This window comes from Astatotilapia calliptera, chromosome 3 (genome assembly GCF_964374335.1).
Source record: "Astatotilapia calliptera chromosome 3, fAstCal68.1, whole genome shotgun sequence".
NCBI classification, from domain to species: domain Eukaryota; kingdom Metazoa; phylum Chordata; class Actinopteri; order Cichliformes; family Cichlidae; genus Astatotilapia; species Astatotilapia calliptera.
In genome coordinates, this window is record NC_137424.1 from 3,319,745 (window position 1) to 3,391,833 (window position 72,089).

Consider the following 72,089-nt stretch of genomic DNA (forward strand, 5'->3'; position numbering starts at 1 on the left):
TGCTGCACTACAACAGCAGCAGCAGCTCAGCTTCAGTTTGCTTCGACGCCCTTTTTGACCTGTGAAACAGCAGAAAATGAAACATTTCAACACCCGTTTGTTAGCGTGAGCTATTCTGCTGTTTTTCATCATTTCACAGGTGAAATAAAATCACATTTACTTCCTGTAGGAGTGATCGTGTCCAGCCTGACTGAGACCATGTGCTTCATCCTGCACAGGTAATAAACCTCTGACATGAAGGGCTGTCAAGTAGTTTTAGACAAATGGGGGTAAAAGAGACGTTAAAAGCTTAAAGAGAAACTACATTTTCTAAGAACTGTCTGACGTTCACCTCTCACTCTCAGAAAGTATACAGACTTTCTTTGATTCACTAGTGAGATAAAATGCATTTCTTGGACAACATGACTTTGATATATTTGTTTTCCAGGAGCAAAGGTCTGTTTAAACTGGCGAGCGATGCAGGCAGGAGGACTCTTTACACTGTGACTGACTAATCAATCTCTTCATCATCGAGTTGTTCCTGCATTAATACACATACTGAAGTAACTGCCATGAGAAAGGTGAACTGAAGCTTTGATGCTAAAGCTAAGAACCTTTTGTTCACACTGGCAAGTGTTCAATGTTACCATTTGTGCCAGTTTATTAATAAAGTACTTTTAAAAACAGCAGCAGGGCTGAGAAAAGTGCAATAAAACCAAAAATCTATGAAACAGCAAATAATGAAATATTTTCATTTCAAGCCCTTTTTATTAACTCTTCTCCGGCCTTTAGGGCACATTTACTTGTCTTACACTCTTTCAGTTGATATGAGTGACCAATATCTAATTCATTAGCTCACTAGTGCTTTACTTATATTCAGTCTGCTGACTGAGATCAGGTGACATTAAAAAAATCGCTAGTGAATGAAATGTGAAAACAAAAATCATTGTGATCAAAGCTCTCTTGTTTGCTCTGAGGCACTAAAGCTGCACAGGTAATAAGCTTCTTGGCTTTAAGTGAGGATTTCCATTCGTTTGCAAGCAAATGAAGAAACAAAAGTTTGTACGGAGTTTAGCGCCCTGTTGTCCTCATGTGTGGACGTCACATTTTGGGATGTTTAGACCAAAATACAAAGTTTTGCTCCACAAGGACCTGATTTGCACTTACGAGGTCATTATCCTGCCTCTGTTCTATCGACATTTAAAGCGAATATCCTCATATGTGGATCTCATTTCTCTCAGAAACAAAGTTCTGGTAATTCTTTGTTTGTACATGAATCAGGTCCCAAACAGCCCAAATAGCAAAGAGACTTTAAAAATGCATGAAAGAGTTCAGGTCTTAGGAGGTTAAAGCTCTAAAAGAGAAACTCCAGTGAAACAAGTTGAGGTGACCACGTGTGTGTTGTTGTCACATGTTACTCTGCACGCCAGCAGGTGCCGACAGGTTAATCTGGCCCTGCTTTGTTTGTCCTTTTGGAGCAAAAAGCCTGTTTTTCTTGTGTTTTTAACTACATTTGATCATCACGTTGCTGATATCGTCTGATCTGCATCCCAACTGCTAAGTTTGTGTTATTTAGGTTGTTTCTTTGAATGTTTCTCTTGCTAACTGTCTGAGGTTCACCTCTCACAGAGTGAACATAATTCTGCCCTTGTAGGATTAAACTTTGTGGTTGCAAAACCGTCCATTTGTTTATCACAACTGACATGTTTCTGAATCCATCCCAGAGCCGAGGGTTTGTGTAAGTGGGTTTTTAGTGTGGGTTTTCGTGCTGGCAGGAGGCAAAAGGTGATTTCAGTGTCTACTATATAAAGAGGCAGCAGCTTCCAGATCTTCATCTGTGTTCTCCTCCATCATCATTTCACTCATCACATGGCTTCACATCTCAGCCTTCTGGGAGTGGTGCTGTGCTCCTCATGGTTTCTGCTTCTGAAATCCCACCTCAGGCAGACTTTGATTTACAGGCAGCAACAGTCATCCATAATGGTTCTTATTTTACCGCCCATCTAGTTTCATAACCACAGGTTGCAGGAAGGGGAGCTTCAGTACATGTTCACGTACTGTGTTGTGTGATATACTACAAGTGTTTGTCCCATAAGTATTTGGACAATGAACTCTGCTGTAGCTGTGTCTCTGTCCAAAGTAAAACAATCAGGATGTGTTGAAGTGCAGAATCAGAGTTTTAGTTCGAGGGATTTAACAAAAGAACTGCTTTAACTGCTTACTGGCTGCGTTCAGCTGTTACTCACAGGGCACCACAGTGGGTGACTGTTCATGTGTGATTGGACACATTTTTAGGCCTGATGCCATTTCTGACACAACCCCAAAGAGATGCTTTGTCTCCTCCTGAGATTCAGCCGCTGAGCTTCCACTTGGTAGGCAAATGTGTAAAGAACTATATTCAGGGGCGTTTTTAGCCCGTTTTGGGGGGTGCTTCACAAAATGGATCAAAGCACCCCAAAAGATTTCTTACTTTTTTGACAATATTTGGTGTTTGTGTGATACACTACAAAAAATATAGAAAGTATACAGTACTTGGTTGAGATCTTTTAACAACAGAAGTATAGATAACCCCCCTCCCAGAATGGTTTGTTCCAGCTCTCCCCTGCTCTGGCTCTGGTGCCCTTTGTGCCAGAGAGATGGTGGCTGAGACGCAGCAGAGCGGACGTGGAAATGCCTGGCTTAAAACAGGACATGTTAGCTGCATTTAACCTTCAGTTACTCTTTATATAGTTGGTAGGAGTCAGACCATGTTTCTGTTTACCTGAAAAACATTACACCAGGTAACCTGCTGGGTTAAAAACGTGTTTTCTGACGATGTTTGTCCGTAGCTGCTGTTGTTACCACTGTCCTGTTAGAAAAGGAAGGAATGAGAGAAGCTGCTCATTTTGTCATATGTGCCGATATTAAACCCAAGGTACTTACCAGCTAACTGACTGGATTCCCATTAACCTTATAACTCCTGTTGTGTGTGTGTGTGTGTGTCAGTCAGGTTCATAAAGGATATAGGGACGTTTTTTCAAAAAAAGCAGCAACATTCAGGTAAAAATGAAAGAACAAATGATCCGTCAATAAAGGATAATGTTGGATCAGTGTTTCAGTATTTATGTCTTTTATTTGATGTTCATGTGTTTGGTTATTTGCCTTTTGGTTGAAAGTACACTGAGGGAGGACTTTTTTATTAGTGGTTTCAATAGTATTTTTTCATATTAATATAATTTTTTCATCTAATACAATCTATTTGTGTAGCCACTAAGACTGGTGGACCTAAATCTTCTCCTCCAAGTCCATTCACATACAAAAGGAAGGGGAGTGAGCGGGTCAGCGCTCAGGGCACAGAAACTAAACTGGCTTAAAACACCATTTATTTCCATAAAAAAACCACAGCCAGAGTCACAAATACAAGATAAAATTCCCCATATACAATAAAAATATTGTTGCAACCCACTAAAAACCCTGCGGGCAGAAATAACTATACACTATTAAAACAAGGCTAAAACATGTTTCCCATATGCTAAAATTACCCTCCCACAGTCCCATAATCCCACAGTCCAGCCACACATGGGCGAGTGGTCCTTATATGAAAGAGACAGGAGAGGAACTTCTCTTCCAGTATGGTAAAACTCGTCAGCAGCAGACCAGGGAGGAGGCTCCTATCGCAGACCTGTCTCCTCCTGACAGCGCGTCGCCGCACAGTCCCGCCCCACTCCACACCTGAACACGGCCTCCCTCGTCTCACCGTCAGATTCAGGCAGAAGGGCATCCCTGCCCTGTTGTGCATTGCAGCCATTGCCACCCACTGTTGCTGTTCCTGCGTTGGGACTGGATCGCCGAACGACTTGCGGCACAGTCAGGCAGCAGTTCCTTCCACACACGCTTGCACGCGTTCCTTTTTCTCCTGCTCACCTTTCGTGCGTCACTCCTCTCTTTGTCTCTGCGCTCACTATCCCCTTTAACAGGTCAACCTGGCGGCTGATAGGCCACCTTGGGGAACGCCCCCACCTCACAGGTGCCTACAATTGTCTGTTTAGTCCACAGTGGATTAAAGGAACATGGTACAACATTAACACACATAATATAAAAATAAGGATAAAACCATGCCGTATAAATATCAATAAACAAACATGCAATATAAATATCACAATAAAATCATGCAAATAAAATCAACACTATGTACCAATACACAGATTGATAAAACATAAAAACACAAATATCCACTGTGTGACATCAAAGACGTGCTGTGGAGGAGCCAGATATGAATAATAACTCGTGATTAAACACGTAGAGGTGTATTAACACATAGTGAGTGAAGAAGAAACACCCAGTGCATCATGGGAGTCCCCCAGCAGCCTACACCTATTGGGTGGTTGTTACATGTACAAGATTCAAACTTGTGATTTGAACTAAATAATTTCATGTTTCTGTGGTGAACATAATTAAATCATGTAGCATCTGCATGAAATTCAGACACTTAATTCTTGTTCTTGTTGAGATGACAGGATACAATCTAGTCAGAGTGGTTAGTTACCTGGACTCACGAAGTTCACAAGATCACATTAGATGTCAAACTGCAGGAAAATCACTGGAGTTTTCAGCAGCAGACAACTACGCCCACAACAACAGATTTCTTTGAGTGTAACTAAGGGAGGATTCAGGGTCACCTGGTCCAGCCCTAACTATATGCTTTAGCAAAAAGGAAAGTTTGAAGCCTAATCTTGAAAGTAGAGATAGTGTCTGTCTCCTGAATCCAAACTGGAAGCTGGTTCCACAGAAGAGGGGCCTGAAAACTGAAGGCTCTGCCTCCCATTCTACTTTAACCCTTAGATGCACACGTGGGGTCAAAAATGACCCCAGGGGTTGTTTTTCTCCAAAATCTTTAAAATGCAAAGTTGTAATATATTCATATTCCAGGTATTCCTCATAAAATATGTTTGTAACATGAGGCCATTTGCATTTTTATTTATTTTTTCATTAATTAAAAAAATGCAGTTTTTGTATCACTACCCCACTCTTCCACAAGTGGGGTTAAAAATGACTCCAAGCAGTTCCTATGGAATCTTCTATGAAACTTTCATTCTTAGCAACTCTGACTGTTCCACTTACTCTTCTGATGGATCAAGAATTAATTTTTGCACAGTAACGTACATGATTTATAGTCAGGGCTGCACATAAGTGGTCCGCAGGTGTGCATTCGCTGTCAAAATATGAGCATTCCCGGAAATTCAGAGAATACACGCTTCTTTTGCGGTGGAGGAACACCTGTCACGGTCCTGGGGCTCCTGACCCAGCGTTTTTAGTTCTTTGTGATGTTTGTATTTTTGTACTTGTGTGAGTTATTCTATGGTTTCTAGTTTCGATCCCTTGCCCTTCATGTTGCTCTGTGTCCCCTCTGTTCTGTGTAAGTCTGTGTTTGCATGTTTGAGTTCCCCTCTGTGTCTCTCGGTTCTTAGAGTCCTCTGCCTTATGGTTTATGTCTCTGTGTTTCTTAGTTGCTGTCTCCACTGTGTCAAGTTCGCGGCTCTGTGTGATCCTTCCTGTTTTACTTTGAAGGTCTGTGTCTTATGTGAATGTGTCCTGCTTTGCTTGTCCTGCTTTGCAATAGGGCTTTGGAGCGTGATGTCACGGGGGTGGGCGTGGAAAGGATTTTGGCCCGATCCGCCATTTTGGGGGTCTAGCTCAAGTGAAAAGGGAGCGAAGGCACACACAACAGCCACGGTTCGTTCTTGCTGTGTGGTCGGCTGCAATGTTCGATCGCACGACCGGCAAGAGAATAAGGTTGAAAATGGATAATCTTTTCATTCTTTCCCAACCTGGAAGCAACATGAGCAGCTCGTGTATCGATGTTACCAAACGAAGGCGTCTAGCCTGGATAGCAGCTGTGAGACGAGCTGACGTGCAGTTCTCTTCCATCTCCAAATATCTGTTGGTGCTCCAGACATTTTCATTCCGGTAAGTTCTAAATATGTTCATATCACTCTTTATAGCCTATTAGTTTTATTTTCTATGCGCTCTGAGCTCATAGCAAATTAGAACAAACATCCTACTGAGTGATTTTGCAGAACTACCTTCTATTTATAGAGTTGCTAATTATTTGGCATTATTGCAGCAAACCAGCCGATGAAATGGATGAAACATCATGACTGAGTTCCAGCGCTACACAAGGGACCTGCTTCAAACATACCACCATGCCAATCAGATTACTTCTTCCATGTGAGGGTGAAGAGGTGACCCTTCTGGATAAGATGGTGAAGGTTTGCTGCGTTTGGTGAACAGTGTGATAATAAAACCAGAGAAGAATGAAACCTGCTCCTGTTAAATGTTCTTAAGTCTTGTGCTGTTAGTTTTTCAAAAGATACAGTAAATAAAGTAATGTTAGTAGTGGGTGATATCATGTAAACACTCATGATTTGGTGTAAACATTTTGTCATTTGTAAACAATAAATGACATCATCACTGTAACTGATGTGATGTTCTATAAAGTGGTTTTAATAAAAAAAGAGGCAAAAATTAGTTTGTTTCTTTATTCAACATTTGAACAGCGGGACTCAGTCAGTAGATATTCAGTAAATGCAAATTATTTACACAGCAGTGCACTACAGGCATACATCTAGACCCCTAGATCAAACATCATGGCATTATAGCAGTGACAACTCCTCCACAGTAGCAGGTGGGGTTTTTCTGTTTTGAGGACGCCTCCTTTTCCCTGTCACTACAGATGGTCTGTGTATGTTTTGATCAAGAGCCTTTTTTTGGGCAGCTGAAGAGAAGTCGTCTATCTTATGGCCAACCTCTGGCTGTATCTTGGTCATATTACCAGGCAAAACCCAGTATGCAGGTTCATCTGTAACAGTCCTTGTGCCACAGATCAACACTGTTCCGTCTACTTTAGACAGAAGAGCAACGACATGGATGCAGGTCTCTGCGACTCCGGCCTTACAGGTGCAGCGGGCGACTTCAACCTTCCCTGTGATGCTCACAGTGACCCATGGCTGCAATGCTGGTTCATTCAGTCTTTGAGAGTGCAGCACCTGAAACACACACAGACAAAGTTCATTTAAAGACAAGAACTATGAGCCAAGGCCGACACAAATGTGTTTTATCTACTTTATCATAAATGTAACAAAGTGTTTAGAAAGTTAGCACATACATGTCATTTTTCATTTCTTTATGTGTCCATCTATAGAACGCTGCATGTTATAGTCTAAATCTGCCTGTTCTCTGTCAGAAACCTGCCTGCAGAAAATGAACCTAAAGTATGTAATGCAAGGATGTCATCACTTTAGAGATGGAGAAAGCATAAAGTGACAATTATGAATCACTTAATATGATAAGGAGATTCTGCAGGTCATTAATCAATGTATAAAACTAAAATAAAATGTATTTTTAGTGACACAGGATACAAACATGGAAGCAAGATGTATAATTAGGATTATTTATAATAAACATTAATAAATCATTGCAATTTCTTTAACCATAGAGAATAACTAAATCCTTCAGGACAGTGTCTCATCAATGCACTGAACTCACTATGTTATCCACCTAACAGCCTCCACACGTTCTCACTGTAATTTCCCCTCATGAATGAAGTTATGCTGCACTAATCTGAATGTTTGCAGGGAAATCAAACGCATTTCACTCGCAGTACTCGAACTGACTTACCTTTGTTTGAATGACGACTTGTACGCGCTGATTCCACAGATAAGGTATGAAATATATCAGGCTATGTCAATAGCGGTTGGTCTTCAGCGTTTCTACTCCACGGCCGTTTTTCATATGGGTCCACATTTCCAATGCACGCTATTTTCTGCAAGTACCGCCGCTTCGCCTCTGGACGCAATCGGTCTCTATACAGTCCATTCTCTATTAAGCTGCTTTTAAGCATCTTGTAATCGTCGTTCCAACACAGTGTGTTTGATTTGATTCGTAGACCCCGAAAATGGTGCCGCGCTCCCACAATGCATTGCGGCGTGACGTCAACTCCAAAGCCCTATTGGTTCACCCCAACGCGAAGCTTCATGAAGCTTCATTTGCTCTAGCAGGACACCTACTGGACATAAAAATAATAGCTGGCATGAATTTGAAGAGTGTGGCATTTTGCACACAGCCTGTAAATGTCAACAACAAAAGGAGTGTGTAAAACATCTATATTGTAGTGATGGCAGTATACTGTATATATTTATGCTGGCAGTATGGAAAATGATTATTTGCGACAAAGTTCGAACCGCTTCCTGAACCAGTCACGTGGTACAGCCGGGCAGCGAGGCTTCGGACGTCATCATTTTCAGCTCCTCCCATAAATGAAGCCCTCCCCCGCGCCCAATTCGGCCAATCAGATCACTGCTCCATCCTGCTCCTGCCCGCCTACAGGCAGAAGCTGAAACAGGAAGCTCCAACCCGGAGGGCGGTGCACTGTTGGACGGACCAATCGGAGTCTGCGCTGCGGGACTGTTTTGATCACGTGGACTGGGAAATGTTTCACGTAGCCGCAAAAGACATTGATGAATACACAGACTCAGTCTGTGGATTTATCAGGAAATGCGTGGAAGATGTCGTCCCATCCAGAACAGTTAAATCCTTCCCAAATCAAAAACCCTGGATTAACGGAGATGTTCGCGCGGCACTGGCGGCACGGAACACCGCCTTTGCCTCCGCGAACACATCGGACTACAAACACGCACATTACCAACTCCGGAAGACGATCAAAGCAGCCAAACGTGAGTACAGGGACAGGGTGGAGCAACAGTTTGACAACCCTCGGAGTATGTGGCAGGGACTAAACACGATCACAGACTTTAGAGGGAAAACCAGCACACCGCAGACCACGGCCTCTCTGTGTGAGGATCTAAACGTATTCTATGCCAGATTCGACACAGCGAACACCATGAGACCGGACAGTGTGCGCACCGTGGATGACGTCAGTGCGCACACTGTGTCTAAGGAGGATGTGCGGAAGTGCTTCAGGAAGGTGAACGCGCGCAAAGCTACTGGTCCGGACGGGATTCCCGGCCGGGTCCTCAAGTCATGCGCGGCTCAGCTGGCTGGAGTGTTCACACACATCTTCAACCTTTCCCTCTCTCTGTCTGTAGTCCCAGCCTGCTTCAAAATGGCCACCATCGTCCCTGTACCCAAATCCTCCACCATCTCCTCATTGAACGACTGGCGACCTGTAGCCCTGACCCCCATCGTGAGCAAATGCTTCGAGAAGCTGGTCAGGGACTTCATCCGCTCTGCACTACCCGACTCACTGGACCCTCTACAGTTTGCATACCGCCACAACAGGTCCACTGATGATGCCATAGCCCTGACACTACACACTGCCCTGTCACACCTGGAGAAGAGAGACACGTATGTGAGAATGCTGTTTGTAGATTACAGCTCAGCATTCAATACCATCGTTCCCTCGAAGCTGGACAGAAAACTGCAGGATCTAGGACTGAGCAGCTCCCTCTGCAGCTGGATCCTTAGCTTCCTGTCTGACAGACGCCATGTGGTCAGACTGGGCAGCATCACCTCATCCCCCATCACACTGAACACTGGTGCTCCACAGGGGTGTGTACTGAGCCCTCTCCTGTACTCACTCTACACCTACGACTGCACAGCCACTAACAACTCCAACATCATTGTGAAGTTTGCGGACGACACTACAGTGGTGGGTCTTATCACCAACGGTGATGAGACGGCTTACAGGGAGGAGGTCAGCGCCCTGACCCACTGGTGTCAAGACAACCATCTCACCCTCAACGTCGCAAAGACAAAGGAGTTGATAGTGGACTTCCGGAGGTGCAGAGAAGTACACACCCCCATCACCATCAACGGCGCTGCTGTGGAGAAAGTGAGCAGCTTCCGGTTCCTTGGAGTACATCTGGCTGAGGATCTTACGTGGTCAGTACACATGAACAAAACAGTGAAGAAGACGCAGCAGCGCCTCTTCTTTCTCAGGAGACTGAAAAGATTCGGCATGAGCCCCCGCATCCTCAGGACCTTCTATCACTGTGCCATTGAGAGCATCCTCACTGGATGCATCACCACCTGGTATGGCAACAGCACCGCCTACAACTGCAAAGCTCTCCAGCGAGTAGTGCGGTGCTCTGAACGGATAATTGGAGGTGAGCTTCCCTCCCTCCAAGACATCTACAGGAAGCGCTGCCTGAGGAAAGCGGGGAGGATCATCAAGGACTCCAGTCACCCCAGCCATAAACTGTTCAGACTACTTCCATCAGGAAGGAGGTTCTGCAGCATCCGGTCCCGTACCAGCAGACTGAGAGACAGCTTTTTCCATCAGGCCATCAGACTGCTGAACACTTCATAGACACCTCAGCTTCACTACTGGAACTTCAACATTATGCACTCCACACTGTATATAAATGCCACTTGTTTTGCACATATTCAACTCTGTATATTTTTATATATTTTATTTATTTATTTATTTTTTTTACTATTTAATTTGTAAAATGTGTATACACACACACACACACACACACACACACACACACACACACACACACACACACACACACACACACACACACACACGTAGGATAATATTTAGTATACACATCCAGAAATGCATACACTATTATATATTGTACATATATTTATTAGTTTCAGATGTAGCCATTCTTGTATTTGCTCGTTTGTGTTGTTGTGTTTGCACATTTCTGTTGCTTGTGGGGCTCGCACACAAGAATTTCACTCGCATGTGCTGTGCCAGTGTGCCGGCACATGCGATGTGACAATAAAAGTGATTTGATTTGATTTGATTTGAAATGAAGCAAGCCTCGATACGCGCTTCGCGGAAATGCCCCCTCCATCACTCGACACACGCTCCGAAGCCTCGATACAGAACGTCCCATCACTAGTGTTCTGTTTTCCAGCAATAAAGCTGTGCTTTTGAGTTCAAGTTCTATCCCCGTGAGTTTGCGTTTGGGTCCAATCCCTGCCTGCCACACAGCGTTTCATGACAGTACGACGTGACCACAACATGGACCCAGCAGACTTACCCGGGGAGAGCGATCTGATACGTGTCCAACGCCTAGTCGAGTGGATAACCCACACTTCAAATACACGGGCAAAGATTGTGGGAATAAATGCTATCGAAGCAATCCTCGGAGGAAATTCCCATCTCCGCCAGGTCAGAGGATGTGTGGACTTATTGGCCAATTTGAGGTGGCGCGAGCTCGGAAAAAATCTGACTTGGCCCAGCAGCAACAGACAAAAGCCACCCTGGAGCAGCCACGTCAGCCACACCGGCCGGATGTGGTTTTGCTCGGCCCTTCGGAGCCGTCTGCATGGAAGAAACAACGATCACGCCGCCAGCGCGCCACCCCACAGCCGGACGTTCGGACTTGTACATCGCTGGCTGTGGTGAGTAAGGACTCTTTTTCTGTGTCGAACCGTGGGACTATTCGTTCAGGGGTTGTGTTTTGTGCTACGGATGGTAATGTGAACAGTTTATCAGCTGCCCAGCCTCCTGAAGCTCTCTTAGCTGCCCAGCTACAAGCTGCGTCTCCTGTGTCCCCGCTAGCACAGCCATTAACTCCACCACAAGCTCCATTTTCACCTCTACCATCGCTTCAGTCATCAGTTCGGTCTGCCGCTCAGTCACCCTTAGCTCCATCTTCCACACTACCACCTGTTTCTCTTCCGCCACAACCATCACTACACTCAGCCATTCAGGCTGCTACTCAGTCAGTCATTCAACCTATAGCCCTGCCATTAAGACACTCTGCAGCTGAGCCATTAGCCATCCAACCCGCAGCCAATTCAGCCGCTCCTCCACCCGTTACACTTCCACCACAACCGTCACTGCAGTCTCCAGTTCAGTCCCCTGCAGCTCAGCTTTCCCCAGTGCAGCCTCCCTTAGCACAGTCATCCACTCAACCACCAGCACCACAACCGTCACTACCTCTAGTTCATTCCGCTGTGAAGTCATTAACTCCACCACCTACTCCACTCTCACCACCACCGTTACTACAGACATCAGTTCAGTCCCCTGTGCAGTCATTTACTTCTCCACCATTAGCAGCTCAGGTCCCCGTGTGTCCAGCAGCTCAGGTCCCCGTGTGTCCAGCAGCTCAGGTCCCCGTGTGTCCATCAGCTCAGCTCGCACCTGAACCTTTGGCCCAGTTCCCTGTAGCAGTGCAGTTTTCTAGCCAGCTTAATGTTGAGCCCGGGGTCCCAATTCTCTCTGGCTCTACATCAGCTCCTGCTGGAAGCTCGGATGAGCTCATCCAGCACTCCACGGCTCCCGCGCCGCCATCTACCTCGTCTGCTGGGGGTTTCAGTGAGCTCAGCCAGCACCTCCTCGTCTCCGCTGGAGGGTCCGAGGGGCCCGTTCAGCCTCCTGTCTCCGCTGGAGGGTCCGAGTGGCCCGTTCAGCGTCCTGCTGCTCCGCTGGAGGGTCCGAGTGGCCCATTCAACCTCCTGCTGCTCCACCAGCGTCATCAGCTTCAGTGTCGCCTGGTCCAGCTTCTGCTTCGGCTTCGTCAGCCACGTCTGGTCCAGCCTCCTCCGAGCCTTCATACCCGTCTGGTCCTGCCTCGCCTGGTCCTGTGCCCACTGAGCCTCGGCCAGCACGCCTGACACTTAAGAGCCGCCGCTGCCTTCCACGCAGCCGGCCCCCTGAACTGCTCCGTCGTCTCCTTCGCCGCCGCCATTGCCTTCCACGCGGTCGGCCCCCTGAACTGTTTCCCCGCCGCCGTTGCCGTCCGCATAGTCGGCCCCCTGAACTGCCCTGTGTTTGGGCTGTTTTCTTGGGCTCCGGTGTTTGCTGTGCTCCGCTTTTGTTATCTAAAGTAACACGGCTGCTATGAGGCCAGCTAGGATCCCTGGATCCCCGGATGGGATGAAGAGCCCATTGGAGGCATTGACTCAGAATCTGACATCTAAGATATAGAGGACCCAGACTATTGCCTCCCCCCCCCCCCCCACACACACACTGAACAAGGCCTGTCAGATACAGAGGAGTCCTCTGAAGAGGAAATAAATATTGAGTCTAACAGAATAAGCCCCTCTTACTGCTCTAGCCACAATATTCTGAATTAGTCGGCCAGGGCTTGCACCTGGGTTTAGTACTTTCTCCCCAGTAAATGCATGGAAGATGTTCATGTCTGATAATTTAATAGAAGAGGTGCTGTCATACACAAACATGGAGGCACGAAGAGTAGCCACAGACAGGGGAAAGAGTGGAAAAATGTAATCAAACATAAGCTCCTGGCCTTCATTTGATTGACCATTCTTGCAGGAAGTGAGAAGAACTGGGATGTACCAGTCGGTGTGTTTTTTGGGAGTCCTCTGCATAACCCATTGTACAAGGCCACTATGTCAATTCAAAGATTTAAAGATTTCGTCGTTTCTTGCACTTTGAGGACAAGAGGATCAGAGCCTACCGAATGAAAACAAACCACATGGCAGCTTTCTGCTACATATGGGGCCTGTTCCTGGTCAACTGCAGGCAGAAATTCATCCACAGTGATTGTGTTACAGTGGATGAACAACTTGTGCCTTTCAGAGGGAAGACCCAGCTTCTGCAGTATATGTCGAGCGAGCATACAGAAGTGATACAAAAACTGCGATTTCTTAAAATTAATGAAAAAATAAATAAAAATGCAAAGGGCCTCATGTCACAATCATGTTTTATGAGAAATACCTCAAACATGAAAATATTACAACTCTTCGTATTAAAGATTTTGAAGAATAACAACAGAGTTTATAGCAAAATGCATTGTTTCTATTTGGGGTCATTTTTGACCCCACTCGTGGAAGAGTGTAGGTATTGGTAGGTTGTGCATCCAAGGGTTAAATACTCTAGGAACAACAAGTAGGCCTGCAGTGTGAGAGCAAAGTGCTCTAATAGGGTGATATGGTACTATAACAGGGGTGCCCAACTCCTGGACTCTGGTCCAAATCCAGACCCCAAGAGGATTTTGTCCGGATCACAAAGCAGTTTCTCATTTACCGTGTAGTTGGATAGTTTCTTCCTGCCGGCTGCCGTGGCTGACTTTTGAACTGGCGCGACACGCAGCTATGCAGGTTAGCATCATGCTGGTGCACTCTCCCAGCCAGCTGTTGGCGGTAATGCACCACCAACTGCCAATAAAACGACAAAGAAGAACAAGCTATGTGGGTGTGCGGGTTGATAGGTTACTGTCTTGGGCGCTTGCACTTGCTGAGTGGATGAGTAAAAGAAGATGGCTTTGTCAAAAATACTTATAAAGTTATAAAGAGTGGATGTCTGAAGAGCTGTTATGAAATCAAACATAAGAACTTCAACCAAAGCTGTGCGCCTGGGTCTGACGGTAGAACAAGAAGAATAAATGAGGTATGAGCGGCTACACGGCTGATAACAGTCTGTGACAGCACAACAGCATACGAGTGTTCACTGTGAGCACGGTGGATTTTAGGAGGACACAAAAAGACTTTCACTGACTGGAAAATGATAAAGAGTGAAAGGAAGCTGCAGCAGAAACACTTTTTAGTTTGGAAGAGAAACAATGTAACACTTTTAGATGGAAACAAACAATGTAAAGTGCAACAATTTACCTTCAATAAAAAATAAATTAAATCCTTACTAAAACTATAAACATTTGAACCGTTTGATACTGAAAAATAAAATGAAATAAACTCCATAAACAATCAAAATGAATTCAAACTGATCAGCAACATTAACTCAGGAGCACAATATATGAAACACTTTAACCTACAAAACAAAAACGAATCAAACAGTTTGTGCTGATTTCTTTCTTTGATCAAAATAACAAAGTCAGCATTAATGGCTCCGACGAGCACGTTTTGCAGTGCACAGCTTTTCAAAGCAGCTTTGAAGCAGGATCCTGCAGCTCCTGCTCAGTGTTTAGCTGGGACCTGGACTTGGTCTGCAGCAGCAGCAGAGAAGCCTCACAAAGATGAGACTAAATAATAATAATAATAATAAACTTTATTTATGAGCGCCTTTCAAGTCACCCAAGGACACTTTACAATAGGATAAAGCACTTGGTAAAACAATGGCAGAATAAGAACAATAAAATAAAAGCACAAGATAAAATGAACAAACAGTGGATTCACAGTGAATATACAGATTTGAACAGATGAGTTTTGAGTTGGGATTTAAACTGGGGGAGAGAACCAATATTTCTTATTTCAGGGGGCAGGGAATTCCACAGCCTGGGAGCAGAGCAGCTGAAAGCTCTGCTTCCCATGGTGGTGAGGCGGAAGGAGGGTACAGTAAGCTGGACAGAAGAAGAGGAACGAAGTGAACGGGCAGAACAAGTGGTGGTTAACAGGTCAGAAAGGTAAGAAGGAGCGAGGTTATGAATGGCCTTGAAGGTGAGCAGAGAAAGTTTGAAAATTATCCGGAATTTCACAGGGAGCCAGTGAAGTTCCTGAAGAACAGGGGTGATGTGCTGGTAGGAGGGGGTTCTGGTGATAATACGAGCAGCAGCGTTCTGAACCAGTTGAAGCTTATGGAGGGATTTTTGGGGGAGACCATGCAGAAGAGAATTGCAGTAGTCAATACGGGAGGTAACAAGACTATGTACAAGAATGGACGTAGACTGGGTGGAAAGAGAAGGAAGCAATCTGTTAATGTTACGTAGATGGAAGTAGGCAGAACGGATGAGGTTATTGATGTGTGATTTATAAGAAAGTGTACTGTCTAAGATGACACCAAGGCTCTTAACCTGAGGAGAAGGGAAAACTGTGGAGTTATTGATAGTGAGTGAGGAATGGTTTGCCTTCAAAAGGTTGGATTTGGTGCCAATAAGGAGGATCTCAGTTTTATCCTCATTGAGCTTTAGAAAATTAGAGGTAAACCAGGATTTTAACTCGGATAGACATTCTGTACGGGAAGAAGGTGGGAGGGAGGAATCAGGTTTGCAAGAGAGATATAACTGGGTGTCATCAGCAAAACAGTGAAACTGAAGATCAAATTTGCGGAAGATGGTACCTAGAGGGAGGATGTATATTATAAAGAGAAGAGGGCCTAAAACTGAGCCTTGGGGTACACCAGAGGTGACGGGGAATAGACGAGAGCGAAATGATCTTAGTTGAATAAACTGGGAACGGTCGAGGAGATATGATTGAAACCAGGCGAGGGGTGTGTCAGAGATGCCGAGAGAGGAAAGTCTGCTTAGAAGGACAGAGTGAGAAATGGTGTCAAAGGCTGAGCTCAGATCTAAAAGGACGAGAATGGTGAGAAGACCAGAGTCAGCTCCGATTAAAAGATCGTTAGTGACTTTAAGTAGAGCAGTTTCGGTACTGTGACATGAGCGAAAAGCCCCGTGGGCATGGGGTCAAGATGACATGTGGCAGGCTTTGATTTACATATTAACTCGGAAATATCAGATAAATCAGGAAGATGAAAAGTGGAAAACGGCTCAAAAAGGAGAGAAGGTTCTGGGGAGGGCGTAGACACAACATTTGATCTGAGTTGCTGGTGGATGTTATTGATTTTCGTAGTCCAGAACAGCATCAAGGAGTTGCATGTTTCAGAGGAATAGAAGTGCGGTGGTAAAGCGTTGGGGGGTTGAATTAGTTTGTTGAAAACTGAAAACAGAGTCCTTGCATTACCCTCATAAGAACTGATAATACCAGAGTAGAAGCTTTTAAAGGAAGAAGAACGCCCAGAGCCTGCTGCCCTCAGAGTGGATACTGCTTCTCTACACTCAGCCAGAATCCACTCAGTGTCTGTGATGTGAACTGCAGTCTCAGTGTGGAGTCAGACGTCAATGAACTGGTTCTGCTCTGCAAAGCTGAAACCAATTGGAGCTGGTCATGCTGGGAACTGTTTTCATGGAAGTCCTTTTAAAAGTATCCCATCAGTGATGAAATATGCTGCTTGATATATGGAGTCACTGAGGTGGCATCATCGTCAGTAGTGTCAACAAATTCATGCAGGTTCTCCAATGAATCTGTGTCTCCTTCATCGAGTCTCCTGCCCCACACTGCAAGCTTTCAGTGACAGAGCTGATCTTGTGACCTGAGGGAGGTTTTTATCTTTCCCTTGAAGCTGTAGATTTACTTCATTTCCAAATATGTCACTCAGGTAGGCCAGTTTTGCCAGGAAGCTCTCATCACTAACTCTGTGACTTCATACTTGTGCTCCTGCTCCAAAAACATCTGATCTGCTCTCTGAGCTCAAAAACTCAGGACAAGACTTTTCCTGGTGACAGCCGCCTGGCTTCACTGTAAAACAGCACAGCTTGATGTTCGGCTCCATCTCCTCACAGACAGCAGAGACACTCTTGTTTTTACTGGTCTGGTCTTTATAAAACCGACTACACCAATAATTTCAGTCATAACCTCACTGAATTCAGAGGAAAGCTGCTCTCAGTGTGAAACACTCAGCAGAGGGCGCTGTTAAGTCCTTATTGTAACATATTATTGTGCAGTTATTGTGTGCAGTTATACTTCATACATAATCTGCACTTATTTCCATCAGACATGCTGTCAGTCAATGATTGGTTTCTATTGATTCTACTTCCTGTTGACTAGTTTGATGACAGTGAAACAATCACAGCTGATTGTGTGATGATGTAAACTGTCACTGTTACATTCAGTGTGTGTGACATCATGTTAGTGCAGGCTGATAACAGCCTGGTTGTGTTAGAAACACATGAACGTGTCCATAGATCAGTGTGTGTTTAACATGAGAGCTTCAGCCCTGCTGATGTGTTAAATAAAGACCTGCAGGAAAACTGATGAGACTCTGAAATAACTCTTTATATTTATAATGTAACTCTGCATCAAAAGAACAACAAAGGATCCCAGACAGGTTTCTGTGAACAAAGACCATTCTGATGTTTCTGTGTTTCTAACACTTTGACATTATTAGTAAACAGACTGCAGTGAGCAGCATTTATAAAGAGCTTCTATATAAAGATATGACAGCTGTTTGACAAGTTTATCACTCTGTGTTTGGACCTGATCAGTCCAGCTGTTTACTTGAAACATGTTCTGTTATATTCATGTTCTTGTCTCTGTTGAAAACACATTTTAATGTCCCTCAGATTTTTCTCCCAGATGAATAAATATAAAAATGACACAAACTGACTGCAGCTACTTTTTGTCCTTTCTGTCAAAAACCTTCATGTGACTCATGAGAGACACGTTTCAGCTGTTTGTGACAGATCAGAGGCCAACAAGTCATTTCTAACACTTTCCATCATTGTTTAGCACAAACACATGTTGACACAGCAGCGGGGCCGCAGTGAGAGTCAGAGCGAGGAGATCAAAACTCCTGTTTGACCACAGCCTCAGTTTGTTCCTGCACTTCAAACACTTCCTGTTGTTGACTGGGTGGAGTCAGGAAGCCAGCGAGGCCCTGCAGGACTGAGCCTGCAGACTGGGACGTGCTCTGTGATGGAGATCAACAGCATCACTGACTGTTTCTGTGAGGACACCATCATCCCAGCAGGGCTGTTTCCCAACAACAAGCCCTGGACCATCAGAGACCTGAAGCTGCTGCTGAATGAAAGAAGAGGATCTTCAGGTCTGGAACAAGGACCAGCTGAGAGTGTTAATAACGTTACTAATGTTCAGCTACACTTTACTAGGTCACATCTGTGACACACGTCACTTAAACAAAGAAGGGAATATTGGCTCTGTTTTATCTGCTGGGCCCAAAAGTGACTCCTGTATTTAAACTGCTATGAAGAACTTGTTGGTCTATAATATGTGAAACATGTGTCAAATGTCTCCATCATGAAAGATATCAGGTCATCTTGAGCCACAAAAACATTCCTATCATGAGGTAGAAGCTGGAGTCAGTTTGTTGCAGACGTTTATATATCCGATATTTATCCAGTTAAAAGCTGAAATTCAAAAACGTCTTTTCCAGAGTCGTCTGTCCAAGAGGAGCAGAAGCTGCAACAAATATAACAACAGTTATTTAAGGCTGTTTTAAACGGCCACAAAGGAGCAGATTGGTTATAATGCAGCTGCTTCAGAGGAACAAACACTGTTTTTATTTCATGTGTAACACCTTTCAATCATGTGTTGACTAAAGTCTATTGACCAGTATAAGTAAAGACATCACACACACACATGGAAACACTGAAACCTGTTTGTGGTGCAGCAGCGGTCCCAGCTGCTCGCCTTTATCTAGACTGGGTTGGCTGCTGATCTCAATATAATCACTGTTTAAAGTTCTCAGTGTTTCTGTGTTGCTGCGTATAGGATCTCCCAGCATCATCACTGTGCTGTCCAATCATTGTGTGCGAGGTTACCTTATAGTGCGATGTGTGTTTGCACAAAGAGAAGCATGTGTGTCAAATATAAATAAGCACAGAACAGAAACAGCTGCTCGTTTCTTCTGTTTAGAGTCAAGTTAGTGTTTTGTGTCTTTGTTTGAGGCCTGATGTCGAGCAGAGGTGTGTGTAACTGCACTGGTCTGTTATATGTGTGAAGTGTGTGCTTCTCTTCAGCATCATCTTTGTCACTGCTGATTCCTTTGTGTCATCATGTGTTGAGAAGAGAGAACAGTTATAACGGAGGAGCAAAAGGAAGCCCTGAAATCTGCATCAACAAGGAAGTGTTGGCTCACCAGTGATCCCAGCAGAGCCACTGGTTTGGCTCCAGTTGTTACAGATTCAATGATGTTGTTGCTATAGATACATGTTAGCATCTTTATTGTAGTAAAGTCTTGTAATGTGAATATAGAAACAAGGCAGCAAACAGCTCCATGATCTGATCTTAATGATGTTGTTTTTATTCCTGTCTGTCAGAACTGGATTGGAAACTATCAAAGGTCTAAAAACAGCCTCGACCCTCCCACAGAGCAAACTTTACACACGTCATCTTTCAGCTACAATCTTTGTTGCAGGGATCTTCTGCCAAACAAGGCTGAGAGAAGATTTCTTACAGCTGTCATGTTGATGCTGTTTCAGTCTTTGGGCAAACACACTCATATATTAGGGCTGATATCAGGGCTGCACAAGTTCTTTGTGTTTGTGATCATGAATAATAGAAGTGTGGAAGGCAAACATGTTATTGTTGGATGAAACTTCATGAATCCTCTGTAGATTTGAGCTGTTGGAGCCTTTCTTTTCTCTTCAGGTGTACAGATGCTGAGGAGGCAGGTGAAGCAGGTGGAGCTGTTGTGATGCTGGCAGAGGGTGTGTCTTAGTAACTCTGTGAGGCACAACTGGATCCAACATTGTGGATGTGTTGATGTTGGAGCCATTAAGAGTCTCTGGCCACACTGTAGGATTTCCCTTTGATCCACTGTGGGGGCATTTTGGAGTCTGTCAGTGAAACTCTTCATGTTTGTGTTTGACTCCAGTTTATAGAAACAGAGAAATGTGTCATGCTTTTGTTCGGACTCCACAAATACACACATTTGTTCATTGGTTGGACTTTTTGGAAGGAGACACATTGAAAACCATGTTAATAAGATCTTGTTGTTTCCTGTGGATCCGACACAGAGAGTGGACTTCAGACAGAAAGCGTGGAAGAGATTTTAGAGGCCGTGTGTGGCAACAGGAAGTTTCTGTGTGTTTGCTGATCTTACATGTGGAAAACAACACGTGATGTTTGTGAAGTTCTACAATGATCATTGTTCTCACAGCATTTTGAGTGGGAACAGTTCAAACTGGGAGTAGTGGGAGTTATTTACTGATTGAAACAAGCTGAATGTTTCTGTGACGATGAAGATCAGCAGCTCAGCTGATCAATGAACTGACATCTGTGGCGCAGGAGTTTGGGAAGCGCATCTGTAACCGGAAGGTCGCCGGTTTGATCCCTGGACTCTGTCCTGGTCGTTGTGTCCCTGGGCAAGACACTTTACCCTACCGCCTACTGGTGTTGGCCAGAGGGGCTGATGGCGCGATATGGCAGCCTCGCCTCTGTCAGTCTGCCCCAGGGCAGCTGTGGCTACAACTGTAGCTTGCCTCCACCAGTGTATGAATGTGAGAGTGAATGAATAGTGGCATTGTAAAGCGCTTTGGGTGCCTTGAAAAGCGCTATATAAATCCAATCCATTATTATTATCTATCAGTCGTTTCATGAGATGAAGTCATCAGCAGACATTTGTTCTGACTGTGTGATGAATGTCAGAACGTCAGGGCTCTGCTTTAGTCACTGCTTGATGATCATTGGCTCATTGTTGAATCCAGGGCTCAGTCTGACCTGTGACCTTTGCTGCAGGTCTTTTGTGTTATCTCCACTTTCATGTCTGATCTTCTGCTGTATCGTCCAAAATAAACATCTGGATCATTTCCAACACTTCAGCAGATCTTTAGTTTGGCCAGTACAGCACAAAATAACACATACAGGGAGTGCAGAATTATTAGACAAGTTGTATTTTTGAAGAATAATTTTATTATTGAACAACAACCATGTTCTCAATGAACCCAAAAAACTCATTAATATCAAAGCTGAATGTTTTTGGAAGTAGTTTTTAGTTTGTTTTTAGGTTTAGCTATTTTAGGGGGATATCTGTGTGTGCAGGTGACTATTACTGTGCAGAATTATTAGGCAACGTAACAAAAAACAAATATATACCCATTTCAATTATTTATTTTTACCAGTGAAACCAATATAACATCTCCACATTCACAAATATACATTTCTGACATTCAAAAACAAAACAAAAACAAATCAGCCACCAATATAGCCACCTTTCTTTGCAAGGACACTCAAAAGCCTGCCATCCATGGATTCTGTCAGTGTTTTGATCCGTTCACCATCAACATTGCGTGCAGCAGCAACCACAGCCTCCCAGACACTGTTCAGAGAGGTGTACTGTTTTCCCTCCTTGTAAATCTCACATTTGATGATGGACCACAGGTTCTCAATGGGGTTCAGATCAGGTGAACAAGGAGGCCATGTCATTAGTTTTTCTTCTTTTATACCCTTTCTTGCCAGCCACGCTGTGGAGTACTTGGATGCGTGTGATGGAGCATTGTCCTGCATGAAAATCATGTTTTTCTTGAAGGATGCAGACTTCTTCCTGTACCACTGCTTGAAGAAGGTGTCTTCCAGAAACTGGAAGTAGGACTGGGAGTTGAGCTTGACTCCATCCTCAACCCGAAAAGGCCCCACAAGCTCATCTTTGATGATACCAGCCCAAACCAGTACTCCACCTCCACCTTGCTGGCATCTGAGTCGGACTGGAGCTCTCTGCCCTTTACCAATCCAGCCACGGGCCCATCCATCTGGCCCATCAAGACTCACTCTCATTTCATCAGTCCATAAAACCTTAGAAAAAACAGTCTTGAGATATTTCTTGGCCCAGTCTTGACGTTTCAGCTTGTGTGTCTTGTTCAGTGGTGGTCGTCTTTCAGCCTTTCTTACCTTGGCCATGTCTCTGAGTATTGCACACCTTGTGCTTTTGGGCACTCCAGTGATGTTGCAGCTCTGAAATATGGCCAAACTGGTGGCAAGTGGCATCTTGGCAGCTGCACGCTTGACTTTTCTCAGTTCATGGGCAGTTATTTGGCGCCTTGGTTTTTCCACACGCTTCTTGCGACCCTGTTGACTATTTTGAATGAAACGCTAGAAGCTTTGCAATTTTGAGACTGCTGCATCCCTCTGCAAGATATCTCACTATTTTTGACTTTTCTGAGCCTGTCAAGTCCTTCTTTTGACCCATTTTGCCAAAGGAAAGGACGTTGCCTAATAATTATGCACACCTGATATAGGGTGTTGATGTCATTAGACCACACCCCTTCTCATTACAGAGATGCACATCACCTAATATGCTTAATTGGTAGTAGGCTTTCGAGCCTATACAGCTTGGAGTAAGACAACATGCATGGACAAAATACTCATTTTCCTAATAATTCTGCACTCCCTGTACTGGCAGACCAAGCAGTCAGCCGAGACTGCAGGACCAGACTGACCAACCTGTGCACTGCCTGGATTGATACAAGAAGGCCTATGACTCAATGCCCCACACCTGGATCCTGGAATACCTAGAACTATATAAGATCAACAGGACCCTAAGAGCCTTCATCAGGAACTCAATGGGGATGTGGCGGACAACACTGGAGGCCAACCTCAAGCCCATAGCACAAGTCACCATCAAGTGTGGGATCTACCAAGGTGATGCTCTGTCCCCACTGCTGTTCTGCATAGGCCTGAACCCCCTCAGTGAGATCATTAACAAGACTGGCTACGGATACCGACTACGGAACGGAGCAGTTGTCAGCCACCTCCTGTACATGGATGACATCAAGCTGTATGCCAAGAGTGAACGAGACATCGATTCACTGATCCACACCACCAGGATATACAGCAATGACATCGGAATGTCGTTCGGGTTGGAGAAGTGTAATCGGATGGTAACAAAGAGAGGGAAGGTAGTCAGAACGGAAGGGAATCAAACTACCAGAAGGCAACATTGCAGACATAGAGGACAATTACAAGTACCTGGGGATTCTGCAGTCGAATGGGAACCATGAAGAGGCCGCTAGGAAAGCTGCAACCACCAAGTACCTGCAGAGGGTCAGGTGAGTCCTGAGGAGTCAGCTGAACGGTAAGAAGAAGATCCGGGCCATCAACACCTACGCCCTGCCCGTGATCAGGCACCCTGCTGGGGTAATAGGCTGGCCAAAGGAGGAGATAGAAGCCACTGACATCAAGACAAGGTAGCTCCTTACCATGCATGGAAGGTTTCACCCCAAGTCCAGCACCCTGAGGCTGTACGCTAAGCGGAAGGAAGGGGGCCGGGGACTGGTGAGTGTCAGCACCACAGTCCAGGATGAGACAAGGAACATCCACGAATACATCACGACAGCGTGCTCAGTGAATACCTCAGGCAGCAGAAACCCAAGAAAGTGGAGGAAGGCGAGGAACCATCATGGAAGGACAGGCCCCTGCACGGTATGTACCACCGGCAGATAGAAGAGGTGGCTGATATCCAGAAATCCTACCAGTGGCTGGACAAAGCTGGACTGAAAGACAGCACAGAGGCACTAATCATGGCAGCACAAGAACAAGCTCTGAGTACAAGATCCATAGAGGCTGGGGTCTATCACACCAGGCAAGACCCCAGGTGCAGGCTACATGGAACGCCATAACCAAGTGGCCAGCATAGTATACAGAAACATCTGTGCCGAATATGGCCTGGAAGTGCCGAGGTCAAAATGGGAGACGCCCCCAAGGGTGGTGGAGAATGACCGAGCTAAGATGAGATGAGATGATGAGATAGCCTTTATTTGTCAGTTTCAGGTCTTTTGCCCACAACTGAGATTACAGACCTTGCCGACCGTACATACAATGCAAACATCACATTGGGGAGACAGGTCAGGCCAGGTAGCGAGGAAAAAAAAAACATTGAAATGTGCAACACAAAAGGATAATACAGGAATGCACAGGTATCAACACACCATAACACAATAAACACAGACAAGCAACATGGGAAAGTGTTCCAGTGTGTACATCTGATATGGGACCGCTGCAATCTTCGACTGCGCCTCCAGCTGACCCGATGTCCACATCATGGGGGAGGTAAGCGTTGGATAGGGAGGGTGATGCGTCAGTGAGTGCTTATCAGTATCAGTATATGTATGTGTGTGCGTGTCCGTAGTTCAGCTGAGATAGTGTCCTTCGCCCCGCCAGGCTAAGTAAACAGTCTTCCAGCCAACCCAGGTGGCCTTGTGGGGAATGGGAAGGAACAGACTCAACACAGTCGTTATCAGGTAGTTTTTGTTCGGCTCCAGCCTTGAGCCCACAGCTGGCGCCGAAGGGGTAGCCGCATTATGATGGTAATTTTTCTTTTGCAAACAACTCATGAGAATTTCAAGCTGTTTTTAACACTCCGACACTGGTCTCTCAATCTCCCCTTAATAGCTGCGAGTTTCTCCGTGATGTTATTAGCCGTCGATTCTGTGGTCTTGTCACTCTTTTTTGCTCACATAGCAGATTCTGAGACCTCACGACCGCAGCCAACTGATCCGAGGTGTAATCCAGCTTCCGCCCAGAGATGTTGTTCTGAATTGATTCTTTCCTGATATAATCCAACATACATACGCTCAAAGGTGTTATTCTGAGCATTCACTGCAGTCGTAAGCGCCGGTTCCGCTCTCTTAATTCTCCGATAAGCCAGGGCCAAGCCAGCTCCGATCAGCAAGAACCCTGTTATCATGGTTCTGAATAGGTAGATATCTTCAGCGTCCTCGATCGACAGTCCCACCAAGCACACGAGCCTCTGCCACCCGTCCATTGTGTATCCAGCAGGGAAAGACCCTCCAGGGCATTCGGGTTCTCCCGAGCCCAGACTTCTCGTTAAAGGGTGTCAATAGCATTCAGAGACCAGTTGATCACATCCATAATTCTCTTTTAGGTTTTAGACACAGACTGTGAGAGGGTGTTCCAGGGAAATTAATACAAAAAAGACACGAGACTAGCACTAGAATTACTGAGCCTTTTTTTCCCTGGTGCAAGTCCCTACTACTAGATTTACTAGCCCTGCGCAAATTTGCGTAAATTCCCCCGACCCTAACACCTCTTGGCACCCCAATGAGATTTTCACAGGTCTTCAGCTCCATTGTTCTCCTGCTTTTGTTGTGCAAAGACACCCTCCCCCAACCCCCAACCATGAGAGATTCAGGTCTTTCCTTCCCTGCAAGGCTACTTTCCTTCCTTACCTGCAGCGTACAATACACCATGTTAGTTTCTATGTGCAATATTTCTCATATGCAATATTAGTTCTTGTCAATCCTTGTCACTACATTGCATGCCTGTCCATAAACATATATACATACATTGTATATATGTTGTACATACATGTATATAGCCACACATCTATGCATAAAGTCTAGTTATACACACACACACACACACACACATCTATATCTACATATATATATATATATATATGTGTGTGTGTGTATATATATATATATATATATATACACACACATATATATATATATATATGTGTGTGTGTATATATATATATATATACACACGCACGCACACACACACACACACACACACACACGTAGATAGATAGGTATATATATACAGTGGGGCAAAAAAGTATTTAGTCAGCCACCGATTGTGCAAGTTCCCCCACCTAAAATGATGACAGAGGTCAGTAATTTGCACCAGAGGTACACTTCAACTGTGAGAGACAGAATGTGAAAAAAAAATCCATGAATCCACATGGTAGGATTTGTAAAGAATTTATTCGTAAATTAGGGTGGAAAATAAGTATTTGGTCACCTCAAACAAGGAAAATCTCTGGCTCTCACAGACCTGTAACGTCTTCTGTAAGAAGCTTTTCTGTCCCCCAGTCGTTACCTGTATGAATGGCACCTGTTTGAACTCATCATCTGTATAAAAGACACCTGTCCACAGCCTCAAACAGTCAGACTCCAAACTCCGCCATGGCCAAGACCAACGAGCTTTCGAAGGACACCAGGAAAAGTATTGTAGACCTGCACCAGACTGGGAAGAGTGAATCTACAATAGGCAAGCAGCTTGGTGTGGAAAAATCAACTGTGGGAGCAATCATCAGAAAATGGAAGACATACAAGACCACTGATAATCTCCCTCGATCTGGGGCTCCACGCAAGATCTCATACCGTGGGGTCAAAATGATCATGAGACCGGTGAGCAAAGATCCCAGAACCACACGGGGGGACCTGGTGAATGACCTGCAGAGAGCTGGGACCAAAGTAACAAAGGTCACCATCAGTAACGCACTACAACGGCAGGGAATCAAATCCCGCAGTGCCAGACGTGTTCCGCTGCTGAAGCCAGTGCATGTCCAGGCCCGTCTGAAGTTTGCCAGAGAGCACATGGATGATACAGCAGAGGATTGGGAGAATGTCATGTGGTCAGATGAAACCAAAGTAGAACTTTTTGGTATAAACTCAACTCGTCGTGTTTGGAGGAAGAAGAATACTGAGTTGCATCCCAAGAACACCATACCTACTGTGAAGCATGGGGGTGGAAACATCATGCTATGGGGCTGTTTTTCTGCCAAGGGGACAGGACGACTGATCCGTGTTAAGGACAGAATGAATGGGGCCATGTATCGTGAGATTTTGAGCCAAAACCTCCTTCCATCAGTGAGAACTTTGAAGATGAAACGAGGCTGGGTCTTCCAAAATGACAATGATGCAAAACACACCGCCCGGGCAACAAAGGAGTGGCTCCGTAAGAAGCATTTAAAAGTCCTGGAGTGGCCTAGCCAGTCTCCAGACCTCAACCCCATAGAAAATCTGTGGCGGGAGTTGAAAGTCCGTGTTGCTCGGCGACAGCCCCAAAACATCACTGCTCTCGAGAAGATCTGCATGGAGGAATGGGCCAAAATACCAGCTACTGTGTGTGCAAACCTGGTAAAGACCTATAGTAAACGTTTGACCTCTATTATTGCCAACAAAGGTTATGTTACAAAGTATTGAGTTGTATTTTTGTTATTGACCAAATACTTATTTTCCACCCTGATTTACCAATAAATTCTTTACAAATCCTACCATGTGGATTCATGGATTTTTTTTCACATTCTGTCTCTCACAGTTGAAGTGTACCTCTGGTGCAAATTACTGACCTCTGTCATCATTTTAGGTGGGGGAACTTGCACAATCGGTGGCTGACTAAATACTTTTTTGCCCCACTGTATATATATATATATATATATATATATATATATATATATATATATATATATATATATATATATATATATATATGTATGTGTGTGTGTGTGTATACACACACCAATATTTTTGAATACACGTGTCCATATTTATGTTTCCAGATTGTTTGTATAGTGCACTTTCTATACAGTGCTCTTTGTACAGTTTTTATTTAGCTGCTTTTGTCTTGCACTGTCCACTTTTTTCCAATGACAATACAGATTTTCCACTTGTGGGACAAATAAATGCAGATTTGCTGTGTGTGTGTGTGTGTGTGTGTGTGTGTTTGTGCAACATTGGCATTTGTTTACTCAGACCCAAGGCAGGCCAAACCTGTCACGGACCCGGCTCTGGAGGACTCGGGGTCCATGAGCAGTTTTGACTGTTGTTGTTGTATTATTATTATTATTATTATTATTATTATTATTATTATTATTATTATTATTATTTGGTGATGTGTGTGTTTTTCTGCACAATGCTGTGTTAGTCTGTGTCCCACTCGTATGTATAGGCAGGGTGTGGGTGTGTATGTCTGCGGGTGTGGCTGGAGGATGGAGCACAGCCACCTGCAGGCCTGATGGGTGTAGCCCTGCGGAAGGACTGGCCACACCTGAAGTTCCTGCCACACCTGTTGGTGATCAGGGCTCGTCGGGGGAGCTACTTAGGAGAGAGTCTGAGCTCCCACTGGCGCGGGATCATTGAGTTATCGTACCAAGTCAGTGTGTCAATTTATGTCTGTGCTGTGTGTATATGCCCGCCGAGGGTTAGTGTTGACGGCTGCATCTATGGTTTCCCTGCAGGAGGAAGAGTGGTCCAGAAAGGCAGCACGCACGCGGAGTGCGGAAACACAACAGCGGGGAGCACGAGCCATGGGAAGCGCGCACACGGGGTTCGAGGGAGCAACGAGGAGTTATTGTGTTTACAGCTTTTCACTGTAAATAAAGAGCACTGTTTGCATCGCAGAGTCTGCGTTATGGGTCCTCCATTCCCCACATCCCCACGGTCTGGCTGGCAGACCGTGACAAAACCTCTGTTTTACAACCTACATATAAAAGACACACATTCACAATATATGGATACACAAGTCTGTTTTATTTCAAAGTGTTTCAGACTTTACAGCGTTTGCAGATCCAGTGTCCATCATCCCTGCATTTGGTACAGGTGAATTTCTGACATGTTGCACAGCTAAACCTGCTGCGATTCCTGTTGCAGTCCCGCCAGGCACACGATCCTCCATTTCTGCCACCCGTCCATCGTGTATCCGGCAGGGAAAGTCCCTCAGGGCACTCGGGCCCAGGCTTCTCGTTGAGAAAAGGGTGGCAAATGCATTCAGAGACCAGTTGATCAAATCCATAATTCCCTTTTAGGTTTTAGAGAACAGACTGTGAGAGAGTGTTCCAGGGAAAAGTAATACACACGAGACAAGACAAGGACACAAGAGGCTAAGCAGGGAAGATAAGGGGAAGGAGGAGAGGAGAAAAAGTGTGACTGCCTTCGCCGAGAGCCAAAAGAGTTAGGGGAAGGTGAAGACGTACATGTAGAGAGCAGACAGGCAGCACTAATGCTGTTTTAGTCAGATCCACTTTCTTGATAAATTGCTCAATAGTAGAGCAGGATGTATATTTTTGTGAGTGTATTGGGGGCGGGGTGAGCATCATCACAGTTTGCCTTTCCTCAGAAGTTACCACACACCACAGCTGGGATGTTGGTCTGTGGACGCCTCTCTGGGTGTTTCCTTCCTCTTCAAAGTTCCTCTTTCTTGAACTTGGTGTTTGTGACAGATGCTGATCGTCTCCATGTGAAGGTAAGTGAAGCAGTGTGTAATGTTTTCCTGGCTAACATCAGCTGTGTGCAGCTTAGTTCCAGCACAAACAGCACAAATCTGTATATCCTGAATCCATAGCTCACGGTAACGGACTCACCGCTGGACCAACGAGGCCGAGTGTTAAAAACGCTTCCTCTTTTTAAGGTTTGTGTGTGTGTGCGTTGGTTAACATTAAATGTCTCTAACCAGGTGTAAATACTTATTTCCACTGTAGATGATCTATAGTCTGTATATAAAAGATGGCAACAGACTCAGGGTTCATAGTTTAGTTCCTTGAAGCTTTGAGTTGAGTGTTGTTTTTCTTCAGTTTCTGGAAGTTTCAGCTGCTTTTTACAGATACGTTTGTTGTCCTGAATGTTTGAAGGAAAAAAAGACTCTGTTATGATTCAGTTTGCATGTTTTCAAATGGACTCTGTATTAAATCTCCTTGCCTTCATTGTAAAGTTGGAGTACCCTGAGGTTCCATACTGGGACCAATTTTCTTTTCTTTTTACATTCATGATTTACCAAATGTCTGTCAGAACATCAATAACCAGCTGTGTGCAGATAATGCTGTTATTTTTACACAGGCAGAGTTTCTCCGGATTATAAACCATAGAAACCTCAGGCTGTTCTTCCTGCTCAGGTCAAAGGTCCTCATCCCAGTCTGTGCAACCGCTTAGCAACCCCACTTCCTGTTTTTAACACCTCTCTCAGTCACTAACAGTCACATGAACACACACAGGAAGTTGACAAACTAGATGAAACTAGAAACTACTTCCTGTGCTTAAACAGGCAGATGTACAGACACAGCTTTGCTTTCAGCTCTGTCAGTAAATGATTGGTTTCTATACATTTCTAAGCACAAAACCTCTTCACACTTCTAACATGCACATTTACACAACTAAATGGCAGTATTGATGAAAAGAAACACATTCAACAAATCCATTTAAACCTTAAAACAAACAAAAGGAAGCATCTCTATGGACAAACAAACCCCTCCACTTGGTTTGACCTGCTGATGTCATGTGTGACATCAGCAGGACTTTAAAATGAGGAAATGCCGGGCGGGCGTTTCCCCACACCTGACCCTCATGAAGACTGAAAAGACAAACAAAGTAAGAACAAATGACTTAATCTGTAACATAATAAAATGTAAAGAAACATGTAACTGAGTATTCAGCTTCATTTGCAGAATGTTTGATTTCAATCAATCAATCAATCTTTATTTATAAAGCACTTTTCATACAGAGAAAATGTAGCACAAAGTGCTTTACATAGTTAAAAGCAGCCCACCCCACCCTCCAACTCACTCCCCACACTCTCAATACACATATATCCCCCCACCCCCACCCCCACCCACACACACACACACACACACACACACTTAAAGAGTAAAAATTGGGCTGGACTCGCATGAGCCAAGTGAGGAAACACTATAACAGGGAGCCGTCTGCACCGGGAGCCGGTCACAGACCGCAGCCTCCGGGCTGGGCACACAGCAGGAGGGAGACAAAGGAGCCCCCCAGCCAGGCTGAGAGGACCCCAGAGACCCAGCAGCCACGGTCAATCACAGCCCCGGTGCAGAGAGCGCCCTCCGAGGAAACACTGGAGATATGATGCAATACGATATATATAGGGTAAAATGATAAATAAATAAGAACAGGATACAATATAAATATAAATAGAATAAGAAGATTAAAAAATAAATAAGAATAAAATCAAGCAAATATTAGGTAAATCCTAAATTAATAAAAGAATAACAGGATAGAATAAATAAGCATAAAATAGATAAACGTTAAGTAAAAGCTAAATTAAAAAGGTGGGTCTTGAGCCTGTTCTTAAAAACATGTACGTTCTCTGCGGCCCTGAGCTCCTCCGGCAGGCTGTTCCACAGACGAGGACCATACCACTGAAAAGCTGCCTCTCCGTGAGTATGTGTCCTGACTTTAGGGACAATCAAAAGGCCAGTACCAGAGGACCTCAGGGTCCGCGAGGGTTCGTATGGTAAAAGCAGATCTGAGAGATAAGAAGGCCCAAGACCATTAAGACATTTAAAAACCAATAAAAGAACTTTAAAATCGATCCTGAAACACACGGGGAGCCAATGCAGCGATTCTAAAACCGGTGTAATGTGGGCCCGCCCTCTGGTCTTCGTCAGCACACGAGATTTGCCAGCAACTGAATGCTTCCACACACAAACCCGGCATAGTGAGTGAAGCAATGTTACTTAACAAATAGCAAATCATAGCAAATACATAGAAACAGAATAATGTGTTTAATATGCAAAAGAAGAAGAAGAAGTAAACACATATGGGACAAATGGAGACCATTGCAGCTCATCCACCAGTGGGGTAAAAAGAGCAACCAAGAAAGTGGCAGCCTGCACGGCCACAGATGTGCTGCAGGAGCTAGAAGCTCTACCCATGGAGAAACTCCTGGAGAACCTTGCTAAGCCTAACAGGGGACAGGTACTTCTGCCCAACCTGGCAGCCACAAAGTGAACTCATTTAGGTAAAGATAACCACATGCACCTAACCAGCCTGCACCAGCCTGACATTTCTTCCTCCTAAGTAAAAACCAATGGATGGATTGAACTTAGAGTCTCAGCTCAGTTTTCTATTTTGACCACCTACACCCCAAGATACTCTTTTAAAAAGTGTTGTTTTCAGATCCCTTTGAAGTTCATAAAGGGCCTGTTCATTTTCATTCAGATGTTTTATTACATAAATGTTACTGTTTTCTTTTGATTTATGCTCCCACTACACTGCACCTCTACAAACAACAATGCCACGGACTGTCAGCTGCTTTTACATGCTGTGAACATGAGTAGGTTTGATCAGAGTTTCAATTATCAAAGAAAAGACAAACTGAGCAAAAAGAAGGAAAAAAAGACCAACTTCTTCCCAACTGACAAGAAAAATACTCGTCATGTTTTCATAATAAAGGATCAGGCTCCCCATTTATGACAGCTTGGACCAATAATGTATGTTACACTGATGCTACTGTAGAGACAGGGTCAACATCTCTATTTAAATATAATTAATATACAAAACACAATAAAAGTTATACATGAATTATTCATTATTTTTACTATTGATAAAATTCATGTATACTAATCAAAGTTATACATGAGTAACGACATTATTAATAATGATTAATAATAATAATTCTAATGCCAACATGATGACTGTTCATAGCTCCTGCTTTGAAATACTGAACTTAAACATTGACCTGATGAAAGATCACAATTCACAGTGGCCCAGTGTCAGAATCATTCTGAATATAAACTCATCGAGTTCATCTGAACCTTTCTCAAACGTGCTGTGAATAAATGCTGCTGCAAGCCACTGTGGGAAAGCTGTGTTATTATCATGGAAACATCTGTGACACATTCACAGAGGACGAGGACACAAAGGGACGACACGCAGAGGCTGTGTTAAAGTCAAAAATCCAAATCTTTAGTCCTAAACAGGCAGTGGTTCCAAACAGGAAGACGAGCAGTCCATTAAACAGTCTACAGGGTCAAACATACAGAGAATTCAAACAGCTATTAAAAACAAATAACTGGACACTGAAAAACTTCAGTGATGTGTGAGGCACCAAAGGGAAGCAGCTGAGTATATTCAATTAATTATCTTCAAATACAAAGACAGAAACTCCTACAGGCAGCATGCAAACTGAGCAGGATACACAAAGATCAGAGATTACAAAAGAAATCAGATTTCAAACTTACTGAGAGCAAGGCCTCTGTTACAAATCTGTCTAATAGAAAAACATGCTGTACAGATACAATACGCTCAGTGTTCATGGTCATTTACAAACTGGCTCTACCTGAACCACTTCAATATTTTATGAAGTCACTGAGTCGACCATTTCTACAGTTTGTTTCCTTCATTGCAGTTAGAGTGCGGCTGGTAAGGATGAAAACACACACAGAGCGTAAATTGTCTTTGTTAGTAACAAACGTCAGCAAAGAAAAGACAAAACACACAAACACTCTCATGATATTCATGAATCATTAGAAAGCATCCAAACATTCTGCTCGTGGACTTTTACAGTCTTATTTACACTCGCTCATCTTCATAATCATCCTGATCAATACATGACAGGGGAGGCTTTGAGGTAGGCGGGGCTCTCTGCTGATGTCAGCATGAAAGGCAGGACCAGCGTCTGCCACATGTTGGTGAAACATCACAGTACACTGGCGTGGTTTCCTTTCCAGATGTTGGACGTTTGACACTTCAACGTTGAGGCCAACAAGAAGACACAGTTTTGGGTCGGGTTGCTGCAGGGTTTCTAACTGAGCAAAAGCAGAAGCACACAGACCAACAGGGATCAGATGCTGAGTGTTAGAGGAACATCTGTGCTGATCACTGAATGCTGCTGTGCTCTCTTGTTGAAGTTGGCTGCTGGGACAGTCTAATAGTGATATCCTGCCCATCGGAGGAACACTTTTAAAAACACATGCAATACTTTGTTTGTATTACAGTCACACTTTATCTTATTTTTGTCCTTTAAAAGTGTTGCTGTGCTATAAAGTCCTATAATTTGAGGCTAACATGGCTCAGAGAGTCTCTCTCTCAGAGGATCTCCTTTGAAAGTGGAGACGGCTTTATCCGCTGATCCACGTCACTTTACCTGGATGTTTTCTTTGAAGCTGGATGAAGACTCCTCTCCCTCACTCCTGCTGCAGCTGTGTGGTCCAGTTGGCCTCTGAGGTCACAGTCAACATCTGTAGCAGAAGAGGGGAAATAAAAGTCCAGGTTACCAAAACTGGGAGCTTTTCCAAAATAGAGCGTAACTGGACTTTTTCAGCCTTACAGGCAGATAGTCGTCTGAAGCTGCAGCTTTTTCTTTTGAGCTTTTTCCAATCTCTGCTCTCGGCTTTCTTTGAGAACATGTCTGCTTTCTTGGCATGGGTCTGTCTGCTGTTGGTGAAGAGACTAAATCCACATACTCGCTACTAAGATCTCCTCAAGTAGTCTCAACCAGATTACAGTTTAAGAGTAAATGTCTCCTGAGAGGTTCACCTTGGGGAGATGCTGTCTTGCTAACATGCTATCATGAGCATTAATCTATGAGGTGAAAAAGTAATTTTAAAAGCTCCAGCCACAAGTTTTATTTCATCTGTGTTTTGGTCAGAGTCCCATCAGACCTCCAGAATGGTGTCAGAGTGTTTTCTATCCACGTGATGAGCACAGGCCTCAGGTCCAGACCTCCACGGGCACCATAGCCTCTTTGGAGCTAATAGGTGCAAGAAGGTTTTGTTGGGATAGGAACTGAAGAGGAAACTGACGAGGAAGGCAAGGATCTCCTTCAGCTCCTCCGAGCCGGGACCTCTTTGTGTAGGCCAGCATTGGCCAGGTAGCCCTCCAGCATCGCTGGATGGCCGACAGTGGAAAACCTAGAGGAGTAGGAGAGAAACAGCAGCTTGGAGCATGTCTTTATACTGTTTAGTTTTTAGAGCCACAGACTTTCTTTTAATGTCATTGTTCAGGATCTATGACTGATTATGTATTTATTGTATTCCTCCATGACTGTGTGACAGCAAGTGGAAAAAACCAGCTTCACCTTTGTTGATATGCTTGTAATTTTAATATTGATTAAATGGCCCATGAAATAATAGAAAGCTCATATATGAAAATGTATTTTAAGAAGTAAAATGTTAATCTGAGTACAAAGGAGTACACTCACCTTCTGGTAGATGGAGGTGTAGCGAGCGCTGGTGAACATCCAGGCCTCCTCGTAGAACTGATCACTGATTGGATCCAAAACATCGATGGAGGATCTGTGTAAGCGCTGAGGATCGTCCTGATGGACAGAACAGAAGGAGAGTGAGACAAGTGAAGATATACTAAACAACACTGTGACATGAACTGAGCCACACACAGTTTGATTCACAGCTGATTGACACATTATTTGACCACGAGCAATCTTTTCTGGTTTGACGCCGTCTTTGTAGCCAGAAACCAGCTCTCTCCTCGGCTTCCTCCACTACACGCTTCCCCCACGCCAGTCTCCTCCGTCACTATAAAGGGGAGAGTCATGAGCTCCATCACCCTCACCTGTGCCGTCCAACGTCCCGCCACCAGCCTCCACTGCAGCAGGCCAGAGACCACACCCCTGCCACAATAAGTAAAAGTATATCCTTGCTGTACCCTTAATGCTAAATGTGCTAAATTAACCGCTGCCTTTGCCCCTTTGGGATTATTCTTATGTCACTGGGATGTTGACCTTTGACCTTCACATTAGAGAGATGGGCAGACATAATTAGTGTATGAATTTTAAAGTAACAGGTAATAAAGAGAGTGTAGCAAATGTAGTCAGGTTTATTACTCTGTATCACACATGAGTGCCCGAGGGAGGCGGGGCTGACTGGGGAGACACAGGAAACAGAGAGACAGGGCTGACTCGACATGAAACGATGAAACGTGGGACACGGGAACAGAAACTAAACACAGGCTGAAATGAACACTGAGGGAGGGAGAACTAAGATTACTGAGAGCCTGATAAATAAGAAGAACAAAAAGCAAGAAAAACAAGAGTCAAAGAAAACCAAAAACACAAAGCATTGGGCCAGGACCCACTGCTGTGACATTTATATGTGATAAAAACATTAAAAACTGCTCAGATGTTGAAATCACAAACACTATTTTAAAGCTTCTAGAGAGTAAAATATTCATGATAATTATAATAACAATAATAAAAACAAAAGCTCTCAGATCCATCAAACCAAGCAGCAGAAAGAACAATAACTGAAGAGAAAACTTTAACCTTGTAGACTTCATTATGTTCCAGCTGCTCTACAGACGCTGTGACCTCGAACTTAAGCAGGTCGTAACGTATGTGCAGCTCAATAACTTCATAATCAATTCAATTAAATCTTTATTGGCAGACTTCATGTCCATAAAAACAAGACAAGAAAAAAAACACACAACTCCCACACACACACACACACACACACACACACACACACACACACACACACACACACACACACACACACACACACACACACACACACACACACACAAGGTATAAACCATTAAATATATGTATATAAATAAGTATATAAAGCATTTGCAAAAATATAAAACCATAATATACATAAAACACAATTACTTAAAATAAATCAATAAGTACACAAACACTTTAACCAGTGCTTTCTGAGACTGGATGAGTAACGGGAACCACTCACTGTCGGATCTGTAAGTGCTAAAATTATACTGTTACTCGAACCATCCAGTCGTTCTCTAAAATTGAACATTAACTTTCTTAAAAGTGCTTTAAAAGTCCAGACACCCACAGCTACAAACATCTGGCTGGCACTACCACTTCTAGGTATCCTGCAAAGGATTCTCATCACATCATTATATGCAACATGCAGCTTCTGCATGCTACATTGTTTGTAGGATGACCACAAGGGGGCAGTATATAGCGGTGTGCAATACGCTTTAAACAAAGCCACTTTAACTGGAAGTGAACAAAAGCTGAATTTGCGTGCAATAGTATTTGCCTGCACACAGAGCTTACACCGCTGTCTGTATATGTCATCATCATCATTCATTTGCTCAGTAATAAAGTGACCGAGGTATTTCACCTTTTTATGAACTTCAAGAGTTTTTTGTGCCAGTTTAAACAAAGGGAAATTTAGCTGCTTATCCTGCTTGGTTCTACATATCAGAACAGCACTTTTAGCAGCATTGTACTCAATGTCATATTGCACACCATATTCAGTACAGACATTGAGAAGATCCTGTAACCCAGCACTGCTTGGACTAAAAACAACCAGGTCATCTGCATACATGAGATGATTTATCAGTGCTTTACCTAATATACACCCAGTGTTACAGGCTCTCAGCTGTATGGACAGATCATCAACATATAAATTAAATAAAATTGGAGACAAAATCCCACCCTGTCTGACACCATTGCTGACACCAAAGGGGGCAGAAATACTGCTTCCCCATTTAACCTGCATGTTCTGATGAGCGTACCAGTAAGAGAGAATCCTCACCATGTACTGAGGAACTCCCCGTCTCTTCATTTTATCAAAAAGTTTTCTGTGGTTTACTCGATCAAAAGCCTTAGAGGCATCAATGAAACACATGAGGACAGATGAATTTTTAGCCCTATACAACCTGACTATTTCCTTGAGTGCATATATGCACATGTCAGTGCCGTGCTTTGGTTTGAAGCCAAACTGATTATCCAGAGAAGAGATGAACACACTAACTCTATCAAACAAGATTCTTTCTAACACCTTAGATAAAATACTGGCTAGTGCAATCGGCCTGTAATTATCCAAACAGCTCACTTTTGCAGCTTTGTCTTTCATAACTGGTTCCAGTAAAATACACAGCATTGAGTCTGGTAATATGCCATGAATCATAAACCCAGTGAAACAGAGTGCTAAAAGAGCTAGCCTTAAACTAGCATGTTTTAAATGTTCTGCAGTGATGTGATCCAAACCAGAGGATTTATTATCAGACAACCTATGAATGGCTTCATATACTTCATGTGTCCTTACACTTATTGTGTCATTACTCATGTCAAGATTGTCCTCATATGGATCACTTTTTATACAGTTAAACAACGCACTGTAATGCTGTCTCCATGACGCTGCAATGTTATCTGCCCCAGAAACACCTTCAACAGTTGATGGTAGAGATGGTTTACAGTTATTAAGAGCTTTCACCTCTTTCCAAAAATCTGCCATATTATTTCACAGCATTTTCCAAAGAATCTGCTCTCAGCATTTGCTCATTTTTAGTTATGAAGCGAACAGCATACTTATATCTGGCATTCGCACATTTTTTCTGTTCAAATTCTGGGCCTTGTTTAGGTCTTCCAGCCATGGCCCAACATTTATAAGCTATGCGAGCTTCATCATGGTACATGGATACATGTTCTTTCCAGCCAGGTCTGATGTTAGGTTTCTTATGCTTATATTGTTTATCAAGCAGTGTACCACTTTCATGCAGAGCAGTCACTATATCATCATACATGGAGCAGAGTAAATGTTTATGCACAGCATTCTTACAATTGACATCCTTGCACAAAATAGCTTCTTTGGGCAAAGAAATGTTGTTCAGATGTATATCGGTATCACTATGATAAGCTAAGAAATCATCTTCACTACAAGCTGACCAGTCTAATTTTACACTGGTAGCAATATTGTTTCCAGTTGATGCTGGCATTTGTTCCACATTCACAGTAAAACCAAAAGGTATATGGTCTGACACAGTTACCTCATACCTGATAGTCATGTTTGCTAAAGCTGCATGTCCATCAGCTGTACAGATACAGTGGTCCAGCCATGATGTACTATGCCAGGCTTCACTTATGTATGTATAGATGTCTGCAGGCAGCAACACTTTGGTAGACAAGATAAGATTATTAACTTGACAGAAGTGAGTTAAGTGGTCAGCAAACTGAGAACTGCTGTCTGTGAGATCAGCATTAAAATCACCCAAAACATATATGCTGTAAGTATCGTTGTCTTGAATAAATGCATTAATAAAAGCCAGCCTACTGAGGTATTCTTGCTCATTTTGACAAGATTCATAGGGAGTATAAATATTAAGAATGATAAAACTACTATTGTTCTGTGTATATTGTATACCAATACACCAGTCTACATCCAGTCTAATGGGCTTTATCACAGGGTCTATTTTTTTGTCCCAAAGCACAGCAACCCCTCCAGGTATTCTGTCTCTGACTATAGCTGTGCTGAGATCAGTTGTTGATTCCCCCACTCCCAAAAAACTTGCATTTAGACAGTTAAGTTTTCCCAGGTCCTGTTTGGACAGCCATGTCTCCTGCAAGCATAAAATGTCACATTCTGCAAGCAGACTGTCCACAACAATCCGTCGAGCTTTGTCCCCTGCACTCTGTCCCAAACGTAGACCATGACAGTTGTAAGATAATATCCTAATAGACATCTTCATGTTGATACGTTGGTACCAGAAGGCGCAGTTATCTCCCCTGCTGGATCCACTGAGCTTGGCACCACCGTACCGAGCTTACGAGGTTCATAAAAACGCCGGACCAGAGCCCCTTCAGGCCAGAGTTCAGGATTGTACATTTCACCCACATCATTACATTCAGCAGTAACCTTGAAAGAGCTGAACCTGCTACGTTTACTAGCAATTTTTTGACAGGTCACATCTCTTCTAAGATTCTCTCTCAAATACAGAGCAAGAGTTTCTGCATCTACATCCAGGGCAAATATAGTGGCAAACACGCTCACCAATTTAGACCCTGTGGTATTTAGGCAGCAGAACAACTAAGAATAACAACTACAAATAATGTTTTTAGGTTTCTGTTGTACTGCAAGGTTCTGTACAGGAGAACCAAACCAAGAGCAAATATTACGTCTCATTTACACCTGAGCACGAAGAGCCATCAACATTTAGCAAATTGAATCATCTTTGTTTAGATGCAAGAAGAATCATATAGAAATGAAAAAGTAGAAATAGAAATCCAGAGCAAAGATATCCTCTAATTCAGCGTAGCACATGTGCAGCTGCTGCGATTCACGTAAGCATTCGGCTCGTCGCTGTTGCAGATTTTTCTCTCGCGGTTCTGGCTCACAGCGCTGCAAACACAAAAATAAATATCCCCAAAGGTGTGAAAGGGAGCTAATTAGTAAGAGTATTGTTACTCTCCGCAGGAGTAGTCCAGCAGTAGAAATCAGTCCAATAACAAGGTGTGTAACATCTAGCAGGGTGACAGAAAAACCCAGGGTAACTTCTAAGGAGCTCAACGTCTCTCTCACATTGTGTTTTTTAAACATGCTTCCATTTGTCACTTCAGTCTTTACTCTGAAATACAGGAAGAGAAATCATGGCTGAAACAATTTCTCATGAAACCAGGGGTGTGGTCCAACAGTCAGTTTGGTGAGGAAGGTTCCTAACTGAGAGAAGTGACCCAGAAGTATCTGTGTAGCAGCCACAATGAATCCAGATCATGAGCTTTATTAACTGATCAAAGTCTCTTCTTTCATCTTCTGTATCATTCAGTTTGCATTGGTAATGCCCATTATTGTAATGCTTTTTTAAGACCAGCAAAACTTTATTTCACTTTGGGTTAGCTGGGATAAGTGATGGATGGAGGGAATTTTACTTCAGCCACAGAAATCCTAAACAGGAAGGAGGAGCAGAGTTACAGTGGATCACTATCCAGCAGGGAAACAAGGTTTATTTCAATTTCTTGGCCATGAGTGAGATTTACTGAGTGGGCAAATTAGGGAGACGACACCATCAGATCCCGAGCCCTCCATGTGTTAATCAAGAGACGGCTGCTGTGCTACATCCATAAATAATGAATAAATTAGGAGCTAAAGCTGAAAGGACAGTTTATTTGTACCATCTTCACGTGAACACATTCAAGAACATCACAGATGAAGAAACATTAAAAACTTCCACACTACATAAAGCAAGAAAAATAGTTTTTCTTTCAGGTGGTTTCAGAAAAACAGAAACATCAAACAGCTCCAAGACTCTCTTTGAAAGTCTTCCCATCTTCCCAACCAAGATGGCGCCGCGTATGGATGCCCTGGTGCTTCAGTGCGTTACTTTTGTTTTGTTTTTGTGCATTTCTTCTGTGTCTGGGCACTCCTCGGGATACTCTTATACCAGTGAAGAGCTCCTTAACTACAGGACTACAACGCCTGTGGACTTATTTCCAATATTTGTCGCTTCTGCGGCAGATTTACTGCAGACTCTGACCAGGAGAGCGAGACGCCGAAGGAGAGGAAAGCGAGCCGGCGCACTCGTGCGTTTGAGGAGACGCAGACTGCGAACGGCTCTTCCTGGGATCTTCCTTTCCAATGTACGCTCACTCGGGAATAAGATTGACGAACTGGCCCTGATGAGAAGCATGAACAGAGACTTTGCCTCCTCCTGTGTCTTATGTTTTACGGAGTCGTGGCTCAGTGAGAACATCCCAGACTGCGCACTCAAGCTGGAGGGCTTTCATCTGCTGCGCGCGGACCGGCAGGCCGCTCTCTCCGGTAAGACCAAAGGTGGTGCTTCTACATCAATAGTGGCTGGTGCACAGATGTGACAGTGATTGCTCAGCACTGCTCTCCCTCTCTGGAATATCTTTTTATTCACTGCAAACCGTTTTATTCTCCGCGGGAGTTTGCTTCATTCATCCTGGCCGCTGTTTACATCCCGCCAGACGCGGATGCGCAAGCAGCTCAGTGCGCACTCGCAGAGCAGATTCTCCACACGGAGCGGACATTCCCGGACTCTCTCATCATTGCTCTTGGGGACTTTAACAAAGCCAATCTGAGCCATGAGCTTCCAAAATACAAGCAGTATATTAAATGCCCGACCAGAGAGGAGAGGACATTAGACCACTGCTACAGCACGATCAGCGGGGCCTATCGCGCGGTGCCCCGCGCTTCACTCGGACTTTCTGACCACGTCATGATCCACCTAATCCCCGCGTACAGACAGAGGCTGAAGCTCTCCAAACCTGTCGTGAGGACTAAAAAACTGTGGAGCAACGAGGCTGTGGAGGAGCTTCGCACGTGTTTGGAGACCACAGACTGGGACACAATGAAGGCTGCTTCTAACAGCTTGGACGAGTTTACGGACACTGTCACCTCCTATATCCACTTCTGTGAGGACAGCATTGTGCCATCACACACCAGGGTGAGTTATAACAATGACAAACCCTGGTTCACCCCTAAACTCAAAAACGCTGTGGCTGGAAAAGAGAAAGGCGTTCAGAAGCGGAGACAGGGACTGCTACAGAGAGGCCAAGTACAGGTTCACTAAAGAAGTGGACATTGCTAAACATCAGCACTCTGAGAAGATGCAGCAGCAGATCTCAGAGAATGACTCGGCCTCTGTGTGGAAAGGTTTTAGGAATATCACCAACTACAAGCCTAAAACCCCCCACTCCACTGACGACTTGCTCTTGGCCAACACCCTCAACGACTTCTACTGCCGTTTTGACGAGCCATCAGGCAGCCTTCACACCTCCAACGGCACAAACAATAGAGACACTTTGGACACTAACTCCCCCACCTCTCCCCCCTCCATAGAACCATCACCACCTTCAAACTGTTCACCTACAACACCCCCCTCCTCACCCCACACAAAAGAGGATTTCACACCACCTCCTCCCACCACAACTCTTCATATTCATGAAGCAGATGTGAGGAAGCAGTTTAGGAGTCTGAATGCTCGAAAAGCTCCCGGCCCAGACGGTGTGTCTCCTGCCACCCTCAGACACTGTGCAAACGAGCTGGCCCCAGTGTTTTCTGGCATTTTCAACTCTTCACTGCAGGCATGTCATGTGCCTGCCTGCTTCAAGTCCTCTATCATAATCCCTGTCCCCAAGAAACCTAGGATCACTGGACTAAATGACTACAGACCCGTGGCTCTGACATCTGTGGTCATGAAGTCATTTGAGCGCCTAGTTCTCTCCCATCTCAAGACCCTCACCGCCCCCCTCCTGGACCCCCTGCAGTTTGCATACAGAGCCAACAGGTCTGTAGACGACGCCATCAACATGGCCCTACACTTCATCCTGCAGCATCTGGACTCCCCAGGAACCTACGCCAGGATCCTGTTTGTGGACTTCAGCTCTGCCTTCAACACCATCCTTCCAGACCATCTCCGAGGCAAGCTTTCCCAGATGAATGTGCCTGATCCCACCTGCCGGTGGATCACCGACTTCCTGACGGACAGGAAGCAGCATGTGAGGCTGGGAAAGAATGTTTCGGACTCCCGGACCATCAGCACCGGCTCCCCTCAGGGCTGTGTTCTTTCTCCTCTGCTCTTCTCCCTGTACACCAACTGCTGCACCTCCACCCACCAGTCTGTCAAGCTAATCAAGTTTGCAGATGACACCACCGTTATTGGGCTCATCTCGGACGGGGATGAGTCTGCCTACAGGAGGGAGGTTGAACGTCTGGTGACCTGGTGCAGCCACAACAACCTGGTGCTGAATGCCCAGAAGACAGTGGAGATTATTGTGGACTTCAGGAAGCACACAGCCCCACTCCCCCCCATCATCCTGACTGACACCCCCATCACCTCTGTGGACTCATTCCGCTTCCTGGGTACCACCATCACCCAGGACCTGAAGTGGGAGCCCACCATCACCTCCGTCATCAAGAAAGCCCAGCAGAGGATGTACTTCCTGAGGCAGCTGAAGAAATTCAACCTGCCAACACGGACGATGATGCAGTTCTACACTGCAATCATCGAGTCCATCCTCACCTCCTCCATCACCGTGTGGTACGCTGGAGCCACTATCAGGGACAAACAGAGACTGCAGCGTGTTGTGCGCTCTGCTGAGAAGGTGATTGGCTGCAGACTCCCATCTCTCCAGGACCTGTACACCTCCAGGACACTGGGGCGTGCAGCTCGGATCTCAGCTGACCCTTCTCACCCTGGACACAGTCTGTTTGACCTGCTCCCCTCAGGCAGGAGGCTCCGGTCCATTCGCACCAGAACCTCTCACCATAAGAACAGTTTCTTCCCCTCTGCTGTTGGACACATGAACAATAACCATATGACTGTCCCCGCCACAAACACATGACCCTACGCTGTGTCACTGCATCATTACAGGCTTGGCACTGATCACCACCTGCACTCATGTATATATCTCTCTATGCAGCATTTTTAATTCTTATTCTCATGTATATATCTCATGTATATCTCATGCACATATCTTTCTACATAGCACTTTTAATTCTTATTCCTACTTTTATTTTTTTTTTCATGTCTATTTAATCGCAATTTATGACACTATGTTTGCACTGAAGCACCGCAGCAATTTCCTAATGTTGTAAACCTGCTCAACATTTGGCAATAAACTGATTCTGATTCTGAAAGAACTAAAAACCTTTGTTCTCATGGTCCAATCATGAGTGAACTCCCCGATGAAGCCTTGTGTGCTAAAACATGTCAGAGTGTTAAAGGTTAAACACGAGTTTCCAAAACGTTTTGCTGGAGAACAATGAACTATTTGACTGAGTTTAAATCATTTACAGACGAGCAAAACCAGGACAGAGAAAAAAGGACAAAACTGACTCAGTAAAACAACAGAAAAGAAGATCCCATGTAGATCTGTATTATGTAGAAGTTCAGCCCAGCAACCAGTTCAGTTCAACACAAGTTTAAATGATTCTATCTGAACTCTGTGGAGCCTGATCTCAAGCTTTTTGAGTCTGACACAGAAACCAGAGGATCTTTCTGTGTCTTCAGATTCACTGTGATCCAGTGATGGGAGTGATTTCAGCCCTGAGTGATTGCGCTGATGTTTGCACAGAGCAGACAATGAGGTGAATGTTTGGGCACATTGGTAACAGTGAAACAGTTTATTAGTAACGTGGGATCGTTTGTGTTTGGAGTATGAACTGAGATTCCTGAAGCTCTTGTCACACTGGTCACAGCTGTAGTTTCCTTCCATGTGTGCACGTTCATGAAGGTTACGATGACCTGACTGTGAGAAGCTTCTCTCACAGTGTCTGCACTTGTGTGGTTTCTCTCCTGTGTGGACTTGTTTGTGTGATTTAAGCTTCCATGCAGTGGTGAAGGATGACCCACACTGATCACAGAGGTGCTTTTTAACCCCACTGTGAATCAGTTCATGTCGTTTTAAATCACTTGGTGTGGTGAAGCTTCTCCCACATTCTTTGCAGTATTTCAGTTTGTCTCCAGTGTGTCTGCATTGATGTACTTTTAGGGTCTTTTGTTGACTGAAAGTTTTTCCACAGAGGTCACAATGAAAGTCTTTCCCACCACCACAGTGATGACAGGGTTGAGAACTGGATCCATCTGTGTCGCTCTGCTTCTAAACAAAGACACAAAGACAGTGTAAGTCAGTCCTTCAACATTTGTATCCTGAACGTCGCCTGAAATAAAGAGCATCTCTGCAGACGTCCAACTACATTTGACTGTTTCAGTTAACACACTCAGTTTACTGGGCTGCAATAACTACAATACTACCACCATAATACTACAGTAATACTAAAATCATAACTGAAAGGAAAATCTGAATAATCACTCAGAGCTGCTTTTCCATGCAGTAGAATTGCTAACATGCTAACACAGTTTAATGAGCAGAGTTGTTCCAAACAGTCAGGCTAAAATGACAAGATAACAATATAAATACATACCTCACAGTAGCTGCACTTGTAGAGTCTCTTTCTGGTGTGGATCTGTTGGTGTTGTCTCAGGTGATGTGGAGATTTAAAAGTCTTCTCACACAGGTCACATTGATAAGGTCTCTCCTCAGTGTGGGTAAACATGTGTCGTTGTAAGTGTGCGTCTGTTGTAAACTGTTTGCCACACTGTTCACAGCAGTACACATCATGTCTGGTGTGAATGCGTAGGTGTGTATTTCGGCTCCCTCTCTGGCTGAAAGTTTTTCCACAGATGTCACAGCTGTATGCCTTAATTCCAGAGTGGGTAACTAGATGACTCTGTAAGTGGCTACTGCGAGTAAAAGCTCTCCCACACTGATCACAGCTGTATGGCTTAATTCCAGAGTGGGTAACTAGATGCCTCTGTAAGTGGCTACTGCGAGTAAAAGCTCTGCCACACTGATCACAGCTGTATGGCTTAATTCCAGAGTGGGTAACTAGATGCTTCTGTAAGTGGCTACTGTGAGTAAAAGCTCTGCCACACTGATCACAGCTGTACGCTTTAACTCCACTGTGGACGAGTTGGTGTTCTTTTAGGGAACCCTTCAAGGAAAAAGACTTTCCACACAAGTCACAGCTGAACGGTCTCTCTCCAGTGTGGATGACCTGATGCTGTTTTAGTTTAGCCCTCAGAGTAAAACCCTTCCCACACAAGTCACAGGTGTGTTTTTTCTCTCCCTTTCTTCTGTGAGGTTTGTCGGCCTCCTGAGAGCGCTGACTTCTGGCTCCATGTTGGTCCTGCAGTGACAGAGATACAAACAGAGGCAGTGAGTGAAATGCAGTCGTGGAACAAACTCAACCTTCAAACTCCATTAACACTAGTTTTAAACCTGAAGGTGGAGCGTGGCACCAAACACCTTAAAGGTCTCTTATCCCCACCTGCTGGTAGTTCTAACACATTACATCCAACCTGGTGTTAAGCCAAGAAAGGTTATTATGCATTTGATCAATATTAGTATAGTATGAACATCTTCACACTAATCTGGACGCCTTATTCTGGACTAACTGAAGTCTGTTAAGATCTGTCTTATTAGCTGCTGACCAAATGATTGAACAATACTCCAGATGAGACATTACTAGTGCATTAATGACATCTTTCATAATGAAGAAGTGATACACAAAGAGCATTTCATAGCCATAGCTATGCCTTGTCGGCAGAGTTATGTGACATTAGTGATGTTTGTACTTTCAGCGTTAACTTGGTTTTAAAGCCTTTAAAATATACGCCGTTCAATAGTCGACCTTAATCTGACAGAGAATGTGATGATTTTGTGGATAATTAAAGTCAGTCATATATCCACAAACACAACAAGCTGAAAGTCAGTGATGCTGCTCGGTTTGCAGTCCTGAACATCACGGCACAAGCAGGATCCACTGCACTGTTAATGTTAGCTGTGTTATATTGCTGCCTCTGTTCGGTGGTGTCGAGCCAAACGCACTTTAACGTGTGTTTGAACGAGCTGACGGTTCACTCGTTAAGCTGAAAGAAAGATGCTTTAATCACAGCAGTCACACATGTGTCCACTGCACCATCTGGAACTCTTCTTGTTTACACTCGTAATAACACAAACACTAAATCCTGCTTCTCTGGTGCTGTTGTGTAGCAGTGTGTACACCTGAGACTGTCACCTGTCTGTCTGTCCTGCACTCTCTCTCTGTTTCTTTCTCTCTGATTGTGGAATAAAAGTATGAACATGTGTTTATAAGTTACACTTGTGTTTGAATCCTGCAGCTTATCACACATTTGATTTCCATGTGTGACGACTGCAAGTGTCCAGAGTGAGGACAGACTGAGGGAGCCACTGCTGCACATCATCTGTGAGGCTTTGCAGCCCTGGGCCCTGTTTCAGGAAGCCGGTTTAGAAAACTCAGAGTGAAAAACGATACGCAGGGTTGAGTAACCCCGAACTGTCCAACTCGGAATATTCGGTTTCAGAAAGGCTGATAACAATTAGTTCAATCAACGCGGAGTTGCTTTAACCCCAAGTGAAGCGCGCGGACGAGGATACATAAAGGCCTGATAAGCGGAGCACAGATTAAGCGAGTCACCAAGGAGACGGAGGGAAAGAAGGCGCGGTCAATGTATTTTACAGCGCTTGAGGCCGAAATTCTGATGGCAGCATATGCCGATAACATGCAAATTCCGCGGAAAAAAGTAACACAGCCACAGCTGCGAAAGAAAGAGAGCATGCATGGCAAAACATAGCCGACAGAGTCAATGCGTGAGTGTTAATATAAACATTGATCTAGGGATTTCCACCCATTTAACACATTTAACACATTATATTTTATTTGTTATTTTATACATTTTATTTTGTGATTATGTGAGCGCAGGTGCAACCCAACAGGCCCCAAACGTTCCTGGCAGCAAGTAAAAATGAAATATAAAAATATAGTCCAAACAGGTGAGGTGTAATTGTATTATGAGCCATAGTGCTTGGTCTGTTTGTCCGATGTAAATCAATTGCAGTTAGAGGCTACATTAATTTTCTTTCTGTTAGCACTTTTTGAAATTATCTGAGCACATTACAAGTACATATTTGCTTACTCTGTATGCTCAAATGTGACCCGTTATAGCCAACAGAAAAAAAGCGGAGGCTCGAAAAACAGGTGGGGGTCCTCCACCACCACCACTCACAGAGGCTGAGCAGTTGGCCCTCAGCCAAAACAGTGGGCGCCCTGTGGCTGAAGGCATCTCTGCGGGGACATCCTGTGAGTCAATAACCCCGCAAGACACAAGTGCCTACATAGGGGGTAAATTCAAAATAATACATGATGTGCATACATCCTTTCTTCACAGTCACCTTTGCAGTGCTACTCATTCATTTGATAAACTCATTACCATAATGGATTATTTTGTAGTGAAGTTATTTTCCTACTGATTTTGCCTTCCCTCAGTCTTGGTTGTCTTTGAGAGCATAATGACAATGAAGTGTAAGGTGATTGGTATGTTTGTTAATTGCCATTTGGTCCCTTGTAAGTTATAAGTGACCTGTATAAACCTCATATTCTATCAGTTGATGGTGGTGGTGTACTGCATCTGGTGCAGCCTCCTGTTGAGCCAGACCAACATGCAGTTGTGAGTAATACTCCACAGATTATATGAGTTTACAGTAGAACAGCAATGTTGTTTATTTCTTTACTACAGGAAAATAATGAAGAAACATTGACAGCTGTTACAGAGGAGGAAGCAACAGGGACACTTTATGAGGTTTACATCTTTTAATACTTTGTGTACAGGAAACACAGGCGACCAATAAAGCCAGTTGATCCAAAAATCTGTTTATTCTTCTTTCAACATGTTGAGGTGATGGGTCAAAGGAAATGATTGTGACATATGGTGTCTCTGACTGCGCTTCCATCTTGTATGTCCGTGGGAGGGTCAGGATGTTCATGGTTTGGATCACTGCTGATGTTTGGTTCAGAAGGACAGTGTTCTCCTCTAATTGTGGCAATGTTGTGAAGAATCACACATGCCACAATAATGTCACATGCCCTTTCTGGGGTGACCCTGAGTCTTTGCAGGCACTGGAACCGGGCCTTAAGCATTCCGATAGTCATTTCAATTCTGGCTCTTGTCCTGCAATGAGCCAGATTATATCGCTGCTGTGGGCCCGGTTCAGGGTCAGGGTAAGGGGTAAGCAAATAGGGTAAACATGGATACCCCCTATCACCAAGCAAGTAGCCAGTGAACTCTCCTAAGACAGAAGGATACACTTCAGTTCAAATGTCCCTGAAGCAATTGGTCTTTATATATTTTAAAGTATTTTCAACTCACCATGTCCAAATTTTGTGCTCAGTGTACATTCACGGAATATTTGTGAGTCATGGACAGAGCCTGGCCACTTGGCTTCCACATTTGTGATAATGTTGGCAGCATCACATATGATCTTCACAGTGCAGAGAACACAAATTAGCATCCATTACTATAATGAAATATTTGTTAGTTTGAAATGCTACAGGGAACTATGTACCTGTACATTAATGCTGTGGAAAGACTTCCTGTTCACATGGTCTCCTTCATTTACTGAAGGAGCAATGATTGGAATGTGAGTGCCATCTGTACAGCCAATCACGCCTGGGAACCGTGAACATAAATGTAAAATTTAAGTAGTAGTTCAAGTATCACCACATCATAAATTAAGTTTTGGTCATCCTGATACCTGCAATTTTGTGGCATCCCTCTTTGATAAATCTTGTGGGTCTATGACCGGGGAACACCACAAACGAGTACAGGAGACGTTTCAGTGCAACTGTAACATTCCTGACTGCCCGACAGACGGTAGCCTTGGAAATGTGCTCAGCGTCATCAATATTATACAGGAAGCTCCCGTTTGCAAAAAAACGAAGTGCAATACAAATAATATGTAATGAACTGAGAGCATGTCAACGATGTGTCACATGTGTAATATATGGCCTGAGGATGTTATTCAAATAACTTATAGATTGTGCTGAAAAACGGTAACGTTCACACAGGAAATCATCAGGAAATGATAAAATGTCCAAACGCGATCTGATCACTCTCTCCCGGCGGAGAGCTCTGCGGAGAATTTGGGCTTCACGATCTACTGGCTCTTCAAGGAAGGGACACGCCATGTCCGACACTTCCTACTGTCAGGTTTCCGACAAAGGGGCGGAGACAGTCAGGGTTAGTTGTAGTTAACCTGCTAGGGGGCAGGTTAGCTTCACGGCGTGTGTCGTCATAGTGACTCACTCAGGCTTCAGCTGAACTCGCTTTGTGAAACCGAAAACCCAGAGTTTTCGTTAACTCAGGGTGTACTTACTCAGTTTTTCCACTAAACCGGCTTCCTGAAACAGGGCCCTGATGATCCACCAGGACAAACTCAGCAGTGTGTGAGGAAGAGGAGGAGGAAGAGCCAGCAGCAGCTGACAGATGGAGAGAATAGACAGACTGTTCCCTGTTTGTGAAGGACTGCTAGGAAAGTTTAACATAACTGTCTGTGCTGAATCAGTCTTATTAGGTCATGTTCAAATAATGTGATCATCCCAGTGTTTCCAGTGTGGGAGAAAGTACTCAGGGCCTTCAAGTTACACACTATGAAAGGCAGCAACAAGTTTAATGTTCAGAAACCTCAAGTCTGTATCAGCAGCAGGATGGAGCTAAAAATAAATGTTGGTTTCAGTTCTATGAAGCTTTGAGTCTGTGAAGGTTCTCAGTCATCCAGGTCATCGTAGTCAAAGGAGCTTGCAAAGAAAAGCATCTGGACTTCTTTAAGTTACTTGAAGACGTTTCACCTCTCATCCGAGAAGCTTCTTCAGTTCTCTCTCTTCACTTGCATACCCACCACGGAGGCCGTGGAGACCGTCAGAAAACGACTACAAGAAGACAGCTCCTTGGAGGACAGGACCAACTTCACACCCGATCAGATTTGCACCCTGTTAGACCTCTGCCTCACCACTACATATTTCAAATACAACGAAGGCTTTTACAGACAAAAACATGGCTGTGCCATGGGCTCCCCCGTGTCACCTATTGTAGCCAACCTTTACATGGAGGAAGTGGAAAGGAAGGCTCTTGGCTCTTTCAAAGGAAGAGTACCCAGCCATTGGTACAGATATGTGGACGACACCTGGGTCAAAATCAAGACACAAGAAGTGGAATCCTTCACTGCGCACATCAACGCTGTGGATAAAAACATCAAGTTCAGCAGGGAAGACACAAAGGACAACTGTTTGCCTTTCCTGGACTGCGCTGTGCACATTGAAGAGAACGGCAACCTCAACATCGAAGTTTACCGGAAGCCCACACACACAGACCAGTACCTCCTCTTTGACTCCCATCACCCTCTGGAACACAAACTTGGAGTAATTCGGACCCTACACCACCGGGCAGAACATGTTCCCTCAAAGCCTGAAGGACAAAAGAAGGAACACACACGTAAAGGAAGCACTATCCTAAATGGGCGTTCTTAAAGTCAGCAAAGAGGCACAGAAAAGAAGACCAGACACCAGCGAGGGAGGATAAGAAGGACAGACGCAACAACATTGTCATCCCCTATGTATCCGGTGTATCAGAGAAACTCAGGAGAGTTTTCTCCAAGCATGACATCCCGGTGCATTTCAGACCCAGCAACACACTCAGACAGAAACTGGTTCACCCGAAAGATAAAACGCCAAAACACAGACTTAACAATGTGGTGTATGCTGTACAGTGCAGCGAGGAATGCCCAGACCTCTACATCGGAGAGACCAAACAGCCACTTCACAAGCGCATGGCACAACACAGAAGAGCCACCTCCACAGGACAAGACTCAGCAGTCCATCTGCATCTTAAGGATAAAGGACACTCTTTCGAGGATGCCAATGTTCACATTTTGGACAGAGAGGACAGATGGTTTGAAAGAGCAGTGAAAGAAGCCATCTATGTCCACTGTGAGCGACCATCTTTGAACAGAGGCGGGGGTTTACGACACCAACTCTCTGCCATCTATAATCCAGTTTTGAGATGCCTTCCCAGACGCCTTAACGCCCACTCACATCCTGGGCCATCTGACCTCAGGAATTCGCATGATAAGGTGGGGCCAGGTTTCACAATGAGCTCACCCGAAACTCTGGCTGATTGGGGCCCACACCCAGTTTCACACCTTGGCTCAGGCGATTAGAGGATCATCAGCGGGTCCTTTTGTCCCTCTGTGGGGGGTCACTCCCACTAGGTTTATATCTGGGACTCTCCACCATTTGACCTTAGAACTGAAGAAGCTTCTCAGATGAGAGGTGAAACATCTTCAAGTAACTTAAAGAAGTCCAGACGCTTTTCTTTGCAAGCTCCTTTGACTATGAAGCTTTGAGTATTTTGGATCAGTAGCTGCTGTGTTTGTTGAATCATATTGCTGTAACTGTTTATATGCTTTATATATTCTGAGCTAAGTTGATCTATAGTGTTACATCATATTCTATAAGGATGTTATGTGTTTGTAGACTTTCTGCCCAGTTTGACCCATTTAGCAGAAGTCAGCCTGTTTAAGGCTCTGATATCTATTCTGTGTGACTTACAGCAGTTATGACATGGTCTGATTTTCTCACCCAATAAAGGAATATTTCATATATCAGTCTACTCTTCATTCTATCAGACACAGTTATCACAGCTCCTACATTTGCTTTTTACACATATATGTAAGCATTGAGCCAAATTTAGTACCAACATATTAAAAGAACAATATTTGTCTCTTATATATCGTTAGCTTCATAGCATAAGTGCCTAAGTCATTTTTTTGTGTTTTCGGAAAACAAGACAAAACTAATTTTCTAAATATCACATGCATATTTTTAATTGATATTTTCAATTTGACCAAAAAATGACTTAGGCACTTATGCTATGAAGCTAACGATATGATACATCTATATACACACTGTCACAGATACTTGTCTGTGAGTGAAGTGATTAATATAATAACTATAATATTGGCCATATTATATTTACATTACCACAGTGAGATGACTTTAGTCTCATGAACAACATCAGCTAATTGTTATTTACAGCTAATCTTAAACGACTGTTCAGCACAGAAATGAAGCCCAACAATCATGTTTCACAGTCCTGTGGTCTCAGCCTCAGATACTCATCAAATCACACAGAGCTCATGTAGAAACAAATGAACTAAATATGTTCTCCTTCATTTCTGTCAAACACAGCTGTATGAAACGTTTCCAGCTGTTAGTATCATGGTTGCTAGGCAACCTGGGCAGCACGACGGAGGCTAGACGTCCCATTTCACGAGCCTACGAGCCTCGCACTTCGGCCTTAGCTGTCTTTGAGTACCCTTGAGGACTTTAAAGCTGCAGAACCTGAATCGGGATACAGCCATGATGATCTCCAGCCTCGTGCTCGCCAACATTCTCACCTGAGTTAAGAAGACGATCGCTGAAATGGTCTCAGCAGGTCCTTTGATGACAGCAATGAAATGCAGTGGTAAGGCTTTCTGGGGATTAAGTTCGTTTTCATGGCAAAGAAGGACGATGCAGTTCATCTGATCACTCCTCATAACATTCTGGAGTGCAGGCAAAATGCTATTATAAAAACTTAAGCAGCAACTTCTCCAGGTTCCAATATTTATGCAATTCTCAAACCTTTTGGCCACGACTGTATAACCTCTTCTGAAGTTTAGTGGATATTATACATGGTTATGCTCAGGATGTGTCGGCCAGTTTCCACTGGAAACGCCTTTTGGTTAAACTGTCAGCGAGGAATTTGCATTTGCACTGTTACATTTTTATATAACTTTAATGCACATAAACAACAGCTGCTTGTTTCAGTGAAAATACATTGATGGCTTTTTAATAAAGTTGTGCAGCTGTAAAGTATTTTGTCTGGTGTCAATTCTATCGTCAGCTACATCGTTATGGCAAATGTTCAAATGTATATGGTGATAAATATCTTTGGTCATATGGTCCTGCTCTGTCTGTCACCTTCTGTGTTGAGCTCATTGTTTCCTCTGTAGTGGCTGAGCTGAGTCCAAGTAGCTGAAAATGTTCCTCTGCTGCTCCGTCAGACTCTCCTCCTCCTGCTGATCAGCTGGGACACAAAACAGATCTTTGTTAGGCTCCACACTGCACTGAAGAGTCAAAGTGTCTCATATGTTCATCTGACAAGTAAAAGAGCACATTTTTGTTTCCCGAGGTGGGCAACTTGTTGGAAACAAACACAAAAGCTTTGAGCACTGATACCTGCCATTGCTGGCATTGAAAGATGCAACGCCAGCAATGTGGATTGGTTTGAGTCTTGACAATCCACATTGCTGGCATCTTTCAATATGTTTGAATGCACCAGTGTAAGTGCAGCCACTCAGACTCAATGTGTTCATAGAAACAGGTGCACATGTGTCACGAGTTCATCCAGCAGTAGCTATGGCACTTGGCCACAGGGGGCAGCAGTGGACTGACCTGCATTTGAGACTGCTCCAGCTGCTCTGTGACAGTCAGTAGATCTGCTACAAATTGCAGATCATATGCAAGTTTTGGAAATGACATTATAAATATTCCTAACTTAGCCACGGCAGCCATGTTGATGTATTACCTATATTGGCTGAAAATGTTCATTTGCAGAGAAAAGACACAGGCAGACTGTGCTTACAGGACAACAACAACAACAACAACAACAATCTTTATTTATAGAGCACATTTAAAAACCAACGGCATGCCAAAGTGCTTAACATAGAACAAATTAACACAAGTATAATCAGAGTCATAAAAATAAAAGTGTAGAATTATGCTCACAGGAAAAAGCCACCAATAGAAAAAATATAACTATAGCACATAGCTATAGCACAATATAACTGTGCCATCAACACACAATGGGGATAAGACATACACAGCGCAAATAAAAAGCAAGATAGGAAAATTAGTAAAATAAATCACTGCAGACAAGGCCAGCATTTAACCGGTAGAAAACGCAAGATTAAACAAATACGTTTTAAGCCGTGATTTAAAAGATTGAATAGAGTCAGACGCCCGGATGCCAATCGGAAGGTTGTTCCACAACTCTGGTGCGGCCAGGGCAAACGCTCCATCACCTCTAGACTTCAGCCGAGATCTAGGCCACACCAACAGTAACTGTGAGGATGATCTTAAAGCCCTAGCAGGAACATATGAGCTTAAGAGTTCCTTAAGATAGCTCGGTGCTGTGTTATTAGTGATTTTAAAAGTAAACAGCAGAATTTTAAATTGGATACGGTATTTCACAGGCAACCAGTGCAAATCAGCTAGGACGGGAGTAATGTGGGCAAACTTCTTATGTTTGGTTAGAATGCGTGCAGCAGCATTTTGGACTGTCTGTAATCTATGAAGGAGGGCAGAGTGGAGTCCAAAATAGAGTGAATTGCAGTAATCCAGCCTCGAAGTTACAAAGGCATGGATGAGTTTTTCCCAGGTCTTTATGCGGGATATACTGCCTGGCCTTAGAAATAAGGCGGAGTTGGTAAAAACTGGATCTAACAACAGCAGACACTTGTCTATCAAGTTTAAATGAGCTGTCAAGTAACACGCCCAAATTCCTAACAGTGTCGGAAAAGGAGCTAGTGAGAAAACCAAAAGCATCACGAAGTTTGGCACGAAGGACGTCACTGCCAAAGACCACAATTTCAGTTTTCTTATCATTAATAAGAGTATTTGCCAGGAGCCATTGCCTGACCTCACACATGCACCCTCGAAAACTATTCAAGGACAAAGCTAGGTCATCATTTAACCTAAAGTAGATCTGAATGTCATCAGCATAATAATGAAAAGCGATGTGATATTTCTCAAAGATAGCGCTTAATGGAAGCATGTACAATGAGAACAGAGTAGGGCCTAACACAGATCCCTGAGGGACACCACAACAGACAGGTGCAGCGGAGGAAGAGGAAGTGGCCAAGTGAACCGAGGAGAGCCGATTGGACAAGTATGATTTAAACCAATCCAAGGACACCCTTGATGCCTACAGTGTGCTCAAGTCTCGCCAATAGGATTTTATGATCAACCATATCGAAAGCCGACGATAAATCCAATAGCACTAGGACCGAGGAGCGTCCATTGTCAGCCATTAGTAGAAGGTCATTGAGAACTCGGAGCAGCGCTGACTCAGTGCTATGATGTGGTTTGAAGGCCGATTGGAATTTATCATTAATGCTATTCTCATCCAGGTAGGCCTGGAGTTGAAGCAACACTATCTTCTCAAGAATTTTGGCCAAGAACGGAAGCTTGGAAATCGGCCTATAGTTCGCATAATCATTATAATCGAGGTTCCTTTTTTTAAGAACAGGCTGAATTATAGCATGTTTAAAGGCTGATGGTACGCAACCAGAGAGCAAAGAAGAGTTCAAAAGGGACAATATACTAGGTCCAATTGCACTAAAACAGTCCTTAACTATACGAGATGGAAGAACATCATATACGAGATTAGTATTGTTCAGTTGTTCAACCAGACGCTTAAGAGTAGGGAGTGAAACGGGTTCAAACTGATAGAAGGAAGAGGAACAGTCAGGGGTAAATGCAGGGCCTGTCATTAAAGGAAGAGCAGATTTAAGAGATGAGACTTTATCTAAAAAATAATTTAAAAATTGTTCGCAAAGAACCGTGGAGCACGGCAGCGGCATAGTGGGGCAGGGGTTGACCACAGAGTTAAAAATTTAAAATAAAATTCGAGGATTGTTACCATTGGTAGAGATAATTTTTGAAAGAAAAGCTGCTTTAGCCATTTTGGCAGCAGTTTGAAACTTCAAGCGACTAGTACGTAGGATGTCGTAAGATGCCTGGAGTTTATCTTTCCTCCACCTTCTCTCATCCCGCCGACACGCACGTCGTAGAGCGCGAACAGAGTCACTTAACCAACATTGTGAGTAAGTTCTGGGGCGCTTCATTTTAATAGGTGCCACAGTGTCGAGGATGGAGGAACATGTAGTTAACAGGGTATTGGCAAAATCCTCAACCATATGAGGGGTAAGACAATCTGACGTAATAGATGCAGAATACACAAAAGAAGCAGAGAATTTCACCACAGTATCAGCATTAACAGTACGCACATCACATAATAACGTTACATGTTATTATGTGATGTTACTGAAATCATCATGAATAACAGGAGTGGTGATTCCTGTAACTTTGTGTATATAATTTGGCATTTCTTACTGATGTAGGCCAAAAATAAATACATAAACTGAGCACCTGATGGCGTTGAACTTTTGTTGTCCATCTTCCATTGGTTTGAATTTTCCAGTACAAACACAAATCCCCCAACCCGAGGATCAGCACAATAAACCTAACAGACCTACACCTTAGTTCACAGATTCACTTTGTCTAAGGTTGATTTCTGGGATTTCACACAACCCAGGATTCAGATGGTGAATCCATGATGGGCTTGGATTTACATCATTATAAATGAAATGTGCTCTACTTGGAAGCAGCCGGCCCCGCCCCTTTTGACGGGTTGTGTGAGACTTTAAATCATCAAACTGTAAATTATAAATGTAAATTGTTATTGATCCTTTACCCCGAGTCCTAAAGTGTAGATTTATTTTCTTACTCTTCTTATATTTATTGTTTGTTTACTTGCACCGCTGTAACTGCAGCCTCGTCGTCTCGTCTCTCCATATGCTGGACTGTCTGTAGCGGAGATGACAATAAAGTTTACTTTGACTTCAGCAGCGCGCAGGCGCACCGATGGCTCTCGCGCTCACTTTATAGAATGTAGAAAAAACATGGGTGCAGATTATAAGTCTGTATCATAATATCTGTTTGTTGTTTTGTTTTTATTTTGTTTTTTTCTTGCCCGTGATGCCCCCCCCACCACGATGCATTCTATTGGTTTGCACACTTACACACACCCAGCTGTGGTTTCCTGTTTTGCTGGACTCTGGAGAGCCCCGCCTTTAACGCTCTTCTCTCACAGAGAGCAACAGAAAACTTGGAAAAACTCCAGATTGACTGAACTCAGTTCAAAGTTACCTTGACACCTTTAGATGTGAGACGTAGTGATGGTCCGCTTGAAGCTGACGCTCCGGTGCGTGTGTCAGAAAGATCAACGCGCTGCTTCAGAAGCACCGTGTCGAGGCTTGATTCGTTTGGCCAGAGTCACGTGATCAGTGACGTCTGAAGCTTCGTTTAGAACGTACCTTTTTTTAAATCGAACTTTATTGAAACACAATGAGTATACAACATACAAACAGATGAAGTTTACAAAAGAACAGAACATGAACATACAGAACCAGGAGTAAAAAAATATGATATGAGTAGGCGAAAAAAATCAACATATAAATATTGTTCTGAGAGGCTTTTTGTTGGTTGAGTCTGAAATTGATTGTATGTACAATTCATATCCTTATAAAACGGCAGAAATATGGTGTTTTATTAATAAACTTACATTCATGGATATAAAATAGCTAAAAGTATTAACAAATATTTTATAAAAAAACATTTATCATTCTTCCTGGGGAACTTAAAGAAAAAGAATAAAACATTTTCCTATCATAAAGAAAACTCCCTTAAAATATGGACAATAACAAAACTGCTAAATTCTTCCAGAATCTCTGTGTAGAGGAACCAAAAGAGATGTGCCACAGTTTCTGGATGATCCCCACAGAAAGTTCAATTAGTATTTATGTCTCTTTTAAATGTTACCATATAGTGACTGGCTGGGTCACATTTATGAAGAATTTTATATGAGATTTCCTTCACCTTGTTCACAATTAGATATTTATGGGATCATCCAGACTGTCTTCCAGGTGATATCTGGAACATGTCGGTTCCAGTAAGATATTCTATATATGGGAGAGACATGATATCTTCTTGGAATAAACTACGTCTTCTCTTATTGCTGTTACCAAGTTCCTGTGAAAAGCAGATTTTTCCCACTGCTGACTCAGCTGGATCAGGGAGAGTGACTGAGGCAGATATTGAGCTGTCAGTGTTTTTATATAACATTAAAGTCCCTGAGGGTATGGCACCAAGCACCATTGAGAATTCCCCAACACTGACGGGAAAATTATATAGTGTAAGGAATTCATTGTAAGTAAGTAGTGCTCCCTCGTTAAATTTTAAAACTTAGTAGCGGCCGCCATTGTTGGCAGCTGAAATTTGGCTGGGCCGCGCTATGAATTCTGGGATATGGTGGGCCACGAAGGACACACCCGACCCATCCTTCAAACTCGGGGGAATGAAGGACGCATTTGAAGGAGTCGAGGAATCGGGACAGCCTTCGTCGCCTGGCTGTGACGTCATCGGCCTTCAAATGCGGCCTCCGGAGGATGCAGCCGACGTTTTGGGACACAGCTTGTGTGTCTTTGTTGGTCATGTGACCTCCCAGGGACTACACATGGAAACGAGCAGTTTAGCTCAATTCTGGCAGGTTTCCATCGTCTGTTTTTGTCCTGATGTCCATGAACATGAACACTGTCCCTGTCAAACACGTCCAGATAATCTGATCCAGTGTTGTTCTTCTTCTGTGGTGTTTGTGATGGAGCAGCAGATCCTGATGTCCTCCACCAAGGGGGCAGCAAATTCAGCTGACTGTCATCATTTATTAAAAAGATGTAACAATGTGACATAATGCAATATAATAGTGTCAGTTACACATTGTGGGTTGCACTGTGACCAGAATGGACATTACCTCCTGCCTAATGGAAGCTGTCAGCCATCCTGCAACCATCAATTAGATAAGCAGAAGTGAAGGGATTGTTAACAACAATTTAATAATAAAATGTAATGTGATAGTTGCACTTTATTAGCTCCCCACAATCGTATGAATAATAACCATGAATGCACTGCATGCTCATAGCAAGTTCTTTAGGTTTAAAGTGAGATCCTGCTTTAAAGGGCGCTTCATCTGCTGGGAATGACATGTTTCTTCTAGTATGTAAGGCTCAGCCCATCTTACTGGGACTTACTTTTGTAGATCCACATGCTCTAAACCTGCTGCTCCATGATTGGTGCAGAAGCTTTAAGCTCCTATTAACAAATAATGACCATGGACTTAGTTGTTACTACAATAACTTATCATTGAGCAACTTTTAATTTTACTTGTAAAACTATGCAAGTAGAATTGAATGGGGCACAGTGAGTTGAGCACAGGCCCACTCTGTGACACTCAGAGGTTTGTGGATATCATACTGAGAGTATTGGACACAGTGCAGCCAGCTTGCAGCCACTTTCCCACCACTTTAGCACAATGTTTACATGAGACTCAGCCACACTAATGTTCCTGGGCAGACATGTGGTGCAGCATGGCTGATGGCACTGTACCTGCAGCTGTCATGGACAAGAACCACTCAATACCTCACCCAAGCCAAGCCTGTGCTGATGTTGTGATCTGAGACCGAGACACTAACCCAGGATCAGGATATGATGTTGTGAGAGTTTCACTAAGAATTAGCTCTGATTACAAGATTTCAATCTATCGTAACTCTAATTTGTATTTACTTCAGTTTGTTCATCTTGGAGCTGTGTGCAGCTGAGGACAGTCTTATTATTACCAGGTGAGGATATGTAACAGCCACAGTCTGTAGAGATGATGTCACCATGGAGTGGTGATGTCACTGGAGCTGCCAATATGTGCTCCAGCCAAAGCTACACCAGAGGGTTGTGCTGTGTAACAGGTTGGTGCAGGTGGTGTTATCTACATTTGAACATTAGGCAACAGTCTCATGAAGACACTTTCTATTGTTCACTAAAGACCAACAATAACAGAGACAAAGGGAGAGCAGCAGAACTAGTGCTAACAATTAGCACTGCTAGCCTGCCCACCAACACCAGCTAATGTTATAAAAACCATGATCAATGATTTTGCTGTAACGGCTCCAGCTGTCTGTGTCAGGGACACGTTGGAGATGAAGTGAGTGATCCAGTGACAAAGGTTTGGAAAGCTGCAGTCAGCTGAGACTAAAGGAGTCACCTGACCGAGAGACCAAATGTTTCACTGAGAACGTCCAGATGAACAGAATCAACCTTTGGGATCATCTGTTCCACACATCCATGTTTCACATACTGCATTATATTTGCTCATTGCTGTGCACACAGGCCTGTGGCTTATAACCAACTCCAAGTTCAGACTCAGAGGCTGCTGAAGCTGTTTTCTGGAACAGAGACGTGTTGGATATGAAACCAACTCTTCTTTATGTGTCAGCACTGAGGAAAGGAGCAGCTTGGTTTCTAAGTGTATGAAGGACTGTAGCAGTGTGTGTGTGAGCTTTATTTCACAGACAGAACCATGTCAAAAACACAACTTCAGGTCAAAACAATACAAAATCAAAGAGTCTGATCAGAAGGATTAAACAGAGGAGTGTGGGACTGTTTTTAACAGACAGCAGGTTAAGCCAGGCTGGAGGAGTAAACTGAGCCTCGGTGTGAGCAGCAGTGTGTTTGACAGGAAGCTGAGATAAACAGTCTGGAGCCCATTTAGTGCTTCATATGAAAGTGTGAGGATTTGAAAGCAAATCTAAAATCAAGCAGGAGTCAGTGTGAGAATGATTTGTGCTTTTCCTCAGTCAGATGCTGGGAGTTTCAGTTCATCCATGTTCAGCGTGCTGTGCTTTGTGTAACAGGAGAAGATGACAGTATAAATCAAGTCTTCATGTCACTGAAAGCCTCCACAGTCTGCTATGGAGGTGCATCAGTTTGGATTTACAAGAAGAACATTTCTTAAACCTGCCACAAGATGGCGCTCCAACAGAAGGGATGTCCACAGTGTAACACAGACACACACATACTGTGTGAATGTGTGAGTGAATGGGCTTTCAACACAAGGCTTCTGCTGCTACCTTTAATGACATAATTAGCTAACAAGAACAAACTGTTAATTACCAGCAAAGAACGGCTCCAGATTTTAGCTGCTGACCATTTAGTGAAACGTTGATTACATCAGCTTATTGTTGATTCTTCAACCTTAATATCAGCTGCTTTAAAGGAGCCTGGTTCTCTGGCAGTAACACTTTTCTTCACTAGATGCAGTGCAGGCACAGTCTGTGTTTCTAAACTACACACTAATGTTCATTGTTGTGCAGCTAAATCCTCCCTCTGGATGGGAAGAATCCCTGTCAGGCTTCAAACACCTGGCTTGGTGTTCTGGAGCTAATGTGTCACCTGTGAGGACTCTGAGATGAACACACAGCAGACACTTCAGTTCTCCGTCTGTGTGTCCTCAGTTTCCCAGCATGCCTTGGCTGTGGTGGTGGAGGTGAATGAGGGGGAACATGCTGCTCTGTCAGCACTCAGGTTTCATACCTGCTGATCTCAGAGGACAAAGCGGCGTTACAGCAGCGCACGTTGATGAGACCTGATGCTCTGAACAGTTCAGACTTCAGCCTCACTCTGAGAAAACAAACCACTGACTGTCAGCAGCAACTACACCTGCTCCATCAGTGACGGAGAGAAGAACTGAGACTGAGAGACATACAGCTGCAGGACAAAGGTCAGAAACGCCCGCTCTTTGTACGGGTCAGGAGTTAGTACTGCAGAGGTCAGAGGTCAGCTTGCTGACAAACCATTTGAAACAGTTTGGAGCTAAAAGCACAACAGCAGAGGAAAGAAGAGACACTGCAGAGATGATGCAAAATATTGTGTTTTGTTCTCAGCTGTCAAAAAGTGTAACACACGTGTTCCAGCACAGCCTTTGTGTACTTTCACTTCTCCATACTGTCCATTGGAAATCCTGTTTGTTCCTTTTTGATTTCAGTCCATGTGTCCAAAGCAAACTTCTGTCCCACACTTTCTCTGCTGACTCTTCACCGATGCTCAGATGATCTCAGATGATTTCACCAGAACTCATCAAAATTCGGGCTCCACAGAAACCCAGACGTCACTAAACAAGCGTAAGAAGCAAAGTGAAAACTGGTCGTTCAGCTTTATTGACCAAAGATAAGCTCACATGTCACCTCATGACACAGACACTTATTTCCACAGCATGCACGAGGACTGACAATAAGTGTCTATAAAGCCACTTCTATCTGCCACACCTGTGCTTCTGTCATGGTTGCTCTCCTCTCACTCTGTCATTTATCCACAGTCTGCCTCCCTCTGCTCCGTCAGCTGACGTCCTCTCTACACCACCTGCTGTGTTTTATCCTGCAAAAACACATTTAAGAAGCGTTGCACCGAGTAACGGGAGTAACTGCTATAAAATCCATTTAAAGGAGGTGGTGCTGAGTGCTGTGACTGGGGTCCCACCACTGACATCACGGGTGGAGGACATGTTGGAAAACTGCTACAAAGTGCTGTGCAGCCAGCAGAGCTTACAGTCTGTCCTGTGTGTCATACAGGCTCTCACACTTAGTGTTTCTGTGACACATTGAAGAGAAGTTTGTGTTGTTCACAGTTGTGCTTGTACTGAGTGACAGCTGACATGACCTAACAGGAATAATGTGTCTGTGCTGAATGAGAAGTAACACACAATGAAGTCTTGATGCATCTCCATCATCCAGGAAAGTGAGTCTGTTGGTTCTGTTCATCTGGACGCAGCGTTTTGTGGGAGAAACGTGTCGTCATCATCAGGTGACGTCTTCAGTCTCAGCTGCAGGTTTCAGTCTTACAAACAGGACATTTGCATAAAGACTGAAAGCAGCTGCAGGAACGATGGGCTGGGAGCTCCGTTCCTTCATCTTAATTATGCAGATTCTCAGGACCATTGATCAACAACCACTGATCCATGTCCATGAGTCCCATTCACAGAGATGTGGAAATGGCTGCAGTCACAGCATGTAAGATGGAAATAAATGAGAAGGATTTAGCTGAAGTGGATTTGATTTATGTTAGTTCTTTTTTAACTTGTAGTTCTACATTGGAAGATTATTGTGATATTGGAATATAAAAATACATTTATATTCTATTATTTTCTCAAAATAAGCGTCACACTCGTGGAAGCCGGTGTAGCCGCCGAAACGCCTGCATTTATGGAGGCTTTCAGCCCCAGGTAGGCCAGTTATGGATCTTGGGATCCACATTATGTCAGCATAAAATACATACTTGGGCAGAATTTTGCAAATATCTATTTTTCATTTTGTAGCAGCATAGAGCTTTTTTCCAATTATTTTTTAAAAGTCAGGTCAAGGCTCCAAAAGCCCAAAGGCGATATAACAGTTTGTGTTTGCTACATGGATCATTGTAGTTCAGCTTTCCTTTGTTATGTTTCTTTAAGAGCTCAAAATGTGTTCATTACATAAATCAAATGTCATTTTCTCTGTAGCACTTCATGGATTTCATAAGCAACACACTGTAGTTGTTCACACAAAGCATAAAGGTAAAAACAATATACACAGTGTTATCTTCATTTTAGATGTCACAAAGTATTTGCGGCTCCCAGTGTTTTCCCGAACCCTGACCCTTTGTGTGGAAACCGGGTCCAAAAGGCTCTTTGGGTGTTAAAGGTTGCTGACCCCTGCACTAGGCCCAACTGACACATATATTTGATTCCAAATACAAAAAATAATGTGTAACCTGCTGGAAGAATGTAGGAGGTTGAGACAGGATCTCAACACTTGGTGTCTGCAGCAAAAGACAACAATATGTGGGCCGATCGTGGCTCAAGAGTTGGCAGCTCGTCTTGTAATCGGAAGGTTGCCGGTTCGAGCCCCGGCTCGGACAGTCTCGGTTGTTGTGTACTTGGGCAAAAAAGCACTTTGGGGTCCTTAGGGACGAGTAAAGCGCTCTACAAATACAGGCCATGTAATGGCAGAAACATTCTCTAGTGTAAATCCTGACTAGTTCATTAACTACAGATCAGTTTCAGTGAACATTATTCACAGAGGGATCTGAGTTCCTTATACCAGACTCTACAGAAACTGTAACACTGTGCAGCTCTGCGACTCAACAATATGACAACAATGTAACACACACTAGAATCATCAAATAAAGCCCCACTAACCACTAGAACTAGAACTAACTAACTAGCACTGGACACTTGCATATTAGAGATTTCTACCACCATAGGAGGCGAGATATCATCCTTGAACCAGAGCATCCAGCCCTCAATTTCGGACATAAAAAGCGACGTGGCCAGGCATGATAACACTTTGACTGAACTGCAGGACTGTGCCTCGAACCACTCTGACACCATCGCCACTCTCCAGGCCACTGTGGAGCGTTTGTCTGCGGAGGTAAAGAAGTTAGATGAGAGATGTGGAGCTCTTGAGGCGCTCCAGGAGGAATCATTTAAGAACTGCAGGAGAAGGCACAGAGGGACCCAAGATGACTGAGTTGGTTCACACCTGTTGGCGGAGGCGCTATCTCTCGAGGAGAAGCCTCATCGATCGAGCACATAGAGCGAATCGCCAGCGTCCCAAACAAAGTCATCTTCCTCGGCCCATCATCTTGAGATTGCACTACTACCACATTGGTGAGGAGATTCTGCTGAAAGCTGCAGAGAACAAGAACCTGATGTATAAGGGTTTTTAAAATAAACATCCTCCCAGATTTCCCTCCCTCTGTTGGAAACGCAGAGCCGCATTTGCAAATATGAGAGGAAGACTACGTGGGATGACCGGCGTCAGGTACAGACTGCTATACCCTGCAAAGCTGTTAGTGACCCATGGTGATGTGAGGAAAAGCTTTACCGATCCCAAAGAGACCGTAGACTACGCGGAGAAGCACCTCTCCCACCCACCTTCAAATGTATTAAAAGCAAGGATATATCTATATGTCTAACGCTGACACAGCACTGTGTTTCTTCTTTTCCCTTTATATTCCATGTAAAGGTGAATATGGAGCGTTTATGGAGCTCGTTTATTGACCAGCTGTCAGTTAGAAGGTAAGAGTTACTAGGTTAACAGAGGTTAGCAGTAACAGTACGGGGAAGTATATTGTGTTGTTCTTTTGTTGGTTTTTATTTTATCCTACTTTACTTTGTTATTTTGATTTTACCTGTTGTGAGTGCTTCCCGTAATTCTCCTTTTTCTTGCGCCGCTGCGGCCAGAGTTCACAACATTACATATTTTTGTATCTATAAACAGGAAGCTGACACTCTCCAGACTTTATCAAAGGTGTGAGCGTCACAGCAGAGGCCTTTGTGTCAACGTAGCTGAAGACAAAACACAGAAACACATGAAGGAGATTTTCCTGGCCTGGATTTTATACAAATATTCTGCAGTACATCAAAAATGAAAGAAAACCATTAGTCAACATATGAACATCAACTCTGAAGTTACAGAGCTTTGATTGGAGACACAGCTGAGCGTTTTGCATTTTGCATAATTAATTACATAATTAATGATGTAACCATAATTAAATGGTTACATCATCTTTAAAGTCCCCAGAGATCAGGAAAAGGGCCTGAGGGTGCTGTGTTTGGAGTCTGCTGGTTACAGTGTGCAGGACCTCACAGGCTGCTGCAGCGTTAGCAGAGGGCGGGACATACACAGCTATCATAATCACGTGTGTAAACTCTCGTGGTAGATAGTACGGTCTCATGCTAACCGCTAGCAGCTCAATGTCCTTACAGCATAGCGTCTCTTTGATAGAGAAATGCCCAGAGTTACACCATCTATCGTTCACAAACACAGCCAGACCCCCTCCTCCCTTCTTACCACTCTCCGCTGTTCTGTCATAAGAGGCTCAGCAGCTAAAGCAGCACACCTGGGTCTCCCAGCCTATTAAAAGCAGCCCTTTGCTTCACCTGCTTCACTAAACATTATTATTTTAAGCAGAGTGGTGTGATTTATGTAGGCATTGCTGTGTGACAGGAGGACTTTTCTTGCACACCCACCAAATGAGGGCGCACATGCTTCCACGCCCACTGGTGACTGCACACATCCTTTCAAGGAAGCATTTCATTCATCCCTAACAAATGGAACAAAACACTGTGCAGCGTGTTCAGGTTTGAACGTGGCCCTGGCCTCTCTCTGCATCCACCTGGCACATGCAACACACATCCACTCCCTGCTGAACTGCTTGTATTTGATGTGTTGAAGTTTTGGTAAAGTTTGAATAAATTCCACTTTATTTATAGGAACATTTCATCTGTGGACTCCTGCTTCCCCTCTCCTTGAGCCAGTTTGTGACGGGAACATGACATAAGAAAAGTAATTTATCCCTTTTTGATTCTGTGTATCTGGCGCTCATCCAGTGAGTTCACACTTGGCAGAAACAGACTGAATTTGTCTGGAGAACTTTGGCTTCAGCCAAGTTAGATAAACACACTGTGTCTCTGTCAAAACAGCAGTGTAGTTGTGGCACCCCTGTGAGGGAATGAGCACATGAATATTATTTTGTGTAAAACACTCATGTAACGGGACATTTTTCATTGCTATATGTATTTATTTTCAGTTTCTTTAAGAGGATAGAAAATCCATGTAACAGGGATTCATTTTATGTTAGAAAGCAGTGAGGGCGGAACTTTGGTGCTTGCTCCGGGGTTTCGGGGAGCAGTAAGTGGAGCCCACCTTCCGCTGCTTCCTCAGACACGTTCTGGAGGAAAGCAGAGACGCATCGTGTCTTCCTTACTCTGCTCTTCACCTGCTTTTACAGGTCGGTACATGGTGCTCGCACCGAAAATGTTGTTTATTGTCACCATGGTTACCCAGGTTAATGTGAATGGGAGAGTTAAGGCGGTCCGCCAAAGTTATTTATATGTAAACACGGGAGAAAACCAGAGGAGTGTCCCGCGCGACCGCACCGCGAGCCCGCTCGTTAGGTGGAGCGCTCGTGAAGCAGAGTCAGTGCGCTCCTATGCTCTGTGCAAACGTGTTGTAATGCTCCAATCAAATCAGTTCTGTGAGATGTGAATGTTAATAGTTCTGTTAAAGTGACTGAGTAGATTAGCTAGTGTAACACAAGCACTCTGAGCAACTCTGTGTAGCTAACAGAGGCATTCATGGGTTGATTAAACAAGCTGTGTTTCATGATGCACTAAATAGTGATTTTGCCAGTAAATTACTGGAGGGAACAAATGTAATGTATTTACCAATGCTGTTATTGAATAGAACTGTTTAGCCAGTAAGACACTGCAGAAGACAATGTGATGTGTTTATTGATATGATAAAAGGATGTAGCTGTTATGGAAAGAAGTGTGAACTTGAGAAACTGAACCAGTTAAAAAGAGTATATTTCACTGATGTTGTGAAATAAGTAAATGTAATTGATGTGAACGAGGAACCAGCTGAACAGTATATTGAAAGCTCATGTTTAGTGTTTTATAGCATTTATTTGTGTGAAATAAATCAGACTCAGACACGTTCTGGAGGAAAGCAGAGACGCATCGTGTCTTCCTTACTCTGCTCTTCACCTGCTTTTACAGGTAACATATTTGTCATCGAGGTCTTCATCCTTGGGACCCGTAACATAGTAACTTCTTCATTGTTATACTTCTATAGTTTTCCCATTTTGTGAGCTGTGGATGTGGAAAGTGTCTCAGTGACACATCCACATGAAAACGGCGTTACCTTCGTTCATTTGCACGTCAAATGAACGAGCTGTTTGGACTTTAACGTCACAGCTGATGCTTCGATACTCGAACTCAAGAGTTCAGCTTCCACTCAGAGGTACAAGTACACACAGCAAAGATAAACGTGTACACAAGGTGGAACCCACAAGTGCACAGCTCCAACCAGAGATGGGCAGTAATCCGATTACTTTTTTTCAAGAAACGAGTAAAGTGAGGGATTACTATTGCAAAAAAGGTAATTAGATTACTGTTACTTTCCCGTAAGCACGCTGCGTTACTGCGTTACTAAAACCGCAGCTGTGTGCAGATGAACAATGGATAATCTATCGAGTGTGGAGAGAGTGTGAGCGTGCAGCGTTTAAAGCGTGGAAGCACTGACCTTACTTTGAGTTTGACTCTGTAAAAAGTGACAAAAACATTAGCATCCGCTGTTCACTGCGTGGGAAGACAACATGCTCACTCACTATGTGTTAATGGGCATGCTTATTTATAACTTTGATAAAATGTCATAAAAATAATTCCATGCCAGCTCACCATTGGTGATCAGGTAGTTTCTGTTCCAGTTCCAGTCCCATAAATCATGAAGCTTGCTGCCAGAAAAGCTTCAAATCTCCTTTGAAAGCTGTTTGTGGTCTTGATTGTGGGAGCTTCAGTTGTCTGACTCCAGCTGCCACACAGTGCTCACTGATATCATTTGCAAAAACCCCAGTGTGACAATATTTATCAGTGAAGCAGAAATCAGGAAGTGACGACTTTTCTTTGAACATTTGCTAAGGCTAAGCTGTGCTTTCTACCACAGTTGGGAATTTCCTGGTTTACAACAAATTATTGTGTCAACACCGCATAAGATTTCAAACTACAGGAAAATCACTGGAGTTATAAGAGGCAGACAACGACACACACACCACATGCATGCTGTTGCTATTTATTGTGGATTAACCTGTCAAGGGCAAGAACAAAAGAATTCTGCCTGAAATACAGGAAATCATAGCTTTCCTGTATTTCCTCCATTGTTGGCATGCTGGTTAGTGCTGTTGCTCCACAGTAAGAAGGTCCTGGGCTAAATTATCCATGAATGTAAACGGCTGTGTGTTTCTATCTGATAGACTGGTGAGCTGTCCAGGGTGTACCCTGCCTGGTAACCTATCACTTCAGGGTTATTTCCCAGCCCTGCTGCAACCAGGATAGAGATAGGAGGATGGTAGTTGTTGTAGACCCATTCAATTTCCATTGAAGGATTAAAATGTTCCAGGAGCTCAACTTACTCCATCTGAACATGTTTCAATCGTGTTTTATGAACACAACATGCAGCTTTACTGAATATGAAAAGGTTGTGCTGATTTAACTCAGTTGTTTAAGTTTCTGCCAAAGCAAAACCTTTGTGTACAACCAGTGTCCACTATTGAATCAAGTAAATCCAACATGTTTTTGTCAGTGCAAAAGGAGTTACGGTGCCTGTATTCCTGCACAATATTGTCCCGGGAGGGAGGAAAACTTTCTGGTGAAGTTTTGGTTGATTTTTGGGTTTTGCTTGACACTAGGTTGATTTTATCAGTGAGGTTTGGATTGTTTTCTTTCTCTAAGAGAGAGAAAGATGGTTTTATGCTTGGACATGTTTGCAGTGGGCCCCAGTATTTGTTACTTTATTAGTATTTTATTGGTTGCGTTTGTTTGTGCTTTTGTTACAGTGCACTGAGATAAGAACATCTGAGAGGTGTGATCCACCGGTGGTGATATTTTGGTATTTTGTGAGTTCCCGATTTAACAAATCAGCTCTTTAATCCAGACCTGAGAGGTTGAACTTTAAAGCGCTATAAAATATTCTTACTGGAAACAGTGGCAAAGTGTTTTTCTCCATGATTGTAATGGGCTTGGGAGAAATTCACTTATATGTGACATTGATCACATGAGAAGTCCTGAGCCTAAAAGGATTGCAGCGAGTCAATCCAGTCCAAAAACAAGGAGCTGTTTTCCTTTAAAATGATGACGTCATCTTGCTGGTGATGGAGGCTCGAACAGGCTGCGCGTGAGACTCCATTATCAGCAATATCTGGTATGAATGTGTGTGGATGTATGCATGTGACTGGACTGTGATGGACTGACGACTAAAAGTTTAACTGACTTGATACTGAGACAAAAACGGTGCCGACTTTAGGATTAGTGAATGTCCACAACAATTCACCCAGCCTGTAGAAGAAGGGTGGAGGTTTTGTCTTGCTTTGTTTGTGCAGGAGCAGAAGGATGACAGAGACTAAAGGGGGAGGCTGTAGCTTCACATGAGTGTGAGCTGCAGACTGAACCCTTTGGTTGCTAATGTTGAGTCACTGATGTTTGCATTAAGAAAATTGTGTTTTATTAGCTGTGTTTTAATTAAGGTATCACATTATATTGTTGGGAATGTTAAATGCTAAAGTGAAGAAAAGCTTTGATTTCACTCATGACTGAACATGTTATTATTAACCATAGCAGGCCACTGTAAAGAGTCAATTAACTGTTATAGAGGAAAAAAGGCCAAAAACTCTGTTAATACCTATGAATAACAGGCAATGATAGACTTGTCACATTCAAAATAGAGACATGTAATAACAAACACGGGTCCGTGTCATTTAGGTTCTCCATTGAAATAGTCAATCATTTAGAAAAGTAGAATATATCTATATATATCTATATATCTATCTATATATCTATATATATATATATATATATATATATATATATATATATATATATATATATATATATTAGGGGTGCAACGATACACAAAATTCACGGTTCGGTTCGATACTTTGGTGTCACGGTTCGATATTTTTTCGATATAAAAAAAAATGTTCATGCCTTTTTAATTTGTCATTTATTAAAATTATAAATATATATTTTAACACAAAAGTACAGTTTTTAAATTTAACCCTAACCCTTGTGCGTGTTTTTTATTTTGACAGCGAATGCGCACCTGTGGACCACTTATGTGCAGCCCTGGTTATTTAGCTCGTCATATTGCAGCCACAGAAATTCTTTTGTCCATGAAACCATAAAGCTGCACTTTCTTTTTGCCTTATAGTCTGATTTGTCATAACGTCTCCGTTTTGTGGTAAACTTTTCTTTGGCTGTCACTTCTTCACCCTGACCTGTCTTATTTGGCTCAGCAGAACTGAAATGCTTTTACACAGGCACTCACATAAGCTCAGCGATTCTCTGCGCGATCAACCTCTCACATGTTTAAGCTGCGGGAGATTTCACTTGTCATGTTTGCATAGTAAGCTAACGATTAATAAGACAATGTCAGAGGAATTGGTGCACAAATTATCATCACTCACAGATCAGTGCTGTCGCTCTCTATACACAGTTCGCGCGATTGCAAAGTGAAAGCAAAAAAACAAGCGCAAATCCAAACACGATTTCAATATGTCACATATTGACAGTGGCTCACCCAATGACATAATTACCCAGCTACATTTCTGAAAGAATGCAAAAGCATTGACATATATTTTTCCTTCCTACAATAGCCCGACAGGCAGGGCAGAGATAGCCCCGGGACGTCGGGCTAGCGATATTGCGAGCCCTGTATCTGATTGAGGAATCACTCATCTTTGGAAAAGAGAGTTTATTACAGAGAAATGTCTCTTTCCAAAATAAAAGCTATACTATCCGCTTCTTCTGGGCTATATTCTCAGCAGCATAAGGAGAATCATG

The 72,089-nt window shown here is 43.6% G+C and overlaps 1 protein-coding gene and 3 long non-coding RNA genes across 9 annotated transcripts; 2 read left to right on the forward strand and 2 right to left on the reverse strand.

The window, feature by feature from the left end:
• The first annotated feature begins 5,578 nt into the window (after window positions 1-5,578).
• LOC145424009 (uncharacterized) lies at window positions 5,579-6,293 on the forward strand. The gene is made up of 2 exons (XR_013904963.1): window positions 5,579-5,925; window positions 6,083-6,293. It is a non-coding gene; the product is annotated as an uncharacterized LOC145424009 (long non-coding RNA).
• A 21,681-nt stretch (window positions 6,294-27,974) lies between these two features.
• Window positions 27,975-28,525, forward strand: LOC145424091 (uncharacterized). Its single transcript, XR_013905047.1, has 2 exons — window positions 27,975-28,278; window positions 28,364-28,525. It is a non-coding gene; the product is annotated as an uncharacterized LOC145424091 (long non-coding RNA).
• Window positions 28,526-32,070: 3,545 nt separating this feature from the next.
• On the reverse strand, window positions 32,071-58,199 carry LOC113018031 (phospholipase D1-like). 6 transcript variants are annotated; one of them, XR_013904872.1, is made up of 8 exons: window positions 57,983-58,197; window positions 53,972-54,077; window positions 45,518-46,282; window positions 45,006-45,192; window positions 35,065-35,181; window positions 34,526-34,774; window positions 34,009-34,102; window positions 32,071-33,670 (listed from the first exon to the last, which is right to left on the reverse strand). XR_013904872.1 is itself a non-coding variant. In XM_080296724.1 (8 exons), exons 5-7 carry the CDS (start codon window positions 35,101-35,103, stop codon window positions 34,049-34,051), a joined length of 342 nt encoding a protein of 113 aa, XP_080152850.1. In that variant the 5' UTR covers window positions 35,104-35,181; window positions 45,006-45,192; window positions 45,518-46,282; window positions 53,972-54,077; window positions 57,983-58,162; the 3' UTR covers window positions 32,071-33,670; window positions 34,009-34,048. The 6 variants fall into 6 exon arrangements, 3 of the variants coding, with proteins under 3 accessions (XP_080152850.1, XP_026016893.2, XP_026016891.2); XM_080296724.1 differs by having other exon boundaries at window positions 57,983-58,162; XR_013904875.1 differs by lacking the exon at window positions 34,526-34,774 and having other exon boundaries at window positions 57,983-58,199.
• Window positions 48,748-49,837, reverse strand: LOC145423980 (uncharacterized). Its single transcript, XR_013904920.1, has 2 exons — window positions 49,519-49,837; window positions 48,748-49,434 (listed from the first exon to the last, which is right to left on the reverse strand). It is a non-coding gene; the product is annotated as an uncharacterized LOC145423980 (long non-coding RNA).
• Window positions 58,200-72,089: the final 13,890 nt, after the last annotated feature.

Bases quoted from the DNA above. Each gene is read 5' to 3' on its own strand.
- LOC113018031 (XM_026161108.2), bottom strand. From the start codon at position 35,286: ATGTGTCAATCAGCTGTGAATCAAACTGTGTGTGGCTCAGTTCATGTC. The intron at 34,775-35,064 runs GTGAGTGTACTC...CTACTCCTCTAG, and splicing joins ACACCTCCATCTACCAGAAG to GTTTTCCACTGTCGGCCATC. The intron at 34,103-34,525 runs GTCTGATGGGAC...CTTCTGCTACAG, and splicing joins ACTCTGACACCATTCTGGAG to ATGTTGACTGTGACCTCAGA.